The sequence below is a fragment of the Prosopis cineraria genome, unplaced genomic scaffold (genome assembly GCF_029017545.1).
Source record: "Prosopis cineraria cultivar Desert tree isolate PC_DT_omini unplaced genomic scaffold, ASM2901754v1 PC2, whole genome shotgun sequence".
Classification (NCBI taxonomy): Eukaryota; Viridiplantae; Streptophyta; class Magnoliopsida; order Fabales; family Fabaceae; genus Prosopis; species Prosopis cineraria.
Window position 1 is genome coordinate 23,270,906 of NW_026555333.1, and position 72,089 is coordinate 23,342,994.

General features: G+C 31.2%; 2 protein-coding genes and 2 pseudogenes across 6 annotated transcripts in view; 3 read left to right on the top strand and 1 right to left on the bottom strand.

Annotated features, from left to right (window-relative positions):
- The first annotated feature begins 17,499 nt into the window (after positions 1–17,499).
- Positions 17,500–22,910, top strand: LOC129302651 (desmethyl-deoxy-podophyllotoxin synthase-like; annotated as a pseudogene).
- Positions 22,911–28,547: 5,637 nt separating this feature from the next.
- LOC129301640 (desmethyl-deoxy-podophyllotoxin synthase-like) lies at positions 28,548–29,529 on the bottom strand. 2 transcript variants are annotated; one of them, XM_054940214.1, is made up of 2 exons: positions 28,811–29,529; positions 28,548–28,717 (listed from the first exon to the last, which is right to left on the bottom strand). In XM_054940214.1, the coding sequence occupies exons 1-2, from the start codon at positions 29,393–29,395 to the stop codon at positions 28,703–28,705; spliced, it is 600 nt and encodes a 199-aa protein (XP_054796189.1). In that variant the 5' UTR covers positions 29,396–29,529; the 3' UTR covers positions 28,548–28,702. The 2 variants fall into 2 exon arrangements, with proteins under 2 accessions (XP_054796189.1, XP_054796188.1); XM_054940213.1 differs by having other exon boundaries at positions 28,548–28,739.
- Positions 29,530–29,532: 3 nt separating this feature from the next.
- LOC129302652 (polyphenol oxidase, chloroplastic-like) lies at positions 29,533–41,221 on the top strand (annotated as a pseudogene).
- A 26,586-nt stretch (positions 41,222–67,807) lies between these two features.
- The window catches only part of LOC129303748 (riboflavin biosynthesis protein PYRR, chloroplastic), a 9,480-nt gene continuing 5,198 nt past the window's right edge, over positions 67,808–72,089 (top strand). The window contains exons 1-7 of one of the 4 annotated variants that reach the window (XM_054943261.1): positions 67,814–68,067; positions 70,759–70,802; positions 70,939–71,195; positions 71,313–71,447; positions 71,548–71,647; positions 71,783–71,908; positions 71,980–72,089. The exon at positions 71,980–72,089 is cut by the window's right edge and continues 204 nt beyond it. In XM_054943261.1, coding sequence (XP_054799236.1) covers positions 71,142–71,195; positions 71,313–71,447; positions 71,548–71,647; positions 71,783–71,908; positions 71,980–72,089 — 525 coding nt within the window. In that variant the 5' untranslated portion in view covers positions 67,814–68,067; positions 70,759–70,802; positions 70,939–71,141. Of the gene's footprint in view, positions 68,212–70,758; positions 71,196–71,312; positions 71,448–71,547; positions 71,648–71,782; positions 71,909–71,979 lie in introns of all 4 variants that reach the window. The other 3 variants (XM_054943259.1, XM_054943260.1, XM_054943258.1) reach the window with 3 other exon arrangements.

The window sequence follows — 72,089 nt, forward strand, 5'->3', positions numbered from 1 at the left end:
TCATTAATGAATTTATATAAATTATCAAGTTGCTTGTTGAAAATAAATGACTCACAACTTTCCTTCTTATATTCGCAACTTTTCTTTTTAAATTTATAACAATGTAACAGTAAATTACAACTTCACATGTTAAATTTTTTATTTGCTGTTGTATTGTTGTGAATATAAAAAAAAGTTATTCATATAAGAAGGAAAGTTGTGAATCATTTATTTTCAATAAGGGTAATTTGATAATTTATATAAATTTATTAATAATAGAAATGTCTCTAAGAAGTTCAAAAAAATTATGATATTTTAAAAATTAAATCATCATTTATATATTTTAAAATAATTTTATTATATATTTTTTAAAAAAGGTGGGGAATATATACATATGCGTTTGCGTCAGGGGTGTAATATGTATACATATATTAACAAGAAAAAAATGGGCAACGGGTGGCATGATTTATAGCGTGGGGCCCACACTATTTTTTTTTTAAAAAAAAACCCACACCCATGTCCTTTTCATTTTCCTTCATCTTTTCATTTTTTTTTCCTGTGCGCAAGCAGATACGGAGAGAACGTGAGCCGCCGATGCAAGGAATTTGAATTCTAAAGATAAGGATTTCTAACAGGATATTTATATAAGTATTTTAAATATTTTTTTAATAAAATTTTTCTTAAGTTTTTGATTTTACTGATGATAAAAAATTTAAGGTTTAAAAGAGAGATAAATTTATAATGAATAAATATGATAGTTGAGATTGTTAGTAATATAATAAATATTCTAGATTATAAATTTGTTAATGAAATTTAAATTTAAGGCTTATGAGTTAAACCCTAAACTCCTATAAGTAGATTTTTGTTAAATTTAAAAATATATGTTAATTTATTGAGATTTAAATAATTATTTGGGATAAGAAATAGATTATTATAACTATAAAATGATGATTCTAGACTTGATATTAAATTTATAATTTTGAATATTTTTAGTTGTGAATTTATGAAATAAAAAGAAAAATTTTGATAATAGAAATTAGTTTAGAGGTTCATTTTAGCTTATTAGTATTTATTTATGACTAAAAGAGAAGTTAAAAATTTTACTTGATGGTACTAACTCTAGATTTGTATTAATAGTAAGATTAAGGATTATGTTATATTCTTTAATTCTATTATTAGAGTTATTTTATTACTTTTAATAATTAAAATTAATATTTATAAATAATATTATTTGTAAATTGTGTTGTTGGTGAAGATTGTGATGGAAAAAAAATTATAAGGAATAATTTATAAAAAAATTATAATAAATAATTTATTGAAAAAATCATGAGACAACTATGTTTTAAATTTATGATTAGTGTTGCTTTATGTTAATTGGGTGATTATTGAAAAAATTATGAATTATTGTTGAGAAATTTTTTTGTCATGTTAAAGAAAAAGTTGCAAAATTATGGACATGCATTTTGAAGTATTTTTGCCAAGTGGGATGTCATATTGTACTATAGTTGAAAATGAAAAAATTGTAAAGATTGTAATATTGTATAATTGTATAATATTGTTATGAATTTGTTTGATTATTATGAGAGGTGTTGGGAGACTTGTTGTTGTTGTTGTATTTATGTGCCACATGATATGCCCTTGTTGGAAGCCTAATAGGTGGCTTGTAAGAGCTCAAGCTAATCTACCTTTGGCCGGTTAATTTAGCACTAAATTAAAGTTACGACTTTAGGTTAATGGAAGGAGATAAGAATGGTTGTTTGTCATGCATTATAATATTTCCTGTATTTTTGTTGAAATTATATGATTATTATTTCCCTACTTAGCAAGCACACATTTAATTGTTTGTATACACTATTATAAATTGGTATTGGTTATTTGAGTCTTATTATGTAGTTAACAACTTTCAAAAAAAGAGCAATGAGTGGCGCATAGAGAAGTTCCTGAGGTTTATTGGCATATATCCATGGTCTCTTTTAGGTATTTTGATTTATAATTTTTAATGTGTTATATTGCTAATGCTAGGGCTTTTTGTTTATTAACAATTATATGAATATAATGATATAATCATCCCCTTCAAACTATTTCTGTTTTTAGTATACTTTGAATGACTGTAACTTTGATATTTGATTTATTTGGATGGTTTGAAATGGCATTATTATGAGGCTGTATAATTAACTTGTTTTGAAAATTAATTGAGCTATCTATTTAGTTGTTAATTTATGATTTACACTTGTTGGGAGTATAAGGTTAGAAAAATGTGATTTTGACTTAATGACACGTGGGAAGTTAAAATTTATTTGAGGTATTGAATTGTGCAAACTTAAATCAATTATTAAATTCTTTTATATTGAATTTATGGATATAAAATGTGTTGGATGGTTGTAACTCAACTATGATAGTGGATGTATGTTAGCAATATTGAAAATTATTATATGTTATTTGGCAAAGTTGATAGGTGATTTTAAGATCTTAAAATGAATAAATATTTTTATTTTTCTATTCTATTGGGTTTATTATGTTCTCAATTTTAAAGAGATCTTTTGTACCTTTCACACTTATATTATTTTTAATTGCTTATTGGGATCCCAAATTTTAAAAATGATAATTTAAGGAGTTTAAATTCTACTTACCATAATAATACCTATTTATCTAGCTTAACCTTTTCTACCATGATAGTTATTTTAAAAGATAAAATATCTTATAAGGCTGTGTTTTACCATTTTCTACTATAATAGTGTTTTAAACTATAATAGTGTTTTAAATTACAAAATTGTTTCAAAAAAATAAGATTAATTAACTTCTTTTTATCATAGTAGACACTTTTTTATCATGATTGAGTTAATTATTTTGAGAAAAATTTTAGGATGTTATACTACTCACATCTATTTATAATGTGGGGAGGCCAATGCAGAAAAAAATTCAATTGTCATAATTCGCCTTGCAATGAAAGGAATAATGTGATGGAATAATCAAAATAAATGCAGGGAACACTGCAAAAAATAAGACTTTTGGCGGTGATCAAAAGTCATTGCCAAAAGTACAAATGTCGCCGCTAAAGGTCTTTAGCGGCGACTATAGTTCACCGTCATAATAGCCATCGCCAAAAAATTTTAGCAACGATAGAAAGAGTCGCCACTAAAGGTTAGAAAGTTGCCGCTAATACTTTCACATATGTCGCCACTATTGATAAACTTTTTACAGCGACATTTTATCGTCGCCAAAAGTCAAGGTGAAAAAATGGCATTTATCTTTGATGACGAAGACTGTCGCCACTAAAGGTAGTTATGGCAGCGAAAAAATGTCATCGCTAAAAGTAATATACACCCCTTTGGTGGCAACTTATTGTCGCTGCTAAAAGTTATTTGCAAAAAAAATTCTTTTAATTTATAATTTTATATTTAATTCCTTCTATTAAACCTAATATATGGCACACTGAAAATATTAAAATTCAACAACCAATTATATAATATCATAATACCAACCTAGAACTAGAATTACAATACAAGAATTTGTAATAACAACAATCTAATTCAACACTAGAGTATAAAAGCAATCCAACAATGTATGCGAGAAAAAAACAATACAACTAGACTAATTTTATAGCTCAGTTACTATAATTGTCACCACCACTTTATGCATCATTGTTTGGAGTTAAACTTGAAGTTGGAGCTGGAGCTAGTGCTTGAGGCTGTCCCTAAAAAAAATTGAATTATAATTTATCTCATGAATAATTAATCAAATTCTAAATAATATACATATTATATATAAGTAATGTTAAATTAATAATTACCTGCTGAAATGAAGCCATAATGGCAGCTACTTCATCCTAAATCCTTTGTGAAATATTTTGTTCCATCTGCTCATGCTCTTGTTGATGTCTTTCACGCTTTTCTTGAAGTCTCCTCTCAAAATCTGCTTCCATTTGTTGTCTCATTTTTTCCATCTCAAAGGATTGAGATCAGGCCCGTATTTTTGCTGGATGCACTCCATAACCTTTACCTCTCACATACCCTGACCTTTTGCCAAGAACTTGGCTTAAAATCTCATCTGAGGTCAACTGGAAATCACTATTTGAGTCTTGTTGCTGTACAAGATCCTTGAGCCGAGTCTGTAAATAAATTAGAATTAATTAATAAATTAATTTATATAAAAAGTTAAAGTTTACTTATTCAAGAAAATGCAAACATGAATCTACTCTGAATGTGGATCCGCCCACTCAAAATGTCCATCTGCAGTCTTCCTTGTATGCTCTATCTCCCACATCCGATCAAGTGGTGGCAAATCTCTAGTAACAGGATCTCTCTACAAGAAAAAAAACATTAATGGACAAATATAATAGAGATATAAAGATATTAAAATTAAGAACTTACTAATCTATCTTCAACTTCTACAAATGATTGAGGCCCACAAGTATGTTTTGTTATTTGCTTTCCTCTATTTGTTTTGTTTCTTGCACTTATTACCTATAATAAAATTTTAAATTGATTAATATCACACTTTATTTATGAAAATTATAACTTTAAAACAATATAGAATCATACCTTAAATTCATCAGACCCAAAATGTTGTACAAGCCAAGCCCACTCACCTAGACTAATGGACGGAGGTATTTTACCTAACCTCTCTTCGTCGGTAGAATATTTTTGATAATAATCTCTATGTAACTTACTTTTCCAATCCCTAGCTTGTTTTTCATTGTTTCAAATATAGTAGACTCAAATTTCTCTTTCTTTGATTCATCCTCTGGTTGATATTTTTCCTAAAGCAAACATAAACATATATGCCTGTTAGAAATTTAATAATAGAAGATACAATCAATTTATATATATTTGGTGAAAACAATACCATAACTTTCAATAACAACTCATCCCAACACTTTTCAATAGCAACATCAGGGTTGCTTGAGGATTGCTGGTAACATATTTTGGTCCTAACAACATAACCACAGTGTAACACAAACCCCCTCGCATGTTCTCCTAATGCTTTATATGTGTGGTCTGCAAGTCTCAAATTAAACTTAACACCATACTTTGTCTGGAGGTCAAGTTTAGTTGCCTTATAAATACCTCTACCCTTCCTCTGGAAACTATTAGAAGCTATATTTCAAATAAAAGGGGGAAAATAATTAGAGGCAATACATTATGAAAAATAGATAATTTGTATTATTTAAAGTGGAAAAAAACTTACCTGCGCTACTCATCTCTGTAGTGGGGGAGACTGCATCTTCTTCAAGTAATAGTTCTTGCAAATCTAGTTGAGGGGTTTGAGATGTGTTAGTATCCTGTTGAAGGGGTAAAGGTTGTGGAGCACTACAAGTAGGCCTTCCTCTTCCTCTTTCAAGAGTAAAACCTCTACCACCCCAACCTCTTCCTCGACCTCTACTTTTACACATTGAAGACATATCCTGTAAGAATACAATTGGTAAAGTTAATAAAACAAAATTAATAACATTAAAACATTTTGATTAAGTAAGGAGTAATATATAATATTAAAATACAGCTATTTTGGTCTTCTATGTCACTTTTACTTATATTGGTTTCTTGTGATTCAATCTCCTGTAACTCATTCTCTTCACTCTCACTTTCAGTATCTGTACTATTTTCCTCTTCCTCATTATCCATGTTCAGTGGTGATTGTGTACTGGTGTCATCAATGAATCCTAAATCCTCGATGTTATAATTGTTTGTTTGTGATGGTTCACCTACTTCAACAAAAGTTTCTAGTGGCATATCATCTCTAACCAAGTCAATGAACAGCTCAGGTTGTTTTAAACTTTCAGCAAACGTATTCAAGCCAACCACCAACTGTTGATAAGCCTCTTTGTAACATCCCAAAAATTTTAAGACTCAAATTTATTTTTAAAAAATAAAATAAAATATCTACAATTAAATTAAAATTTAGAATAATTTGATAGAGATTTAGATTTTGAATTTTTCTCAGCAAAAGTTTAGTTTTATTTGATTTTTAACTATAGAAAAAATTACCAAAGTTGACCCAGGCTTTTGTGCTATCATAAAAAAATGTTAGGCCATTTCTTATAATTTTCCCTAAGGCATTAGATCAGTAATTTAAAGAGAAAAAGAATGCAGAAACTGAAAAGAAAAAGAAAGGAAATGCGTGAGAGAGAGAGAGGAAGAAGAAAGGAGAAAGAGAGGGAGTTAGCCTCGGATCCAGGAGACTTTGCGGCCATTGCGAGCTCGGCTATGCGATAGGTATACTCCTTACTTCAATCCTCTTCCCTTCCTCTTTGTTTTTCTCAATTTTTGGAAGAGAAAATTTGTGGATTTTGATCCCAAAGGCTTTATTCTTGTAAGCTTTTGTTTCTTTAAATCCTAGGGAAGATGTTTTGAATTTCTATACAGTGATCTAATATTTTGAGTGGATAATTGGATGAAAAGAGGTGTTTTGGGCGCAAATTAATCCCTGAGAGATTGGGTTTTTCTCTTCAATGGTTTAAGCCTATTGATTTAGTTATAATTTTGCTATTTGAGCCTAATAAGATTTAAATTAAGGTTTGGTTTTTATTATAAGGGTTAATGGTAAAAGTTGGTAACACTAAGTGAAGGTTTTTAATTGATTAAAAATTATATAAATTGAAAATTAGCCTAGTGATGGCTAATAAATGGTTTAGGTGGTTAAGTGATACTATATGAATGGTTGGTTTAATATATGGACCATTGGGATGGATTATGGCTCATAAACCCAAGTTGTGTGTTATCAGTTATAGTCTTCATTAATGCTATTTGACATGATAAGTGAAGTGGATCACTTGTATGTTGTAGGAATTGTTGGTGGAATTTGATCGGAAGTTAAGGAACAAGCCGAGCCCTATTTTGTACAAGAAGAACCCTTTTAGTACTAAAAGGTTGAGGTAACAGAGAAATTTATATTTCTTATTACTTTGTTTTAGCTATTTTTGAATAAATATTACTAGCTATCATGCATTACATGTTTTAAAAGATTAAATGTGCTTTATAAGGGGTTATGGGGTACTACTTTGATTATAGTGCAAATATGTTTTCTAATTGTTTAACAACAATGTTTTTATGGAAACGAGATTTGTTTACATGTATTTTAATTATAAGGAATAGAAGTTGCACTTAAGGAAGTGTAACTAAGTAAGGTACCTTAAATAGGCTAAGGAACTGTTTAAGGGAGATTTATAAATGTTATACTACCTTAGAGTGTTGAAGTGGTCAATACTTGAGAAAGGTAGGCGCGAATAAAAGTCATGATCTCGGTGGGAGTTCACCAATGAGAAGGTGTGGACTTTTAATATTCTATGGCACACTACCAGTACTTAGTATTGCCTTACGTATTGTGAGCTCAGTGCACTAAAGTGATTGGTGTATTGAGTGTTCGATACCTTTCAGTAGGAGAGGAAATCCGACATATGAAGTGTGAGGTTGAGTGCCTAGGCTAAAGTAGCCCTCACATGAAGAGTAAGTCGGGCTGGCTTTGGGAGAGAGTTAGCTTTGACTGCTAAGGATTCACGTCGAAGGGGCATAGGCGGTTCGGTGGATTAGATCATGCCTTAGATTATGTTTTGTGCCTATGGAGGTACGAGTAAGTATAAGGTTTACCTGCGAGTTAAAGAGTGCCAGGGGGCATTCTGTTGGTCATAAAAGGCCATACCGGCCTAGGTCATGCATTCATGCATTTTAAATAGCTAAATTATAAACTATATTGAATTTATTATTCGTTTATTCGATTATAGCTTACTTTGTAATAATCAATGTAGATTTCTCTGTTATTGAGATTGTGGTTGTCTCACCCCTTTCTTTTCAATATTCTAGGTCCAGGCGAAGGAACTAGTGGAGGACGGGGAAAGGAGCAGAGCTAGGGGTTGTTTGTGAATTGTAAAGAACTGCAACCCCTTTCTTTTAAGCAAATCTATTGTAATGTATTTAGGTTAGGGTGCTAGTAGGATATGATTATATATATGTGCGTGAGTATGTGTGGATTGTATGGCTTGTGTATGAATTTTTAATTGCTTGTAGACTTGTGGCTAGGAAACTTGGCTATGGTATGTGGTTTTGATAGATTTATTTAGTAGATCAAGTTTTCACTACAAGCAAATATTTATTTTGATATATATGTGATTCCACAAGCAAATGCAAAGTGGTTGCATTGCAAATGGTGTGTTATGGGCAAACATATACCTTGGATAGAGAGAGTGGGTGTGTGAGCCCCACAGAGATCTCTGAGCCAAGTGAAAATATTTAGCGTGTGTATTCATATGTGTATATGATATTTGGAATAGTTTTTGGCTACTCTTGTGTGATTTGTGTATTTTAAGGGTTTAGGGTCCATTTTGAGAAATGGCACTTGAGTAGTCAAATTTTGGTATAAAGAGTTTTTCTACCATTTAAATGTTCTATCATGTGTTTTTAGTCCTATTTGACATGTCTAAAGTGTTCCCACAAGTTTGTGACCATTAGGATGAGATTTGGACAATTTTGAAAATGGTTTTTACTAAAAACCTGCACTTTTGTATCCGGGTATCCAAATCTTAATCCGACTGTTAGATTTCTCTAAAATTTGGGTCACAAGTAAAACCTTTATAAGCTTCGTGTGGGCTTTGGAATCATGTTGATAGGATATCAGACGGAAAAATGACGTACTCTGAAATTTAGTCCGGAGTGCTATCATGACAGCAATATATGTTGATGTTACAACATGCACGAAATTTAATCCATCTGTTGGATCTTTTCAAAATTTAGTATTCTAATGGTACTATTTAAAAGTAACAAGTGGGATTTGGAATCGCTCTGATCGAAGGTTGGATGATGAAATGGTGCACCCTAAAAATTAGTCTGGAGGTGCTGTCATGACAGCAAAAATAATTAATCTTTTAATATGTCTAATTTTTAATCCGACAGTTAGATCTTTTTGAAATTTGGTACACTTATAGTACCCTTTGAATGTGACATGTGAACTTTAAAATCACTTTGATTAGAGGTCAAATAACGAAACGGCACCTCCCGAAAATTGGCCCGGGAGGGCTGTGATAGCAATTTAATATTGTCATGACAGTATCTTTTTATTCCACTTTTATCTAGCTTGCTTTCGTGCGCTATAGATAGAACTTATAATTTTTTTAAGGTTTTAAATGATTTATTTCTTAAGTTGGTTAGAAGATCAACTCCTTAACCATACTTAGTATATTTGAATCATGTGATTTTTGGATAACATTCAGGGCAAGTGTTACACTCTTCATTAATCATGACATTGTTATCAGTTGCACCAATATCATTATCAAATGGCATATTGAATAAGTCACGTGGATTGGTTTTGACAACCACAAGCCAACTAGGATCGACAATGTCTTCCATATAGAAAACTTGCTTTGCTTGAGATGCTAAAATGAACGGTTCATTTGTCTGTAATGAATATCGAGTGTTGATGCTTGTGAATCCATACTTTTCAACCTTATATCCCTTGCCAATATGACTTACATCCCACCAATGACACTTAAACAAGTTCACTTTTCTATTCCCAATGTAAGACAACTCATAAATATGCTCTAAGACATCATAATATTCCTTTTCAAAGTCAGTATCATCACCCAAAGCTATTACTCCACCATTTAGAGTTTTTTCCCCATTACATGATCTTGCGTGTGAAATCAAAATCCGTTGACCATAAACATGGAGTATCGATTCACCACTCTCATCAGACCAAGTGATAAACTTTTAAATTCTTCACTAGCATGACCTTGCGCACACATTTGTGTCATGCGCTCACAAAACCAATCACTAAACTCCTTATGTTTTCCATGCTCAATCATCAAACCTTGTACTTGAAGCTCTTCATACTCCCTATAAGTTTTACTAGTAGTTAGTAATAAAAAAAGTTTGTCACACAAGTCTTGACAAAAAATTATGATCATATAATGTTAACTTACTCAAGATATGGCCAAACTTCTTCACAATCTTGTAACACGTACATTGTTGCTTGTTCAAACTCTTCATAGGAAAGAGTAATTGATTCTGATTGTCCTCTTAGTTGACCACTTGTAAATATTGAAAAGTCAGAATTATTCTCAGACATATCATCATTTCTATATGGCATGTTGAATTTAGTTGGAAAATCTTTCAAATATCGTGAGCAAAATGTGAGGCTTTCATCTGTTAAAAAACCTTCTGCAATAGAACCTTTAGGTTGAGCTTTGTTACGAACATATGATTTAAGTGTTCGCAAATACCTACAAGCAAACGCAACCCTTTAGATATTTTTATCGGTAAATTTAAATGTAACTAATTGTAACAATATTGAAACATTACCTTTCAATTGGATACATCCATCGATATTGAATAGGTCCACTAAGTTTTGCCTCTCCTGCCAAGTGTACTGGCAAGTGAACCATAACATCAAAGAATGTAGGTGGGAACACTGTCTCCAATTTACATAACGTTAATGCTATTTGATTTTGAAGCTTGTCAAGTTCAGCAAGAGTCAAACACTTTGAACAAAGATTCTTGAAAAATTATCCCAACTCTATAATTGGTTCACACACTTCTTTTTTTAATAAACCTCGTATTGCAATTGGAAATATTTCTTGCAATAACACATGGTGATCATGGCATTTTAAACCAAACAATTTTTGTTCATGAATGTTCACATACCTTGATATATTTGATGCAAAAGCATCAGGCACCTTTAAGTTAGCCAACAAGTTGCAAAGCTTTTGTTTATTTTGAAGGGACAATTCATAAGGAGCTTTAGGTATTGAAACACCCTCACCATCTTCAACTGGATGCAAGTAACTCCGAATGCCTAAGTCTACCAAATCATATCTACTTTTCAATGTATCTTTTGTCTTCCCAATTATACCCATCACTGTGGATACAATATTATCAGAAATATTTCTCTCTATGTGCATAACATCAAGATTATGCCGTATCAATAAATTTTTCCAATAAGGTAAATGGAAAAAAAATACTTCTTTTTCTCCAATTATAAGCATTGGTAAGGAAGCCTCGCTTTCGTTTGTTACCTTTCCCAAGTCTCACATTGCCCAAACTTTGTAGCTGCTTAAGTGCCTCATCTCCAGTTAAAAGAACAGGTGTAAGCCTATGTTCTTTTTTACCATCAAATGCTCTCTTATTTTGGCGCCATGAGTGATTAGGTAGAAGAAACAGCCTATGGCCTATGTAACATAATTTATTCCTTAAGGAAATTGAATGTGTGTCTTTATGGCAGCATGGACATGCAAGCTTGCCTTTAGTGGACCACCCTGAAAGATTTCCATATGCAAGAAAATCATTTATCATCCACAAGATAGCTGTGTGCATAGTGAAGTTTGATTGAGAGTATGCATTATATGTTTGGGCACCAACTTCCCACAAATGCTTCAACTCCTCAATCATTGGTTGCATGTAAACATCTATTTCATCACCAGGACACTTTGGACCAGGAATGAGGAGTGTCATCATAAAATATGGATTTTTCATGTAAAGCCAAGGTGGTAAATTATAAGGTACAAGAACAATAGGCCATATGCTATGATTGGAACTCATATTTCCAAAGGGTTGAAACCTATCACTTACCAAACCTAGCCGAACATTCCTTGGATCAGCAGTGAAGTTCGGATATTGTTGGTCTAAAGACTTCCAAGCAAGAGAGTCTAAAAGATGTCTCAACATATCATCCTCTACGCGTTGTTCTTTGTGCCATCTCATTTCTGAAGCTGTGTCCTTTGCCATATAAAGTCTTTGTAACCTAGGCGTTATTGGAAAATAACATAACACTTTTTGTGGAACTTTCTTTCTCCCATGTTTGTCCAGCTTCCATCTAGGCATATTACACTTAGGGCATAATTCTGCGTTTGCATGTTCACGCCAATACAATATGCAATCATTACTATAGGCATCAATTTTTTCATAGTCCGACCCCAAATCATGAATTACCTTCTTAGCTTCATAGAAGGAGGTAAGTATTAAAGTCCCTTTTGGAAGAGAATATCTCAATAAATCTAATAAATTATCCATAGATTTGTTGCTCTAATGATTAAGGCACTTTAACTGAAGCAACTTCACTATAAAAGATAATTTTGAGATCTTGTCACAATTTGGATAAAGTTCAGTCTGTGCATCTTTCAACAAGTTATAAAATCTTTTAGCATGGTGATTGGGCTCTTCACTCTCATTTGTTCTAATGCCCATATCATTCACACTAGGAACTCCATATACATCACATATCATCTCTACAAGGTTCTCCTCCTTGCTTCTGTCATTTTCCACCATAATGTTAGAAGTCCCACATTCCCTTTGAACTCTTCTTTCCCCATCTATATCACATACCTTGTAACTATCCAGAAAACTTATCTTTAAAAGATCAAATCTTATTTCACTTCATGCTTTAAATAGAGAGTTCCTACACCTCTTGCAAGGACAATGCATTAAGTCTTCTGCTCTACTTTGGCTAAATGCCCATTGCAAGAAACTATCTATTCCTCTTACATACTTGATATCTCCTCTATGTTTAATATCCATCTAACTTTTATCCATTTCAATCCCTACATGTATATAAGATAAAATGGATAAACTAAAAGTACATTACTGCATCTATCCTTACTATGAATTAACCATTTAAGACAGCAAGGAGGAGAAATAAACCTAAAATAAATAAATAAATAAATTTTCAACAACTCAAAGACAAGCATTTATTATACGTTATTGCAGCAAATTGTTGCCCAAAGAATAGAAAATGAACAAACTTATGCATATATTTATCTATAGGTCAACTGGCAATCTGTTATCTGTGCTCTCTCAATTAGATATTCTATAAATATGTTTAATTGCAAAAGTTTCTCACTTTATGGCAAGTATATTCCATGTTATCACTGTTAGATAGACAATGAGGAAAGTGTTTTTGTAGTTATACATACATCAAAAACATAGAAATATATTATTCACTCATTAGAAACTCCTCACCGCCTCATCTTCCTCTATTTATGCTAATCCCTAACTAACTTCATTGAAGGGATTTCTCAGAAAATTCTAGCATTTGAAAAGTTTTTGGAAGAGAATGCTTATTGCCCTGATAAAGTAGTTTTGCTTCAAATTGATGTGCCAACCAGAACAGATGTTCCTGAGTGTATGCTCCTTATGTTACCTTTTCTATTATGCCTTCTATAGTATGAAGGTCCACGAAATAGGCTTGTCTTTGCAATATTGCTCATATCCAACACGTGAAAGATCAAAATTGTCTAAGTTGTCTATTATAATATGTTAGAGATGTTCTATGACATGAAACTTATGTACAAAGTCTTCTCTAGCAAGATTGAGAAACTAGCACTGAGTTGAAAGTCTATACTTGAATATTGAAATGATTGTGATTCTATCTTTTGTCAAATTAGAGTTTTGCTAGTTTATATAATATAATTAACATAGTGGCAAGATAAAAATATGGTGGGGTTTAGTAGTCACAATGTAGGACTCATAATCTCAATAAAAACACTAATATTATGATTACAAGTCTAAAGAGAAAGTTCATTCTAAAAGACTAACTTTTGGGTGAAAGAGCCTTTTAAACTTTTAAATCCTATGATGTAAGGCTTATAATCTCAATGAAAACATTAAAGTTATGAGTACAAATTTAAAGAGAGAGTCCATTCCCAAAATAGTAGCCTTTAGATACAAGAGAGTTATTTTGCATGATACGAGACTCATTTATAACACCAGATCAACAAAAGTGAAAAAGAAGTGCCATAATTACTGTATGCATGACTGATATTTTCTGTGGTCCTAAAGGCAGCACAGATCACAATGCATGCAAGCATAAACATGTAGTTGATCTCAAGAATATACACCTGACCCCTGTGCTTGACAGAAGTATGAACAACCTTAACCCTAGGGAAACAACCTAGATTTAGGGCCTATGACAAAATGGAAAATGCTCCAGATATCATTGCTTGGCTTGCTATGATGGCAGCAACTATAGCTATCACAAAGGTTGGCCAATATAATGGATCTGCATGTTTAGGTAGTCATTAAGGGTTCAAACCCTCTTGATGTAACAAGAAAAAAAATCACTCAAGGCATTCCAAAACTGAATTGAAACTGTTTGGTAGCTTTATAATGAAAGAAACAAATTATTTCTGAGAGGGGAAACAGAGTTAGAGAAAGGAAATGAGTGAGGCACAAAAACTTTTTTGCAGTTTGGTTGATGTTAGATAACTTAGAAGCTTTTTTGTAGTTAGAGAACTCTCTTTTGGATCATGAATTGGATTCATTTCTTGCATTTTCCCAGATCAGATGCTTAAAAGCTAGGTTCATGAAATTGTTAGTCGCATCAATGGAAGATTTGGAACATTGACTGTTATTCCTATACTTTACTTGGTGAGGTTTTAACCTATTAATCATTAGAGCTGGAAAAACGGGCGGGCCTGGCCCTTAAGCTCGGTTCTTCATTTTCAGCTTCTTTTCTGAAGCCCAGCCCTTATGTTCAGGGCTCAGGGCCGGGCTCGAAAGCCCTGATCTAAAAAATTAAAATAAAATCAAAAATAAAAAATTAATTAAAATATTCTGAAATTAAAAACAATTAAAGTCCTCACAATCTTTCAAAAATTAAACAACATATTTAAAAATCCAAACAATACATATCCATCAATCAAAACATAAATCCTCCTCATCCTCATCATCTACAAATAAAATATTAGAACTCTCAGAAGGAGGTCCACTTGTTGAAGGTGGAGGGGCTTCAATATCAATATACTCTTCAACCACTTCTTCCTCACCTACAATAAAAATGAACAAAATTGTGTTATTATTAAACATGCACAATCACATATATCACAAGATAACATTTCACAAAATAAAAATTACCACATAATGGTGGAACAAAACCATGTAACCAATTTCGGGTACAAATTAATGCTTGCACATTATCTGGAAGGAGGCTAGAACGATACTTTGTTAGAACATGGGAACCAATACTAAAAGCCAATTCACTAGCTACCGTAGTGATCGGAATACTTAAAATATCGCATGCCATCTTTGAAAGATTGGGAAATCGTTGTTGATTAGTCTTCCACCAATGCAACACATCCAACTCTGGAAATTGGATACCATCAAGAGAAGCTTCTTCTAAATAATAATCCAGTTCAGATTTTCCAATGGAAGAAACATCCTTACTCTTGAAATTAAGAAAATCCTATGTTTAAAAAAAATAAAAAGTATCAAATAAGGGATTATAAACTAATAGTAATGAGATAATGTGCATTAGATAAATAAAAACTTACACCATAAAGTTGAATCCAAGACATGGTTGGTTCCTTCTTCTTCTCTACCATCCTTTCACTTGTGCTAGAGCTTGGTTGACTTTGTATTGGAGTTGAACTTGATGTGATATTAATGGAAGATCCACCCATCTCTTTGTATTGATCAAAAATATAATACAACTTTTGTTTGATATTATTAACTTTTATATAGTAATCCACAGGATCAATCAAAGAGAAAGAATAATTGATTGCTTCAAGCTTTGCTCGTGGATCAAAAACACTTCCAATTGAAAGGATCACACTATAATCACTCCAATACTTGTCAAATTTATCCTTCATTCTAGTTGCCATACTAGAAATCACAGGATCACGATTACTAATAGCATCATTTAATAAAATCTCAACTTTTGCTATTTGTCCAAAATACATATTGGAAGTTGGATAGGATGTGCCAGAAATCAAAGTAGTAATCATTGCAAATGGTTGTAAAAAAATGCACATTTCTTCTGCTCTCCTCCACTCTTCATTTGATAAGGAATGCTTAAAATTAGTGTCACAACAAGACATGCAAACAAAAGCTCTTTTATATCTAATTCCACTTTCAAGCATGTCATAAGTGGAATTCCATCTAGTAAGCACATCTAATCGCAATCCCATTGAGGTGTCAATACCACCAATTTACTCAACACATTGCTTGATAATTTTCATCCTAGACTCAGACATCTTAACATATTTAATGCTATCTCGGATGTTATTTATTGCAACATTTGTCACCTTCAAACCTTCTTGAACTATCAAGTTCAAGATATGTGCACAACACCTCACATGAAAGAATTCCCCATCGCAAATCAAATTATTTTGCAAAATCAATCTCTCTTTCAAGATCTCAACCATACAATCATTTACAGATGCATTATTCAAAGTAATTGTAAAAATTTTCTTTTCAATCCCCCAATCACTTAAGCTCTCAAAAACTTTACTGGCTAATTCATGTCCAGAATGTGAAGGCTCCATTTTACAAAAGGAAAGTATCCTACTATTAAGCTTCTAATTTTCATCTACAAAATGTGCTGTTAAGCAAATATAACCCTCAGATGTTACAAAAGTCCAACAATCAGAGTTCAAACATATTCTACTAGGACACTTTGATAACATCACCTTTAACTTATCTTTTTATACCTCATACAATCTTCTAACATCTGACACAGTAGTCTTTCTACTCATAAGCTTAACATCAGGATTACATTCCTTAAGCAACTCCCTAAGAAAAGGAAATTCAACAAAAGAATATGGCAAATCATGTGTAACAATCAACATCCCCAACAACTTCCTTATACGTGGATTATTGATTTGTCTAGATCTTACGTTGCCTTGATTATCTAACATCATCAAGCCTACATTGTGGAACTTTGGAAGAGCTATACATTACTTAATATGACGACTCAAATGTGAAGTGCCATAATTTCCACCACATGCTAATAAAGTGCCACAACCATTACACTTGGCCTTTGCTACCCCCTCTTCATTAGCCACCCTAGAAAAAGATTTCCAAATCTCTAAAGTCAAACCTTTTGCTTTCTTAGGTGGTTTTAGACTACATGTAGTAAATTGGGTGGAAGTTGATTCTCTTTTACCATCCCCCTTCTTACTAGTTTCATTACTCTTGGCACTAGAGGATGACATACTGTGCAAAGAAGCATAAACCACATTATCAAAATTAAAAATCACACATTAAAACTCAGAGTCTTAGACCAACAGCATCATATCATCATTTTACAAAAAATCAGGACACAATATCAAAACAAAGATAGATAGCATTGTTATTTAATCAGGTGAATAAATTATTTTCTATGATATAATCTAAGTTAAAAAATTAAACAAAGTTAATCAGGTGGGTGATTAACTAATTAAGTCACGGTTATGTGTAATTAAAAAAAACTATGATATGTTAGAAATTAACTAACCTGTGAAAGCCGAGAGCAGCGAGAGGGAGAGACAAGATTTAAGAAGTAGAGAGCCAAAGACGTGAGGTGTGATGTGAAGGTCTAAACTCTGAAGGAGAGTAGAGTATGGACTATAGACGAGAGGAAAGAGACTAGCAGGACGGAAAAAAGAAGGAGATGGAGATTCAGACAATCAAGGGAGCTGCGACGGCCAACGAGTTGCGACGGAGAAGAAGGAGAGAAGGAAATCCGAGCAGATTCAGGCGGACGAGAACAAGAGGTGTGACTGTGTGAGACTGTGACTCTGTGAGGCAGAGGACTGAGGGCAAAGATGAGGGATCCAGTGTCGGCATGAGGCTGAGGGAGAAGCTCCGAGCTGAGAGCTGTGTGAGGCGACAGTGTGAGGAGTCTTAGGGTTCACTGTGTGAGGCTAAGACCGAGTGAGATTGTGAGAGCTGTGTGCGGTGTGCCTATGTCTGTATCACTGTGTCTGTGCGAGGACTAAGGACTGACCGAGTGTGAGGCTGTGAGTCTGTGAGCTATGACCTGTGAGGCATGTGGCTGAGATATTGGACTTTAGACTTGGAGTTTAGACTGACGTGATGGACCGAGTGAGACTAGAACTGGACTAAAAAAATTTACATTTTCCTTTTACATTTTTATTTTATATTGCTTAAAAAAATTAACTGGGCTTGGAGGGCTTGTTCGGGCCTGAGCCCTTTTTTACAGGGCTTATCAGGGCCAAGCCCTCAAGCCCAGTTACTTTAAAAAAAATTTCAAAGCCCGAACCCTTATTTAAACAGGGCCTCCAAGCCCGGCCTTTATTCCCGGCTCTATTAATCATTTGATAAATATTGTATTGATATCTATCACCTGTTGAGGAGTTAATTTTTAATGGTACAATGTTAATAACCGATATGTCATATCCAGTCTATAAGTAAATTTCTCATCATCTTTAGTTACCCATACCGTAAGTCCAACAGCAACAAATTTGACAGTAAGTAAAAAAAAAAAGGAACAAAGATAATGCTTGAACAAAAAAAATCGAAAATAAATGGGGATTACCAGTGAAAGACTTATTCTAGGAGGAGACCAAAGGCTATGATGAGATTGAAATTTCTATCAAGCTTATTACAGGCGAGGGGGGAGAATACAACAAGGAGCAGCGAGAGGCAGCTTCAATGGCTTTCAGAGGAGAGCTCAAAGGCAAAACAAGAATGAGAGAGGAAGCACAATAAATCTAAAAGTGAAGTGGGAATTGAAAACCTAAGATAGAAATCTTTTGAATGAGGAATAGATGGACCAGAGATTATGCTTAAACAAAAAAATTGAAAAATAAATGGGGAATGAAAGACTTACTCTCAAAGGAGATCGAAGGCTGTGACAAGATTGAAGAGATGGACTAGCGAACGAGATCGTAGATAGAGCAAGAACAAGAGGGTTTTCAGATGGACTAGCGAAAATAAAAGGTTTGGAAAGAGGTGTACTTTTTGGGTGGAGGGAAAAATTTTTGCTATAAAGAATATATTTCCACCGAACACTACAATTTTACCAAAAACATTTCACAAAAATTTATAATTTATAAATAAATCAACTATTTTTTTAAAACAAACAAACAAACAAACAAACAAATAAATGCATATATATAGATAAGAGTTTCACTGTAAAAAAACTGATTATTAATAATTACAAAATATAAAATATTACAAATAATTTTTTAATAATTATTAATTTAAATTTTATTTATACAATTAAATTATCTTTAAGAAATAAAAAGTAATGTTTATATTATAAATTAAAATTATGTTAGTAATATATCCAAAAAATATCAATAATTTATATTTTATTTCATTTCATACTTTTCTCAACTCATATAACAATGAATTGGCTCATTTTTATAGGAGTTGGGCCTAGAGGGCCACCCACTTAAACTCATTTTAATAAAGACTCGACCTTGGGCTGCTCTTTTAGCCTATTTTATTTTTATCCCTAAAAATATAATATTTTTTATTTTTTATTTTTTCAATATATGTTTATAATTTAACATTAGAATATTTATTATTTATTTCAATTTTTTGAAGATTATAACTCATATTTTAAAAAATTTCATTTGAAAATTTAAATTTTTAAAAATTTAAAAATAAAAATAATAAAAAAGGGCTCACGAGCCCCACCCTAAACCCTTTAAATAAAAGGTCAATCTTTAAAAAATGAGCAATTTTGAGATAATCGAACTTATGGGCTTCAGCTCATATGGGTTTGGCCCACCCATTTCTCAACTCTTAACTCAATCCAACTAATTTTGCTCCTAACTAATGTGAGTCAATCTATCTAATTTAAGTTGAACCATATTCTAATATCTACAGGGCTAAAGGGGAGAAATACATGAATTTTGGAGGAAGTATAATTATTGGAATAGAAGTGTCAATTTTTAGAGATATGAAATTTAACATTTTAAATACATCAATAAAAAGTGTCTTCCCTATTAATAAGGATTAGTCCCAGAACTTGTTTAACATTTCAATCAATATGATTGGAGTAAGGGGTTGGATTTAGTTTTGTCTCTAGCATGGAAATTTAGTACTTGTCCTACAACTTGTCCAACATTTCAATGAATATTCTCCATAGACAAGTGATGTAATGTGAGTAACAAGTACCTTATATATCATTGACTATTAATTGTGTATATTCTCCATTGATAAGTCATCCATCATGAATAACTATTACCTTATATATCATTGACTACTAACTGTACATATTTTTTATTGACAAATCACTCAGCGTGAATAACAACTATCTTATTCATCATTGACCACTAAATGTGCATACTTTTCATTGACAAAACACTAAGTGTGAATAACAACTATTTTATATATCACTAACTACTAAATGTGCATATTTTGATAAGTCACAGAGTGTGAATAACAATTCTATTTCATAAACCTTATCTCCCCAAGTTTAACAAACACACACACACACACACACAAGTCCTTCAACATATATATATATATATATAATAGAAGGCCTTAATATAACCCAAGTCATTTACATCTCTTTTACGAACCATGTTGTCTTGGGTTCTAATCCCTCCAAGATCAACCTTTACAAAATTATTTCATTGCCAGAGCTCCGACTATCAATAGTGGGAAGCTTTTCTTTAAAGAAAACTAACATTTATTTTTTTTATTTTAGTAATTTAAAATAAAATATGTCTAAATAATAGATTAGGGATTTGGAAGAATTTTTTACATTCCATGGCACCTCTTGATAATTAAATTATCCCTAAATCAAACTTAGGAGACATTTTTCCATTTATCAAAGGTAAAAAAAATTAAGAAAGGAATGTTGCCGCCAAAAGTTTTTAGCGGCGATAAGTTTTCACCACTAAAAATATTTAATTTATTATATACTTTTAAAATTATATCTAATTAAAAAAATACTTTTAGCAGTGACAACCATTGCCACTAAAAGATATTAAATTATATTTACAATATTTTAAAATAAATTTTTTTAAAGACCTTTTAGCTGCGACAAAAAAGTGTTTTTGACGGCGACTATCGTCTAGCGCCGTTAAAAAGTCACTTTTAGCGGCAAAAAATGAAAGTTGCCGCTAAAAACTTAGCTTTGGCAACAAGTTTAAAAACCTTAGTTTTGGCGGCGACACTCAATTCTAACCGCTAAAAGTATGGTTTTAGCGGCGACTTTTTTTGTCACCGCTAAAAGTTGGCGCGAAAGATCCTTTTTTTTTTTGTAGTGGAATGACTACCTGTTTTGGAACCAATCATGAATTAATTTACCATTAATCCTAATTTCCTATTAATTGTAATCAATCTGGAATATGTCAGATTTCCACAAATTGCTCTAACATAATGACTCCATTCCCATCAAGGGTGGATCAATAAATTCCAATACTTATAATTAATTATCTATCACAATTAGTTAGTAAATAGCAGAATATAACTTTTTCTTGGTTAAGTCAATGAAATGTTACCTTATTGGATGTAATATAGAATGCATATGGAAATTTCATCCAATAAGAAAATCTTATTGTTTTTAATTCGTTTTAAAAAAAAGAGTGATTATAGGACTTTAAGGTGAAATAATAATTTAGAAGATGCCATTAGCGGCTAATGGGATGCAACACTAGTATATAAATAATTCTACCCTACACAACTCATAACATCCAATTTCTATAACTATAGAGATTCAAATCTTCCTCTTCACATTGTTTTCCTTCGTCCTTCTTCTGATATACAAGCGAACAAATCCCAAGAAATCCTTCAAAGACCCAACCCTACCTCCAGGGCCATGGAAGTTACCCCTTACAGGAAGCATCCACTAAATTGTAGGGTCACTACCCCATTACTCTTTAAGAAACTTGGCAAACAAGTACGGACCCTCAATGCACCTTCAGCTTGGAAAGACATCCAATGTCATCGTCTCTTCCTCTGAAATTGCCAAACAAATATTCACAACTCATGACCTTATCTTCTCCAATAGACCTCATCTTCTTGCTTCCAAGATTATTCATTATGACAACATAGACATTGGATTTTCCCAACATGGAAACCGTGGGAGGCAACGCAGGAAAATATGTACTCTGGAACTTTTCACGGCAAAGCATGTTTGATCCTTTAGGTACATAAGGGAAGAGAAAGTATTTCACTTGTCAAAGGTATATCCTCTAATGAAGGGTTACTCATGAATCCGAGTGAGAAAATTTTCACAACCACGAATTCTATAATTGCAAGAGCAGCCTTTGGTATCGAGAGATCAAGAAGCTTTCATATCTACTCTAAAGGGATATCATGAAGCTGGTAGGAGGTTTCTTAGTCGTTGATCTCTTTCCTTCTATCAAGTGCTCCAAGTGATAACAGGTATGAAAGCTAAATTTAAAAGGATCCATAGATTAAATGATGAAATCATTGAAAGCATCATCGGGGATCACAAAGAAAGAAAAGCTGCCAGAATCAATGAAAATAATGAAGAGAATCTACTCGATGTTCTTCTAAAGATTCAACAGGGGAAAGATCTAGAATATCCCTTAACCCATGACCATGTCAAAGTCGTCATTCTGGTGAGTAGCATCTCAATAAATTCATTCATATTGATGAACATCTAACGTATTGACTCATAAGAGGTTAAACTATATAATGTTATCGCATCACATATTTCTGGGACATGTTCGTTGCCGAATCTGAGACGTCATGAACTACTCTAGAGTGGGCCATGGTTGAATTGATGAAGAACCAAAATGTGATGGAGAAGGCTCGAGTTGAGGTAAAAAATATATGCAAAGATAGTGAGATTCACCAATTGAAATACTCAAACTCAATTGTGAAAGAAACCTTAAGGCTTCACCCACTAATATTGCTACTTGCACGAGAAAATACTGAGAGATATGTGATCAATGGATATGAGATGCCTGAAAAGACCAAAATCATTGTCAATGGTTGGGCGATACTAAGAGATCCTAAGGTTTAGGATGATGCTGATACTCTCAAGCTAGATGGATTTGTTGATAATCTAATTGATTTCAAAGGAACAAATTTTGATTATATACCATTTGGTGCTAGAAGGAGAATATTTCCTGGAATTAACTTAGCTATACCAAACATTGAGCTTCCACTTGCCAATTTTCTGTATCATTTTGATTGGAAGCTACCAAATGGAATCACTCATGATGAACTGGACATGTCTGAGACATTTGCTGCAAGTGTGAGAAGAACTGGAATATTTGGCTAGTCCCAGTGGCCTATTAACCCTAGTTCTATAATCTATAATTGTCTCTATTGTGTGTGGCCCGGTGGGATATCTCTTGATCATTTTTGACGCTGAATAAAAGTAATTCAGCAACTTGATCTGCCCTCTTTGGTTACTAGTTGTGCTATAAAACTTTACTTATTGCAAGAAATAAATAAATAATATGGTTCTGTGTTCATTGTAATTTTCTTGTTACACAGGTAAACCCTCTTTACTTATATGTGGCGATAATTTTCATGTAATGCAAATTTTTAAAACTTTCAAAAAAAACATATATACTTAGAGGAAGCACATAGATAACATAAGCAGTTGATCAGATCAGCCTTGCATGCTAGCCCCATCACATACCAAACATGATTTTAAAATTACATGTCTTAATTTTATTTTAAGACTTGCAGCCATGTGATGTGGCCATGTGGGCGGATTCATCTTCAGTGCTCATTAGTTTGTGATGAGTTCCAAACCAGGTCCAGATTTAAAGTAATATTATATATTTTTATTTTATATTTATTTAAAATAAAAAATATAAAAAATAAAAAATATTTTAAATATTTTTTTAAGCTGGTCTAGATTTAATTTGGAGGGTCCAATTGAGTATTGAAATTTTTATAATTGTTATATATTAACTATTAGATATACTCTGCACAATCCATATAGTCAACATATAATAATTATAAAAATTTCAATATTAAATTGAACACTCCAAATTAAATCTAAACTAGATTAATGATAAAAAATATATTTTATGTAATTTTGTAAATTTTTATTCGAGATAACATGTTGCATAAAATAAAATATTTGAAAGGTGAGATTGATGTCACTATTTAGACCAAATCACAATCACTTTGACTACATTGCAAAGTGTTAGCCCAACTAGGCTTATCTAAAGTCCACATTGGCTGGTACCTTTAATTTTTACTAGGAAACTTGAAAAATCTTTGCATTGACTACTAAATATTTAAATTGTTATGAAATGAGATAGCCATCCATTAAAGTTAACGAGAATGACAAAAAAGTGTTGTCACTTGAATAAGTGATCAAGAGTTTGAATCTTAATGTAATGACCCTACATTTAAAAAAAATAAAAATAAAAAAAATTCTCTCAATGGATATTTTATATAAATAAATTTTTAGAAAGTAGAAATTGATAGTTTAGAGGAACTCATGCTAGAAATTTTCTTGAGGATCTAAGTTTTAAATTTTTCTAAGTAAAAGGTTAGTTTTAAAATTATAAGAAAATCTCATATCCTTCCTTGTAATATTATTGTGCCTTTTTCTTGTAAATTTTTCATGCTCATTCTTGTAATTTTTTTAAAAACTCCTTTCGGTCAGTTTTCTTTTCTCAAGCGAAAAAAAAACCCAAAAACAGAGCATCTTGTTTTTGGTTCTCCACCGCCATTATACACTCCTCTAGACGCTTCTAGTCAGTTCATTTCCTTCACTCTTATAAACCTTCTTAATTTGCTGTGGTAGGAAATCGTTTTGCTGCTGTTACTTCGTCCTTTTCATTCACGTTTCCAGCCATATTGAAGTTCAGTTGCTGACTTCCTTTCCCTGTCTTCGTGATGATCTATGTCAACATGAGCCCGTGAGGTGTGTGCTAGCTATTACTTTGTGTTCTTGTCACTGAGAGGGAGAGCATGGAGTTACTGAATTTCTTAGTTTGTCATTCCCTAATACTGTCTCTGTTCTAAGTTGACAGCCATGTGTGTGTTCGTTTTCAATATTGCTGGTGATCTTCTAGGTGTTGGAATAGCAACGCCTTTCTCTCTCAGACCATGTTCTTCTATTGCGGTCATTAGAGGTGTGGGCGATTGGAAGCTTCAGTCTTGCTTCTCCTCCACTCGTGCGTCACTGTGGGTGCAGTTGTTGGTGCATGAATTTTCCTTCCTCTATTTCGGTTCACAGCTGCTCTTCTTGATCTTCATGTTTTGTCATTGCAATTCTGGTTCCCCTTCCTTCGATACTCTTTGCTTTATTGGTGAGCCAAGTTTCACTATCTCCCTTGTCAGATTTGAGTATGTATTGTGATTGCTTGCTAAGATTTTGGATTAGGAATTGATCACTAAAATTTTGCTTTACTATTGAATGTTCTAACAAGCTTAAGTTGAAGATTAAGGATTTCACTTTTGCCAAGTAGCTATATTATATTTTTGCTGGCTGCATGATCAATATTTGTTTAGATTTGGCATTTTTTTTGAGTTTAAATTGATTTTAGTTGAGGGAATGAAATTTGAAAAGTTTGGTAAATTTTATATATATATATATATATATGTTCATGAAATTTTGGGGAAGATATTTAAAGGATGATCGTGTGGTTTAAGTTTGAATGCACGTAATATTTGATGAATTGTTTGATAGGGGGATGTTAGTTTTTAGTAGCAAATGAATGTAGTTTTGAAATTTTGACAAAAAGTTTATTAGGAGACTGTATTTTAGTGGAATGCTAAGTTGTGATCGAATATGATTTTTTTTAAAATTTCATTAACTCTTACGGGTACATACTTAGTTTGGGTATTAATTGTTCATGAATTTAACTTGAATGGTATGAAGAATTTTGAGTATGAAACTGTACTGAGACAAGTTGCATTCTATGAAATTGTATGGATGATATTATAAATGATAATGTTTAAAAATTTGATTTAGGAATGCCTCTGAGTTGCTTGATAGAAAGGGTGACAGGAGAACTTGGAATTTAGAATGATTAATTATGCTATGTATATGTATAATATTAATTAAGTTTTGTTGCTTGCACTTGACAAGAGTTGGAAAGAGTTTATCAAACTTGATTATGCCATTGAAGTTTTTTTTTATATTAGATAGGGCATTTAGTGGAAGGAAGGTTCGATTGGGGTCTAAGAAGTTAACTTTAGTACTCGGACATATTTCAGGTAAGTGGGTTACGTCCCTACTAATTTTTTTAATCAAAATTTCATTTACTAAAACATTATATTTTTCTAGAAATTATTTTTATAGCATTAATGCGATTATTGAATATTTGTTGATTAACATTATTTTATTGTGAGCAATTAGCTTTACCAAATTTGAAATGTTATTTGATCAATTAAATCAAGTTTGAACTTTGATTGTGAGATTTTATTTTACCAAATTTAAAATGTTATTTTCATTTTTGATCAATTAAATCAAGAATGATTCATGCGAGTTCGAAGTTAAAATTTTTTTTATTTTATTCAATAAATGCAAGCATGAGCATTGGATATGAAATTTGATTCTGGCAAGTTTTAAAGCTTAAAAGTATTCATGCAAGTTTGATTTTGAAAATGAGAACTGTATCTTGAAAGTGATGATTTTCTTACATGTTTAAAAATGATTTTAAAAAGGGACTTTATATAGAACACTGGTTGTTAACGGCAGTTCCGTTAGCCCTTGACGCGCCATGGTACACCTAGTTAGCAGGGTGTTCATAGGAGGTGCTAGCCCTGTGCGATGGCCAACGCACGTGGAACAGAGGGATGGTTATTCGTGAGCATCGTACTCATGTTTGTTTCGTGGCTTCGGCCATGTTTGGTTGGCATTACCCTCGTGAACTGTGTGTCTACATTTGTTTCGTGGCTTTGACTGCGTTTGGTTACATATCCTTGTGGACTATGTGTCCACGTTTTTTTTCGTGGCATAAGCTGCATTTGGTTAGTTACCCTCGTGGACTGTGTATCCACGTTTGTAAATTGTTCTAATAAGTCCCTATAATTATGAATCCAAACATTTAACGATTTCATATTCTATTGGTTTTTATTTAGTAATTTATTTATAAATATTTATTTTATTTATGTGCTTTCTTGAAATCAAGTAAAATTATCATTTGCTATGATAATTCAATGATTTGAGATTTTATTTAAAATTTTATAGAGCCATTTTATTATGAAGTTTATTAAATTTTTATGAAAATTGTTGTCTCTTTAACTTACATAACTATTTCAAACTTTTCATTTTATCTATTTTTGAGACGTTATTCATTGAAAAATTATTTTGGTCTCAAATAGCATAATTGACGTTGTATGTCTTGTTTACCAAGAATGGGTGTTTGCGAAACTATTGAATGGAGGCTTGTTCTGTAAATATGTTTCATGGATGTAAAGGTGAAATTTATGTATTATGTCATGAGATATATGATTAGGTGCTCCACATAACTTATAATTAGAGTTCTTAGTTTATTATACATTTTTGCCTGCGGCTAGAAGGAGCTGAGCTCTTGATTGATAAAATTTTTAAGGAAAACTTTTGTGATACAGAATTTTTGAGAGATCTTATTCACAAAAGAGGTTCTATCAAAATTTTTACAAAATGTTAAAATAATTATTATAATGATTAGTATCAATAGTATTAAAATGTCAGTGTAAAAAAAATTAAGTACATTTTAATTAAATGAAATAAACCTTGAATTTGTGGTTTACGAGATGTATGATGTGGTTTACATCCTGTGCCGGTCACCCCTATTTTTGGGGCATGACACTTAATCTTTTTATATGTTTCAATTTAGTTGAGTGATCTCTTGAAAAAAAAAAAAATTGTTTTGTTAATGGCGGAGTCTACTCTTTATACTTCCCAAAAAAATAAATAAGGACTAAAGCACAATAGGAAAAGAGTGAGAAAGAGAGACAGTGGAATGATTATTCTTATCTTATTTCATCTCATAATGCAAATGACATATTCTATTGATTAATTCCATCTCATGATAGATGTGTGCAAATTGAATCATGGCTTTGTGCGTGTGTGTGTGTTTTTTCTTTTTAATGATTCTCTTCTACGTTAATTTAATTGTATAAGGTTGATTGAATTAAACAATGAGCAAAGCACCTAGTTATGGTGTGTACTTAGCTTTCAGATTGTTCTACAGATGGAACTCTATATGAGCAAAGCATAAATAGTGTCAATGTGTAATATTAATAAGAATATGAAAGAAAGATGCAAATAAAAAAAAAGTTGTATATATAGATTCTTAACATTATCCAACAAAACATAGGGAAATATATTAAGTACACTACCGTCTTCTAGCTCGTTCCATTATATATATATGTATATATATGTATGTATGTATATGTATGGATGTATATATTGATAACATGGATTCTTCCATTTCTAACCACCACTATTTCAGAAAATATATAGCTGCAAAGAGAGTCCATATAACCTCTCAGTTATTGATTAACGTACACATATATAGATTGATGTAGTGCTAATCAAATCATGACTCAAGCTAATTAAGGGCAATATGGAATGGGAACTAAACACAGGTCGTTTTTTCTTTTCACTGCACCAACGAAGGCCTCAGTCATATCCAATTCGTCATTCTTTTCCCCATTAGGAAGTTTCCAGTCAAAATGATAAAGAAGATTCGCAACAATCAGTTCTAAAACTGGTGTGACAAATGAGATTCCTGGGCATATCCTCCTTCCAGCACCAAATGGAATAAACTCAAAGTTAGTGCCTCTGTAATCAACTGGGCTATCAATAAACCTTTCTGGTTGAAAAAGCTCAGGTTCGTTCCAATACTGGGGATGCCTTCCAATAGCCCAAGCATTGATAATCACCCTAGTCTTAAGAGAGATCATGTAGCCATTGATTTCACATGCTTCGTTGTTTTCTCTTGGAACCATGAAAACACCAGGTGGGTGTAACCTTCAAGTTTCTCTAATCACTGCAGTTACATAATTTAATTGATGAAGTTCTGATTCATCAACACGTCCTTTGTTTCCATAGACCCTTCTTTCTTCTTATGCCTTCTTCATTACTTTTGGGTTTTTGATCATCTCAGCCATTGCCCACTCTATAGTCATCTCTGCTGTTTCTGTCCCACCAATAAACATGTCCTAAAACAATTAATATATTAACAGTCAATCAAAGATATGAAAAGTCATAATTAAATTAAATAGAGACTTACCAAGATGACAGCTTTGATATTGTCGAGAGTTAGTGGGATTTCTAGGTCATTATTCTCTTTCTGAATCCTGAGAAGAACATCAACGAAATCCTCTTCTGCTCCTTCCATAGGGCCAACTTTCTTTTCTAAGTGGTCATTGATGATACTATTAAGCATCCTGTCAACATCTGTACACACTTTTTCAGCTTTAGCTTTCATCCCACTGATCACACGAAGGAACGCAATCGTAGGATAGAGATCAAAGATCGATAAGCCAATCGCATGTTGCACCACATACGCCATAGCCGATAAAATGTCTTCTACATTCCTAGTCTTCCGGCCAAAGGCTGCTCGAGCAACTATGGAATTCGTGAGTGGGTAGATTTTCTTAGTGAGATTCACAACAGAACCTATTCCATATTCAGAAATATGCTTCACGAACGCAGAAACCTCCTCTTCCCTGATTCTTCTAAAAGCTCGAACCCTCCTTACAGACAGAAGCTCTAAAGTGCAAATCTTTCGAAGTTGCCTCCAATAGTTTCCATAAGGAGAGAAGACTATGTCTGTACTATTATAAGCTATGGTTTCGCCAGCAACAATTTCCATAAGGAGGTAGTTTCCATGGTCCTGGGGGCAAGGCTTTGAGAGATTTCTTTAAAGTTGAAAGTCTGTAAATGAAGAAGACAAAGCAAAGAAAGGTGAAGAGGAAGGAGGATGGGATTTGAATCTCCAATAAGGAAGCGATGGGGTGCTTGGCGGAGCAAAGAATACAAGTACTTGTTCAATTTTATAGCGAATATATTTATCACACCACTTAGACTGCAATCTGCTCGATCCACCCATGGTGCACTGGAATGAGTTTCCCTACTCATCCTTGCACACATGCGCCATGTGCTCGTCATGTGCCATGTGCTCATTTTTGGAATGGGATTTGAATCATTTAGATTTTAATCTGAATGATTTAAATTTAAAATATTAATATATATTTGTATATTATATTTATTAAAATAAAAATTTATTAAAAATATAAAATAATTTTAATAATTTTTTATTTTAAATCTGGTCTAGATTTAATTTAGAGAGTCCAACTTAATATTAAAATTTTTGTGATTGATGTGTATTGATTATTCAGATATAATCTACATATATTATTCAAATAAAAAAAGATTTGGACTATGCAAAGTACATCTAGATAATCAATATACATCAATTATAAAAATTTTAATACTAAATTAGAACTTTTAAATTAAATCTAGATCTGGTTAAAAGTAAAAAAATTATTAACATTATTTTATAATTTTTATTTTAATAAATATATTAAAAATACTTTAAATTTTGACCGTTCAAATTAAAATTTGAATGGTCCAAATCTCATCTCAAGTATGAGCATGGGAACCCATCTCGATGGACTTAATTAAGAAGTGAATTTTACAACTACAATTTTATAAGTTTATGCACTTTTGTAGGTGACATGAAAGTCTTCTCATATTTCTTATTTTTAAAAAATTTTAAAAAGGTATCTAATATTTAGTTCGCATTAGTACGATTTTTTTTGGGGGGGTGTTTGCAAATGTTTTAAAGTTCAGATATATGAATTTACATGAAGTTTTTTTAATATTTATTAACGTTATTATTTTTTATAAAATATATAATTTTTTCTTTAAAAAGTTAAATTTTAAAAAATCCACCAATATCCAACTCCAAAAAATCCATTCTGCATGCCGTCCATGAAAATATATGTCTTCTTTTAGTTTGAATTTGTGTTTTTAAAATTAGCCCGATCCATGCTTACGTATAAAACTTTTTTTTTTTTTAACCAATCATGGATGGAGATAAGGGGGCCGGCTCAGCCCTAATTATATATATATATATATATATATATTAATTCAATGATAGTTTATATAAGTGATTTTAAAATCGGACGAAACCAGGTGGTCACATTGGTCCAGATTTTGATTCAGTCAATATATAAAAACCGTTTTGGAGGTTGAGCCAGGTTGCATTGTTTCGGATTGACGATCCGACCGAGAACTGGATCCAACTTTCAAGAATCAAACTGTTCAAAAGAAACTCTTTTATTGAATTTTTTTAAGAAAATGACCAATTTTTTTAATTATTTGATGTTATGTTATATTATGTGGCTTATTAAGTCATGATAAATTTAAAACATTTAATTTTTTTAAGTTAAGTAATATTTATTTCTTATATTGAGATTATTATATACATATATAATTTTTTTAATGTAATTATTACGTTATTGGTTGGATCATTAGTCCAGCTCAGTTAAACCATGCGAACTGTTAACCGCTGACCTTTCCAATTCAATATCAGGTTTGATTCTGAAAATATTACTTTATATTGAAAATAAAATTAATAAAAAGTTATCATGAACATGATGATTAATTATTTTTAGGGCATGAAGAATTAATGAGAAACACTTAAAAAACAATATGCATATTTATTTCTATTATATATTTGTAAAATTATTGATTATAAATATATACGTTAAAATATCTGTATTATGTTAGTCATATACACATATTTAAATTTCTTTCGATTATCATATATACTTTGTCATCCCAATTTCCTAATTAAATTTTTGGCTTTGTCCCTATTGCTAATTTCTTTAAAAATAAATGTATCATTGTTTAGTTATTTTGGTCATGCCTGAACTTTTTTTGAATATTTGTATTATTGTATAATCAAAATAATGATGTGGGATGGTATAATTTAAATATTTCTTCCTCCTCAACCTTGCACCATGTGGTCATCCCATCACAAGGATGAGCACATGATGTATGTGCTTATGCATCATGTGCTCGTTTTTAAAATGAGATTTGAACTATTTAGATTTTAATTTGAACAATCTAGATTTAAAATATTATTATATATTTTTATATTATATTTATTAAAATAAAAATTTATAAAAATTATAAAATAATTTTAATAAGTTTTTAATTTTAATTGGGTCTAAATTTAATTTAGAGGCTCCAACTTAATATTAAAAGTTTTATAATTAATGTATATTGATTATTCAGATATATTTTGCACAATTCAGATAAAAAAAGATTTGATTGTAGAGAGTACATCTAGATAATTAATATATATCAATTATGAAAGTTTTAATATTAAATTGGACCCTCTAAATTAAATTTAGATCAAGTTAAAAATTAAAAAATTATTAAAATTATTTTATACATTTTATAAATTTTTATTTTAATAAATATAATAAAAAATACTTTAAATTTTGATTGTTTAAATTAAAATCTGAATGGTTTAGATCTCATTCCACTGATAAGCAGGGAAACCCATCTCGGTGGACTTAATTAAGGGGTGAATTTTTCAACTGCAATTGTATAAGTTTATCCACTTTTGTAGGTGAGATGGAAATCTTCTCATATTTCTTATTTTTCCAAAATTTTAAAAAGGTATCCAATTAATTAGCATTAATACGCTTTTGGGGGGGGGGGTTACAACTTACAAATGTCATAAAGTTAATTTACATGATGTTTTTTAATATTTTTTAACGTTATTATTTTCTATAAAATATATAATTTTTTTAAAAAGATAAATTTTAAAAATTTCACCAATTCTCACCTCAAAAAAATCAATTCTGCACGCCGCACGTGAAAATATATATGTCTTGTTTTTGTTTGAATTTGTGTTTTTAAAATTAGTCCAATCCATGCTTACGTATAAAACTATTTTTTTTTGTACCAATCAGGGATGGAGATAAGGGAACCGGCGCAGCCCTAATTATATATATATATATATATAAATTTAATGATAGTTTATATTAAAAATAAAATTAATAAAAAGTTTATTATGAGTACGATGATTAATTATTTTTTTGCCATGAAGAATTAATGAGAAACACTTAAAAAATAAGATGCATATTTATTTCTATTATATATTTGTAAAATTATTGAATATAAATATATACATTAAAATATTTATATTATGTTAGTGATACACATATATTTAAATTTCTTTCGATTATCATATATGCTTTGTCATCCTCATCTCTTAATTAAAATTTTTGAGTTTGTCCCCATTGCTAATTACTTTAAAAATAAATGTATCATTGTTTAGTTATTTTAATCATGCTTGAACTTTTTTTGAATATTTATATTATTGTTCAATCAAAATAATGATGTGAGATGGTATAATATTTTTCTCTCCTCAACCTTGCACCATGTGCTCATCCCATCCCAAGGATGAGCACATGTAGAAGGATGAGCACATGATGTGCATGAGCACATGCCCATTCCAAGGATGAGCAAATGCATCATGTGCTTGTTTTTAAAATGAGATTTGAACTATTTAAATTGTAATATGAACAATTTAAATTTAAAATATTATTCTATATTTTTATATTATATTTATTAAAATAAAAATTTTTAAAAAATATAAAATGATTTTAATAAGTTTTTTAATTTTAATCTGCTCTAAATTTATTTTAGAGAATCCAACTTAATTTTAAAATTTTTATAATTAATGTATATTAATTATTTAGAAATACTCTACACAGTTCAAATAAAAAAAAATTTGGATTATGCAAAGTACATTTGGATAATCAATATACTTTTATTATAAAAGTTTTAATATTAAATTAGATTCTTTAAATTAAATCTAGATCAGGTTAAAACTAAAAAATTTATTAAAATTATTTTATATTTTTTATAAATTTTTATTTTAATAAATATAATAAAAATACTTTAAATTTTGACCGTTTAAATAAAATTTTGATGGTGCAAATCTCATTTTAATGATGAGCAGGAAAACCCATCTCTGTGGACTTAATCAAGGGATGAATTTTTCAACTGCTATTCTATAAGTTTATTCACTTTTGCAGGTGAGATGGAAATCTTCTCATATTTCTTATTTTTTTCAAAATTTTAAAAAGGTATCAAATATTTAATTAGCATTAATACGCTTTTTTTTAGGGGTTTACAAACGTTATAAAGTTCAGATATATGAATTTAAATGGTGTTTTTTTAATATTTTTTAACGTTATTATTTTTTATAAAATGTAGAACTTTTTTCTTTAAAAAGTTAATTTTTAAAAATTTTACCAATTCTCAACTCAAAAAAAAAAAAAAATCCATTCTGCACGCCGTACATGAAAATATATATGTCTTCTTTTAGTTTGAATTTGTGTTTTTAAAATTAGTCCAATCCATGCTTACGTATAAAACTTTTTTTTTTTTAACCAACCATGGATGGAGATAAGGGGACCGGCGCAGCCCTCTATATATATATATATATATATAAATTTAATGATAGTTTATATTATGAAAATTAATAAAAAGTTTATCACAAATATAATAATTAATTATTTTTATGTCATGAAGAATTAATTAAAAACATTTAAAAAAATAATATGTATATTTATTTCTATTATATATTTGTAAAATTATTGATTATAAATATATACATTAAAATATTTGTATTATGTTAGTCATATGCACATATTTAAATTCCTTTCAATTATTATATATATTTTCTCATTTAGATCTTCTAATTAAATTTTTGGCTTTGTCCTTATTGTTAATTACTTTAAAAATAAATGTATCATTGTTTAGTTATTTTGATCATGCCTGAACTTTTTTCGAATATTTGTATTATTGTACAATTAAAATAATGATATGAGATGGTATAATTTAAATATTTAAAAAATCCCTGAAGATGTTTTCTTTATCATATTTCTTCCTTAAAATTATTTTTTAAACAATGTTTTGCCAACATTGACGTTGACATATATCGGTAACTGAAGTTGGAGTTTGTGCACCTGTAAAGCCGAAAACGGCAACTGCATGCAACATCCAGGGTCGTTTGATTTTTTTACGTTTCATGTTCAGAAAATAAAATTTTATTTTTAAAAAGTTAAAAATTATTTGAATAAAATATTTTATAGAAAAGTACATTCTGAAAGTACATTCAAACAGTAGCTAAAAGTGAATTTCTAAAACATAACTATTTGAAACTTTTGAAAAGTAGATTTGAAAAGTAAGATGTTATTTGACCATACTACCCTAAGTTTAATCTCTTATTCTTTTATTTAAAAAATAATTAATTCATTAAAAATATAATTATTTTTTTAATAATAATAATTAGGTATCAATTTTTTTAGTATTATAAATTAAATAATTAATCATATTAATTTTTAGCATTAATGTATATTAAAAATTACAAATCTTTATTACATCTTTTAAAATTACAAATTAAAAAATACAAATAACTAGAGATCAAATTTTTAGCATTATAGATAAAAATTTATGTTATTTAAAATCTTTATTATATTTTTTAAATATTTTAAATATATTACATTTCTATAATAAAAATTATAAATTATTATAAATTAATGTTCTTTTTGATAATTGTATACTCAAAAGCACATTTCACTATCACAAACCAATAACTTTCAATGTATCAAACTGACTTTTAAAAAAATATATCCAAACACAAATTTCATTACAACAACTGACTTTTACTAAATTGACTTTTATCAAATGAACTTTTGACAAATTGAAAACCAAATGCACACTTAGTCATTCATGCATGTTCTACAATTTCAACTATTCAACTATTCATATCATATTCTGTTTGTATGGTGTGTGTTTTTTTTAAAAAAAAATTATTGATGTGTTAACATTGATCTCATAATAAGTAAAGCTACATTTTTGGTTCATATTTTTATATAAGGTTTAAATAGATTGTATTATTCATCACTAACAAATATTATAATTTTTTATAAATATTACTCCCTCTGTTCAAAAAAATATAAGTCATTTTTTAAAGAGTTGGATGTTTAAAACATTTTTAGTCTTTTGATGTGTAATTATTATCTTTTTTTTCAAATGTGCCCCTATTGATAGTGAGTGACTTTATATTTATTGTAGGGTGTTTAATAGGGATAAATATGAAAAGATATGATTAATTTAAAAATAAGTAATTATTTTATTAAAAGGTAAAATTCAATTAAAAATGCCTTATATTTTAAAATAGAGCTGCATTCATGACATAAATAGATTTTTCCCTTAACTCCAACACCAACTCCATGCAGGGTGTAAATATGTCAAGTTTTGGCTAATTAAAAAGTGCTTATAAACAAGTGCAAGTTTGTTTACGTTTTTTCAATGAAAAATCCTTTAGTTTTAAAAATTACATTTCACAAGATTTCATTATATATGTTTAAAATTTTAAAATAATTAGATTCTGGAAAAAAAAAATAAAATTTTTATTATTTTAAAAAGTTACTTTCATCTTTGAGCAACTTCTTCCGCAAAGTATAAAAGCCGATCTCTGAGCAATGCACGCATCACGTTATTTGCCATTAGTTTTTGGTTTATGGAGTTACTAAAATATTTTCTTAACCCAAAAAATTTTCCGGCAAAATGAAACCACTAATTTAAGAATAAACTAATGCAAGCATTGATATGTATATATATATTGATAAATTAGTGGTTAAATTTGTGCAAGTATTCCTTCTGGTTTTAGATATAAAAGAAAAACAATTCACATATTTTAAAAAAGTTGGATAGATATAATAATTATGCCAAAAATAAAAAATTTAGACTAAAGTATTTCTATAATTAATAAAATAAATTTTTCTAGTAAAAATAAATATTGAATTTATGAGAGACAATTTGAAAAAATATGTAATAAATACTTCTTTAAATTTTTTATTTTGTATATAAATAAAAAACAAATACATACATGATAATTTTTCTTATATCTAAAAATGAAGAAAGTAGTGGAATTAAGGTTAGTTCCCTCCAAAATTCAAAATTTAAAGGGTGTGTTGGGACAATCTTGAAGTCCAAGTGTGTAACATATAATGACGAAAGATGATGATGATGATGATGATATATATATATATATATATTAAGATTAAATAGTAAATTAACCTTTAAACTATTAGTCTAGAAATATATGAGGACTCTAAACTCACTTTTGGTGTAATGTTTTCTTTTAACTTTTAAAAATAGTACAATAGTACCTTATTGTTAGTAAATATTAACTTTGACAGTTGATAAAAAAAATATAGAAAATGATTTCAAAATTTACAAAATGTTAATTTGTTCTTTTTTGTAATTTTTAATCTTTTTCTACAATTCTTAGATCATTTTTTTATAATTTTTTGTTAATTAATGGTCACAGATAATTTTTATTAATGGTGAAGGTAACATTATATAATTTTAAAAAATTAAAGGAGAATATTATACTAAAAAAGAGTTTAAGATTCTAAATATACCTAGACCTATAGTTTAGAGGATAAATTTATGATTTACCCTATTTTTGACACACCGTTTAATATTTTGTTGGTAATAAAGATAACGTATCAAAAGAATTCCAATAATGTTACAGTATATTTCTGATCATGTTGAAAATCATTTTGCGTCCTAAGTTGATCCAAGAAATATATACTGAAAATCAAAGTGCCTGTTCTTACCAAATGGCTTTTCTTTCTTTGAACTTTCTCTTTTTCGTTGTTCGTTTAATTCAAATTAAAGTTCTCATTTGTTCAAAATGTTCATCTTTAATTATCATTTTCTATATGTTTTGTGGAAAAAAAGAGACATTTCCTAATCCCACTAACTTATTTTGGTTCTATTATGAATATTCTGCATCAAACTCCCACTTCAGTCAAACATTGCATAATTTTCAATCATTGATAAAAACTGATAATTTTACCCCTTTTGCCTTCAGATTTTTATTTTAAATTTGGATTCTCTTTGCAAATTTTTTCTTTAAATTGTGATTTTTAAATTGACGAGATAGTTCAGATGATCAGATTGACCAATATTTTGATAGACGGATCTGTAATATTCAAATAAAATAAGAGAGAAGTAAATATTGCTTCCCCAATTTAGGAAAAAGAAAGCAAATTAGCAGCCAAAAAATAATTTTAATATATAATCCAACAAAAATAACACTCACAAGCGGTTGAAGTGATTGATAATTTTAATAAATTTGTTGACTATTAAAGTCATTGAAGTCTTTGATGTTAGAGTGAAATACACTTACCACCCTTCTATTATATTTTGATTACACAGATCTCTTTGACTTTAAAAACTCATATAAACCCCTCTTAAAATTAAAATAATATTACATAAACCTCTCTTGTACATTTAAAATTTTATTTTCATCCACTTAATCATTATTTGATCATTACTTTTGAATATTAAACTTTTAATTTGACCAAAACATCCTATTTAACATAAGAATTATCTAAAAATCTATATTTACCAAAAAAATATTTTTTTTGTATTCAACTAAAAAATATAATAAACACATTTTCAAATTTTTATTACATTAAAAAATTTCTTAGTTTTTATCATATTATAAAATCCTATGCTATTAATTTTTATCAAATTGTTGAAACTTATTTATTGATGTCTTTTAAAATTTCAAAAAACATATATCTTTCTCCATCACATAACATAAAATCATATATGATAAATAGAAATTTTATATATTTTTATCATTTTAATTTAGACTTTTAAATATTTATTTAAGTCTAATTGAGTTTAATATTTGATTTTATTAGAAAATCTTCAACTTTTGGATTTTAACTACTTAAATCTTGAATTTTAAGATATAAATGATATCTTTAATACTTTTGCACATTTGCCATTTAATTTTAGAAAAAAATATAACTTTAAGTTCTTGCACTTTGCTTTTGTTTTGTTATAAGTCCCTGCATATTTTTTAGGTGTTTTAGGTTCCTACACTTTTATTTTTTAATGTCCTAAATTCCTAAATGAATAAAGTATAGGGACTTTGAAGGGATCTAAAATATCAAAAAATAAAAGTATAGGGATCTAGAACATCAAAAAAAGTGTAAGAACCTATTGCAAAAAACGAGCAAAGTACTGGACCCAAAGTTATATTTTTTCTTAATTTTATTTTATTTATGCAAATTTTCAGGATCTAATTTATAAAATATTGATAGAAATTATTTTGGATAGAAAAATATGGACATATTTTAAGATCAAGTTAAGAAGGAACAAGAGGCAGCGAAATAAAAATGAAAAATAGCGAGGCACACAAGCGACTTCTTCTTTGTTGGTAAGAAGAACTATTTTCTTCTTCTTCTTTTTCCATTAATCACAGACCATGATTTTAAGTTATTAAAATTTTTAATATATTAAAAATTATTTTAAATTTATTTTAATTTTCTCTTCTTCATTCTATTTCTAAATTCTATGCTTTAATTGCTATTTTTAATTAGAGTAGTTTTATTGCATGATTTTTAGGTTATATATTTCATCTAAGGTTTTACCTGTTATAATTGATTAATATAGTATCATAAAAGTAATTTGACCTTGCATGGGTGATTATTCATGTTTTGTTTCTAGTGTAGTTAATATAAAAACTATTGTTAAATTGTGGTTGAAGAAAAATTTTAATTAATCCATAACTTAATTTCTTGTTTAATTCTTGAATGATAATTTAAAAAAATATAATAAAACCAAAAAAATAAATTTAAATAAATTTAATTTATTTTGTGGGTGAGGAAGATTAAATTTAGGTGATTGGTTATGATTTATTGAGTTACTTGTGTTTGTTAATTAATTTTTTCAATTGAATTTGTTTTTAATTATTTAATTTCAATTTATTTTTTAATTAATTTTGTCATTAAAAACTACCCCATTATTTAGATTTTTATAATCAATTTAAATAGTTAATCTATTGACTCTTAAAAATACAACTTAGGTTGCGATTTACAGTAAAGTCTAATTTTTATTAACTTTGGTGCTATTTGACTATAGGGTCAGTATAAGTTCAATAGATTTTGTAAATAATTTAAGTTTAAAATTTTTAACAGTGACGGATCTAGAAAATTTTAGTAATGGGGGCAATATTTATGCCAAATATAAATATAAATATTTTTTTAAAAATATAATTCTAAATATTAATTAAAATAATATATAAATAAATTATATAAGAAGTTTAAAATATATATTAATTTCATTTATATCATAAAATTATTTTTATAATAAATACAAGAACAAATAATATTTTTAAATATGTGTGTTTGATAATTTTTAAAATTGTGGGACAATTAATTTTTCATGGGCGGACAACTGCAATTTTTAAGTGGGAGCAAATGTAATTTTTACAAAAAAAAAGTTTATCTTTTGCAAATTTCTTGGGGGCAACTGCCCCCACTTTCTATAATGTGGATACGTCCCTGATTTGTAAACATGTTTTTTACAATGAAATGATGTAACTATTAAAATAATATAATTTAGGATTTATTAAGGTGAAATGTAAATTAGTAAATAAAATTTTTACTATAAAATTTAATTTAAAAATATGTTTTTAGAATATTCCTTACAGAGTTAAGAGATTGAACTAAATTATATATTTTCAAAATAGAGGGACATTTGTGTAATTAAGATAAAATAGAGAGGTCGTCAGAGTAGTTTACTTTTGATGTTAATTACTTTTCAATCATCATCCTTGCTACTTTTAACTATTTTTTACTTTATTATTATTAACGCATATGAGGACAAGTCCTTATCTTCTATCCTTTCTTCTACTATAACCTAGCTATATTAGTGTTAGGGTTAAATAACAATGTAAACCCTAAAATATAGTCTAGAAACCTAGAGCGATTTGAACCCTTAACTTAAACTTGGTACATTTGAACCTTAAATGATTAAACTTAGAGCAATCCCTCCCTACCATTAATTTGGAATAGTCATTGTTAGCCTACCCTTTTCCCTTGGGTGTCTTGTTCTTTGCCTTCCCTTCCCTCCTCTCTCTCTCCCCCTAGTAATCCTTGCCCCTCATGGCTAGTTTATGGCTAGTTCACGTCTAGATCAATGATAACACCCAACCAAACTTTGAGGACATGGGAAACTTCTATTCTGTTGAAAGAGACCCCATTTTCTATTCACACTATTCCAACATTGATCAAATGTGGGAGATTTGAAAGATTATGGGAGGAAGAAGACAAGACCTCATAGACCTAGATTGGTTTGGAATATAGTTTCTTATTTTACGATGAGAACAAGAACCTCATACACATCAAAATCAAGGATTGCCTCGATACTAGAAAGCTAGGCTATAATGTACTAAGACATGAACATCCCATGGTTACAACCTAGGCCTACACATCATAAAAGTAAGGTTTTAAGCACGTTGAAGAAAATAGTCAATGTGGGTGCAGCTCATGCGGCTATTAGTAGGGGTGATGTGAAGTTCCCTTTAGTTCTAGAAATGAGCGTAAGAAAAGTTGTGAAGAGAGAGAAGAAGGGAAGGAGCAGGAAGGAGAAGGAAGAGAAGGAGGAGATGTTAGTGATTAAAGGGATTGAGTTCAAGAGTGATATGTCAATAAAGTTTGATGTGTATATGAATGATGAACATAAAGGTGGTGGTAGGCGTATAGGAAGATGGAGTTTGATGGGACTTTTGTAAGTGTACCACATAAGCACAAGTGCAAGAAGAAAGGGGCGAAGAAGATAAAGATGAATATGAGGAATGGGATCATAAAGTTGTTAGAGGATTTGGGTATTGATGATGACGAACACATGGTGGTCACAGGCCAAATTAATGGTGGAGAGAGGGGAGAGAGGGGAGAAGGAGGGAAGAGAAAGCAGAGAGTGAGATATGAGGAAATATAGAGGTTGGGCTAACGGAGTTTAGTCTAAATTATTGGTAGGGATGAGATTACCTTGTGTTTAATTGGTCAGACCCAATGGCTTAAAAGTACTTAATTCAAAATATTGGAATCCAAAAAAAAAAATCCTTTTTAAAAGTCGTTTGAGCTTAAACTATAGTTTAAAGTAAATCATACGTGATAATAGAAGCATGAAAACACAAATCAGTACTTAAAAATACAAAAGGAGAAATATGAAAAATTCTAAAATTTACACCGTCTGCCTTGGCACAAGCCACACCCACCACGGTGGATGGCATAAGGGGACAAGTCCCTTAGCATGAATTGTGCTGCAGTGCGACAACACGCACTGTGGCTCGCTCCTGCTATCATGACAGCATTTCAAACTTTTAAAGTGCACTGTTTTGCCATCCAATGTCTAATTTGAAAAGTTCAAGTGTCCACATGAAGCTCTTCAAACCCTCTGACTAATGGCACCAGTCTCACCTAAATTCTCAACTGTTAAAAATTTAGATATTCAACCTCCAAATGATCCATTTTCACCTCAAAACACATTCAAGGTTGTCCAATTCACACCACCTAGTGCCATTAGCTTCGGAATCACTTCGACCGACTCAAATGGACCATCTACAACATGTTAGGCCAATTATATCACACAATTAACCATTGATTCACTAAATGACCACCCAACCCTAAATCTCAATAATGCAAAGGGGTGGATAAAATTCAACATAAATATCATTTAGGTCATTTCAACACATAGCTATCACAACGAATCACTTGCACTAGTATCTTGGCCGTTCACACACATTTAATCATAAGCACCTTTAATCTAGGCCAAGATATGCACTCGTTTCATAAATTCTCATACAAATGATTGCACGGCAAATGGAATGCACCTAAGTTGGCACAAGGTATATAATATTCATTATAAAACTAATATGACAAGGGAGAAGAGCTTATATAAATGAGCTCTTCACTCTTTGATTGTCCCTTCCTTTTCTTTACCTCTACTGGAGCCCTCACCTGTAAAATATAACCACAGGTTGAGATAAATATTTCAGTAATAACATAATTCACTACTATTAATTAACATGCACAACTATAAAGGAGTAAATATACACAGAAACATGCCTATAGTATAATTTAAATAGTCTTTTCAATCATCATGATTTATTTTTACTCTAGCATGATCATTTTACCATCCGAACTTCCATATCACCCTAACTAAAATCACAGGCTCTTAAACTAAATGTACATTCACAATGGTCTGAGCTCACCATCAGTAGTAGGATTACCCGATTAAAGGTGTCCTATCCCACTTTTGGACTATGATCTCCCCTTATTGCACATGAAATTGGGGTGTCGTTGCTCTAACACTATATTACTAATGCAAAGATCGTCAATCTCCAACGCTATATCCCACTTGAATACTAAGGAGGTAATCTCCAACACCGTACCTTATTAGGTACTAAGGAGATACATACCATTTGAATTTTTACTACTCCTTCCTTCGGATGAACTCCTACACCCTATCATGATCATGCTTCCACATCTCATACATAACACACACTTTGTATTCATTTCTCATGTAACTCACATAATAGGTTTTCACAACTTCTATTGTTCAAAAATGATTCCAAATACATGAAAACATTATTTTGCAATATGCAAGGCTTTCAAAACATACGAAGACAATTCATATATATATATATATATATGTTTACTCACAAACAGTTAAGCACTGTAATTAAATAGTATAAATTATTTCGTTACCTCAATCTTTTTGTCACAAAAAAGGTTACTGTAGTTCAACGTTAGTTCCACACGTTCCCACTTGCACGATAACACTTGAGTATACTTAATCTACAGAGTTAGCCAATAATTATCAATTATTACTTTGATTAAACTTTGAAATCACTAGATTCTAAGTACCCATAACACCCAAAATTCATATTTAACAACGTCCACCCTTTTAAAACACTCCAACAATCCTAGTGGTATTTTACATCGATTAAAAATGAATTGGTATAGAAAGTATGATTAGTGATATTTTTATAAATGCTTTTTTATAGCATTTGTTATCTTAACCAGGGTAAAAAATGTTTACAAAAGTTAATATTACACTTGGTATAGAAATCTTACTTGTAATGTTTTTTGAACACATTTTTTATTCTCAAAACATTTGTCCACACATTTTATTTTGTCACATTATTAATATTTAAATGTTAGAAATATAAGAAAAATATTTTCAAATTATTTTAAGTTGTAATTTAAAATAGAACAGATTTTTGGTTAAGAGACAACTCATCTCCAAAATCGTATATATACACCACCAACAAAAAACATTTATAATAACAATAAGAATTGAGTCTAGCGAAAAAAGCTAATTTTTTATAGTGAGATTTATTATAATAAGAAATGAGGTTCAAATCCTCACTAGTATATGTGTGATTGATGTTGTCTCGAACAAAATTCTTTTTATTGATAGGATACATGTGCATGAAATATATTGTAACTTTCACCAACTGATGAAATATGAATATGTTATGTTGGAAGAATATACATATATATATATATATATATATAAAATATTCTCCTAAAATTTGGTTAATGATAGATTGTTGTTATTATTGATGTAATATCCTAAAAATTAACCCCCTAATAATCAATCCAATTAAAGAAAATTAAATAGAATTTATATGGTATGTGATGAGAGGAAACTAATGAATGTTTTTGATATGCTTTCAGCCATATGAGGACAAGTCCTTATCTTCTATCCTTCTTCTACTACAGCCTAGCCATATTAATATTAGGGTTAAATGACAATGTAAATCCTAAAATATAGTCTAGAGAACTGGAGCTATTTGAATCCTATAATGATCCTAAATTTTAAATTGAACAAATTTTTTTTTTCTAAAGGATATTTTATTTAAATAAGGTTTTTAGAAAATTTGATTTTATTTTATTTTAAATTTTAAAAGAATTTGGGTCCTTTTTGTAATTTTCCTTAGGTCTTTCTTGTAATTTTTTGTGTGCTTCTCTTTGTAACTTTTCCCAAAGACTTTGATCAGGATATATTTCTTCGCGTGAAAGGAAAAAACAGAGCATTACACTTTGCTTCCTCACCGACTTTGAGCTCTCTTCTCTCATCACTTTCGAACCCTTCTTCCTCACCTTCGAACTAGTTCTTCTTCTTACCGGTGGCATGCATCGTGCTTCACTGGTTTGTCTTTATTGCTGAGCGTGTGGAGTCACCGAAGTTCTTCGTCTATCCCTGTTCTTCGCTGCTTCTTTGTTCAGTTTGCAATTCTGCACATTCTCTTCTCTGTTTGGCAGCTGGGTTGAGACTTCTTTCTATTCTTCGGTGTGGTCCACGAGCTGAGGTGCGACAGCTCCTACTGTTCTTCGATTGAGGTAATAATGGTTCTTCCTTCCTCTCCTTCGATTTCAATAGCAACATGAGTTTTCCTTTCTATTTCCCTTGGCCAAAGGACGTGACTGTGCTCCTCATAATTGCCGTTATAATTTCGTGAAAAGTGATTTGTATTTTGAGTTAATGCTGTGCACTATTGTAATTTGAAAATAAGCTGAATGGTGACAATAGAGTTATTGTTAGAAGTTAGAATAAATTTTTAATGCACTCAAGATATTTATAAAAATGTTTGAAAGAAGCAGTTGGGGGAATGAGATTGTTTAAATTTTCATATTAGAGGCTAGAAGAATTATATATGCTACTTAAGGAAGTATGTGCATGAAAAAAGTGTAATGTTAATATACCTATTGAAATTGTACAGCCCTAAAGGAAATTATTAGACTAAATAATAATTAAAATTTCATTAAACTTGAAATAAGAGTTGTGTAAATGTTGTGGTTGAATGTTGCCTTGTGTTCTTGACTACTTGATAGAGGTTGTTGAAGGGTTTGTTGAGAATTTAAGATGTTAATGAGAAATTTAAAGAATATTTGAAAAGTTTGAATGTTAATTTTTCTTTCTTATATTAAAAAGGGAAAATCATAATGATATAAGACTTATTGGTTTAAATACTTGATTAATTTAGGGTATTACTAGAGTAAGCAAGAAATTGAGGGAGTCTGACTATAAGATTTTTAGAAACTCAAGTAAGTGGGTAGAATTTCAAATCTACTTCTGATAGAATGTTTATAAAATTTCTTTATTTAAATTTTAATATTATTTCTTTATAAATTGTACAACTATTCTTGTTAATCTTATTTTTCTAATAATTATTTTATTTATGAACATGTGCTAATTTTATTAAGGATTTATATTGTTGATAAGCAATGATGAAATAGATATACAACAATTGGTATTATTTCTCATAACTAGCTTAACTATTTAATTTTACGCTGATATAAAATTTTATTGCAATGATTCGTGTATGGAAAAGATGATAATATATTTGGATAATGGAAAATAATAGTTGGTTAGTATTTGCTAGTGAAGATTTTGAAACTATTTCTTTCTCTATACATGCTTGATTTTAATGAGGGAGGCTAATTTTAGAATGCTAGATGCTAACTTTAGTTCCGTTAGCCTTTGACGCACCATGGTACACCTAGCTAGTAAGGTGTTTATAGGAGGTACTAACCCTGTATGCAAGCCAATGCATGTGGAATGGAGGGATGGATATTCATGAGTATTGTAATCACGCTTGTTTTGTGGCCTATGTTGTGCTTGTTTTGTGGCTTTTAGTCACGCTTGATTATTTTGTGGCTTTACGTTGTGTTTGTTAGTTATTTAGTTTCGTAAACTGTGTATCCGTGCTTGTTATTCATTTTAATAAAGCCCTCTTAAATTAAAATTTAAAATTTATTGGCATTCTACCTAATTGTGTCATTACTTGAAATTTTTATATTGTATATTTTATAAGTAATGCGAATTATGATGATTTATATTATTTTGTGAGCATAGTTAAATTTCATGATCGAACCATTGAACAAAAGTATTCCTGATTGTTAGTTCAAGTATATACATTTTAATATTTCATTAAATTATTTAAATTAAATTTATTAGTTCTATCTTCATAAATTTGATTATAATTTTTAATTGGAACGCTATTCACTAAAAATTCTTTTGATCTCAGATATTATACTTGACCTTACACCTCCTGTGGATCATTGAGCAACCCAATTACTTTTTGGGAAAGAGGAAGCACATGGTGATTATTCTTTTTGGTGGAATTTTATACTGTATTTTGTAAATTATAAATTAATACTCCACGTACACTATCATTAGATCTAAATCTTATTTTGTTAATATGTAAATTGCTAAAATAGAGTTAGTCTCCTTGCTGGTTTGGTTGGTAGGTTTTTGTTGTTGTGAAAATTCTGGGAGGTCCAAATTATATGAAAGACTTTACCAAAATTTTTACAAAACATTTAAAATTTTATGAACTTTATTATTATATATATAATTTATATATATATATATATCAATATTTTTGCTTAATTCCTGGTTAATCAAGGCTTATAGAATATGAGTTCATCTTATATTTATGAGATCATACTCTTAGTATCAGGTGTGACAAACCCTTAGCTTGTATTTGGTATATTTGGAACCCTAAACGATTAAACTTAGAGCAATCATGCCTTACCATTAATCTAGAATAAATATTGTCAACCCACCCTTTCCCTTCAGGTGTCTTGCTCTCTGCCTTCTCCTCCCTCCTCTCTCTCCCTCTCTCTCTCTCTCTCTCGCCCTAGTAACCCACGTCCCTCATGGCCCAATTCATGTCTAAATCAATGATAACACCCAACTAAACTTCAAGGACATGGGAAACTTCTATTGTATTGAAAGAGATCCCATCTTCTATTTGTACTATTCCAAAGATTTGAAAGACTATGGAAGGAAGAAGAAAATACCTCATAGACCCAGATTGGTTTGGAATCTGGATTCTTATTCTGTCATAAGAACAAGAACCACGTACGCATTAAAATCAAGGATTGCCTCGACACTAGAAAGCTAGGCTACAATGTACTAGGACTTGAACATCTCATGGTTACAAGCCAAGCCTACATGTCGTAGAAGTAGGGTTTTGAGCACACTGAAGAAAACATTCGATATGGGTGCGACTCATGTAGCTATTAGTAGGGGCGGTGTGAAGTTTCCTTTAGTTCTAAAAATGAGTGCGAGCAAGGCTGTGAAGAGAGAGAAAAAGGGAAGGAGCAGCAAGGATAAGGAAGAGGAAGATAAGGTGTTAGTGATAGAAGTGATTGAGTTTAAGGGAGTGATGTGGCAATAAAGTTTGATGTGTATGTGAATGATAAAGATGAAGATAGTGATAGGTCCACATGAAGACGGAGTGTGCCACATAATAAGCACAAGCACAAGAAGAAAGGGATGAAGAAGATGAAGATGAATATGAGGAATGGGATCATAGAGTTGTTAGAAAGTTTAGGTACTGATGATGACGAGCACGTGGTGGTCACAAACTAAATTAATGGTGGAGAGAGAGGGGGTGGAAAGAGGAGAAGGTAGAAAGTGAGATACAGGGAAAGTGAGATATGATAGAAAGAGTCAAGGAGATGATTATTTGTAAGGAGGTTTTTTTTATCTTCAGCAATTGTGATTATTGCTATTAGGTTTTCAGCTCTCTCCTTTCTTGAGAATTGGGATTACTATTAGGGACATGATTTAGATTCAACTATCCATTTAATTATGGCTCTGGTTATCAACAAGATGAGAAGTGAGTTGTTAGAATTCTATGACCTAAGAGCCGAAGCAGTTGAAGATGTGATACTAAATATTAAAACAAGAGGTTACATAATTTATATTTATTTATGAGAAATTAGAGTACATTTTGATTTGTCTTTAATTTGTTTCTAGCTACTGAGGTAATTTTGCCTTAGAATTGTCTTGTAAGTTGCAAACTAGCTATATAACTTCTTGTTTGTGAATCTTGATTGAAGGAATTTCACTAGGTTATTGTTATCAATTAGGAATGTTTTTTTTCTTAACTTGTATCATGTGTGTGCATTTTTTCGCCTTGAAACTTGGTTTTGATAATGAGTTATGAATTATATATGAACTCAGTTTGTGCAATACATATTACTAGGGATAGAACTAAGAGCCAACACTAATATTAGTCATTATATGCTTTGTGGTGGTGGAATTAGAGAAGCTCACAAGTATGCTTTTTGAGGAATTTTATGTTTTTTAAGCATACAAAAAATTATGTTTATATTATTTAATTGTAATTGAAATTATTTTGTTTTGATTTAAATAAATGATAGTTAGACATGAATTGTTATATATTTGAATAAATTAAATATCTCTTTTTTATTTTATGACAATTGAATTTTATTTCTTTTAATTACCTCTATTTATTTTAAGGGTGTTTTTTTGGGTTGTAAATCCTACCACCAAAAAAAATCCCTAATTTTTTTTTTAAAAAATACTACTTTTGACATGGGTTGTGGCTAGAACTGATGTGAAAAGTCCACTTTCTACATCGGTTCTACCGCTGCAAAAAGTCCACTTTCTACGAGGGTTTTAGCTACAACCCATGAGTTTCTACAGTGGTTTGTATAACTGATGTTGAAAATCTTTGACTTTTTACACCCCTTAAAACAACATTGCTTTTTGAACTGATGTAAATAGTATTTTTTTAACCATTGTAAAAAGCCTTTTTTGTTATAATAACTCTCTACTAAATGCATGGCATGCTAATGGCATTGTGTTGAATTTGCTGAAGGTAAAAGGAGTCATGTCAAGCAAAATAAGGGATAATGCAAGGTCAAGATTTGAATTTTGTACTGGGCAAGTCGATTTTGGGGTTGAGTTCTTGAAGTGTTGAGAGTTGTTGAAAAGATATGTGTGTAAACTGTAGAGTTGAGGAGATTTGTATGTATGTGGTGGCTTCTCTTTTAATAGCACAAAGTGGCAATTTTTCCATGGCTCTATGTTTCACTTTTTAAGGCCACTAGCTGTAGTATTTTTTTTTTCCATGTTTCTCTATTTTTGCTTTTTCACTGAAGTGATGCTCATTTGATCAAGTCTTCTCATAACTTCTTTCCTTTTAAAAGACTTTGATGGACTAGGGCCAAACTTATTATTTTTAGATAGTTGGACTTGAAGAAAAATCATATTTTAACCCAAACAAACCCTTGTTATTATCATTCAAAAAACACTTTTTAGATGAGAATATTTTATATCGATAAAAAATGAATTGATATAGAAAGTATGATTAGTGGTGTCTTTATAAATGATTTATGTTTTTTTTATTTTTTTAAAGCACTTATAATTTTAACCAGGGTTAAAAATATTTACATAGGTTAATATTACACTTGGTATGTAAATCTTACTTGTAATGTTTTTTTATCACATTTTTTTATTCTCATAAAATTTGTCCGCACATTTTATTTTGTCACATATTTATTAATATTTAAATGTTAGAAATGTAAGAAAAATATTTTCAAATTCTTTTAAGTTGTAATCTAAAATAGAGATTTTTGGTTAAGAGACAACTCATCTCCAAAATCATATATATACGCTACTAACAAAAAAAAAAAAACATTTATAATAACAATAGGAATTGAGTCTAGTGAAAAAAGGCTAATTTTTTATAATGAGATTTATAATAACATGAAATGAGGTTTAAATTTTCACTAGTAGATGTGTCATTGATGTTGTCTAGAACAGAATTATTTTTATTGATAGGATACACATGCCTGAAATATGTTGTAATTTTCACCAACTGATGAAATATGAATATGTTACATTGGAAGACTATATATATATATATAAACAATATTCTCCTAGAATTTGGTTAACGATAAAGTTTGTTGTTATTGTGTTGAAGCTTGTTGTCATTGTTATACATATATGTGCATATTATACATACATATATACATACATACATACATATATATAACAATAAACACATACATATATATGTATGTTGCAACTTGCAAGCATTGGCGCTGAACAGTTAAAAAGAGCTTACTAAGTCAATAAATAAGATAATTTTAGTTTTTTTTTAACTAACCCAACTCAAAACAGTGTTTCAGTTAAAAAAAACATTAGGCCAATATATCTCCTTTAAGATAATTTTACAAATGAAACAAACTTCATGTAATGAGAAAAGTTTGAAAATATTGTTTAAGGTATAATAATATTAATATATACCACCGAATGCATGGTTCCAATAATTATAGAAATTGCAACTTAAATAGAGCTCTCAGGTTTAAGCTATGAGCTTGAAAGGACCCCGACCTGACTAAATTTGGATTAGTTGATCTAGGTTGCTTTAAAGTCCTCTTAGCTCAATGCGAGGCAGGCCCAAGATATCAGGTAGTAAGGCAAAAGGTATCATATATAATATTAATACAACAAATCATCATCCAAAGGTGTAAATTAAAATACTAGTGTCAAGTGAATACTTAAATAATATTAGTACCACCTCTTACTGAAATATCTGCAAGGAAGGCATGTATATATTTAACCTCAGTTATTGATTTACTCATTTGATTATGTGAGAGCTAGTTAGTGTATATGCTTAATGATTATTCAACACAAATTAGATATAGATCTAATTCTAATTAAATAATCTTGATTCACTTAGGTAAGAAAAGCTAAGGGCAATATGCAATAATAGGAACAAGTTACAAGTCATTTCCACCCCTCCCCCTTTTTAATGCAGTCCCAAGGAATTCGGTCATGTCTTTGTAATCAATTGAGCTATACGTTCATAAACCTCTTAGCTTGAAACTTCTCAAGTTCATGCCAATACGGCAATACTGAGGATGCCTTCCAATGCGCTAGACATTGATCAACACCTTGTTATGGATGTTCAATTAAAAACCATAAGTGCCATTCTCCCAAAAAAATGGAGAATCACACTTAGGGCCCTTGAAGTGAAATAATTACACTGCAGCCCTTTTAATTCTGAAATAATTGTCTTGGCTTAAGGGCTCTCTTTGCAAATAAGATTTTCATTGAAAATATGAAAAATACCCTTGGCACAAATGTATGTTATCATATTTATTACCAAGCATTCATTAATTCACAAATATGGAGTAGTTTCATATATAAACTTTTTCATTAATTACTTGTAGAACTCTAACATGTTGTGTAAAATAAAATTGTTCATCAATTTCTTCATCTAAAAATATTTGAAAGATGAGATTGATATCACTATTCAAACCAAATCAGACTACGTTGCAAAGTGTTAACCCAACTAGGCTAATCCAAAGTCCACATTAGCTGCTACCTTTAATTTTTACGGGGAAACTTGACAAGTCTTTGTATTGACAAGTGAGTATTTAAATTGTTATCAAATAAGATAACTATCAATTAAATTAGCAGGAGTGATAAAAATTGTTGTAACTTAAATAAGTGACTTGCAGTTTGAATTTTAACTTTTTTGTATGTTCAATTTAGTTGGGAAATATTTTGGAAAAAATATTCTTTCTTAACGGCAGAGCTTAATCCTTATATTTTCCAAAAAAATAAAAATAAAAACTAAAGTGCAACAGGAAAAGAGTGAGAAATAGAGACAGCAGATTGATTCTTCTTACCTTATTTCATCTCGTAATGCAAACGACATATCCTATTGATTAATTCCATCTCATAATAGATGTGTGCAAATTGAATCATGGCTTTAAGAGAGAGAGAGAGAGAGAGAGAGGCGCACATGTTTTTTTATGATTCTCTTCTACATTAATTTAATTGTATAAGGTTGATTGAATTAAATGATGAGCAAAAAGCACCTAGCTATCTCTGTTTGTCTTCTGTATGATTTTTGTCATTCCTTTTTGTTAATAACATAAAGTGTTTACTTTCAGATTATTTTACTGATAGAACTTTATGTAAGCAAAGCATAAAAATAGTGTTAATGTATAATATTAATTAATAAGAATATGATAAAAAGATGTAAATAAAAAAATGTCGTATATATATAGATTCTTAACATTATCCAACAAAACATGGGAAAATACATTACGTACGCTACCCTTTACTGGATCGTTCCATTATATATATATATATATATATATTGATAACATGAATCCTTCCATTTCTAACCATCACCATTTCAAAAAATATATAGTCGCCAAGAGAGTCCATATAACCTCTCAATTACTGATTAATGTACACACATATAGATTGATGCAGTGCTAATCAAATCATGACTCAAGCTAATTAAGGGCAATATGGAATCGAAACCAAACATAGGTCATTTTTTCTTGTCACTGCAGCATCCAAGGTCTCAGTCATATCCAATTCTTCATTCTTTTCCCCATTAGGAAGTTTCCAATCAAAATGAAAAAGCAGATTCACAATAATCAGTTCTAAAATTGGTGCAGCAAATGAGATTCCTGGGCACATCATCCTTCTAGCACCAAATGAAATAAACTCAAAGTTGGTGCCTTGTAATCAACTGGGCTATCAATAAACCTTTCTAGTTGAAAAATCTCAGGTTCATTCCAATACTGGGGATGCCTTCCAATAGCCCAAGCATTGATAATTACCCTAGTCTTAAAAGGTATCACGTAGCCATTAATTTCACATGCTTCACTGTTTTCTCTTAGGACTAAGAAAAGAGCAAGTGGGTGTGTTGCTCACCGCAAGTGTACGGGTTGTGGCAAGTAATATAATTAAAGTAAAATATTATTCTTTTAAGGATTTGTTTAAAAATAATAATCTAATAAAAGAATAAGTGAATTCAATTAAGTTGAGCCAAACATAATTAGGTGAAAATAATTTTGCAAACTAAATTAACACTGGAACATAAAGAAAACAAATTGATTCATAGATTTCAAGTACAAATTGGGACCTGGGATTATTTATTTCCCTTGTATCTCATAACATCAAAATCACCTCCTCTCCTAAATGTTTTTAATGAAAATAAATGCTAACCTAGGGTTCTGGAAATACTTGGACAAGCTCTCTCACATCATGAACAAGTGTCTAGTTAAATTAATTTCCTAATCTCTTGTACAATTAATAAAACTCAATTTTTAGCTCCAACTCTAATATGACTATGCAAGGCTAGCAAGTATATTTCTATCTTACTAGCAAAACTATCCATTCAACATATAAATATCAAGTTCTTATGCTATTTTACCCAAGTTCTAATCTCAATCTAAGTCTCTCAAGTATCAATCAAGTGAACTTAACATCTAAACGGTGGCCAATCACTTAGAAGCATTAAGAAAATAGTAAAATAAACACATATATATCATTAATCACAAAAAGAGAGGAACATAGTGTTAATCCATACAAGAGTTCTAAATAACCTTAAAACAAATGTTTAGCTACTCATAATCATTCAAAATATACAAATACATAAAATATTTGAACCCATATTAGAATATAAGAGAGGAAAGGGAAGAGGCATAGAAGAACTGAAGAAAAGGAGTTCCAAATACCTTCAAAACTCCATTTTCTTGGGCCCAATTCTTTTAATGCTCAAACCCTAGCACATAAAGCTCCAAATGGTTGCTCAAAATTTGAAGAATGCGTTTTGGGTCAAGCTCTCAGTATGTATATGTCCTACCCAACTAATTTTAAATAAATAAAATGCAGCATTTTTCTGACAGCAATGAAAGTCATGAACGAAAGTAGCGACTTTCTAATAACTTTGGCAGTTTTGAACTATTTTTACAATTAATGAATTTTATCTTTTTTGCACTTGATTTCTTCATCCAAAAGCCTTCTGACTTATCAACAAAAGTCTAGAAATGCATCTAATCAAATCTTAAACCAAAATAACACAAATTAGGCTCAAAAATATCAAATTAAAGCAAAGTATGCAAACTCAAAATAAAATGCACATTTTTCTAATTTGGGGAATCAAAAATATATACAATTGAACCAAAATATATTAGAATCTAAGGAAAATGTGATAAAATGACATAAACTTCTAGATGTTAACAGGGTGTACCCTTAAAGTTTCTCTAATCATTGTAGTTACATAATTTAATTGATGAAGTTCTGACTCATCAACATGTCCTTTGCTTCCATAGACCCTTCTTACTTCTTCTTGTGCCTTCTTCATTACTTTTAGGTTTTTTTATCATCTCAGCCATTGCCCATGCTACAATCGTCGCTGCTGATTCAATCCCACCAACAAATAGGTCCTAAAACAATTAATATGATTAATATATAGTCAATAGTTGTAATCAAAGATATGAAAAATCATAATTAAATTAAATAGAGACTTAATTACCAAGATGACAGCTTTGATATTGTCAGGAGTTCATGGGATTTCTAGGCCATTATTATTGTCTTTCTGAATCCTGAGAAGAACATCAATGAGATCCTCCTCTACTTCTTCCATATAGCTAACCTTTTTTTCTAAGTGATCGTTAATGATACTGCTAAGCATCCTATCAATGTCTTTACGCACTTTTTCAACTTTAGCTTTCGCCTCATTGATCACATGAAATAACTCAAGCGAAGGATAGAGATCAGAGATCGATAAGCCACTCACAAGTTGAACCACATATACCATAGTTGATAAAATTTCTTCTACATTCCTAGTCTTTTGACCAAAGGCTGCTCGAGCAACTAAGGAATTTATGAGAGGGTAGATTTTCTTTGTGAGATTCACAACAGAACCTAATTTAGCAAGTTTAAAAATATGCTTCACCAATATTGAAACCTCCTCTTCCCTTATTCTTCTAAATGCTCAAAAGCTCTTTATACACAAAAGGTCCAAAGTACAAATCTTTTGAAGTTGCCTCCAATAGTTTCTATGAAGAGAGAAGACTATGTCTATACTGTTATAAGCTAAGGTTTTATGAGAAATAATTTTGGGTCTGTTGATGAAGACGATGTCTTGGGCTGTCATAACATCTTTGGCTACTTTTGGTGAAGAGATTATGATGTGGGACATGTGTCCGAGCTAAAGATGCATCAAGGGTTCATACTTGTTTGCGAGGTCTCTAAGAGATCGATGTGGTAGTGACCCAATAGAGTGAAGGTTTCCTAAGAGAGGTAGCTTCCATAGTCCTAAGGGTAGGGTTTTGAGAGATTTCTTTGAAGTTGAAAGTCTATACATTAAGAAGATGGTGAAGAGAATGGAGTATGGGATGATCTGTGGCTATGGAAATGGTGGAGTGTGGTGTAGGTGGGGAAGAAGATGAAGTGGCGTGGTTTTATATATAATGAATCACATAAGAGTAACTTCTATTTTATCAAATAAATAAATGAAATGGTCATCAAAGAATATGGTTTACATATGAATAAATACAGAAGTCCTAAGATATGGATTCTCCTCTTTGAATGAGAGGTTAGGAAAAATCTTTTATTGAAGGAGATTAGTCAAACATTTCTTAGAGGAGATTTATTGCACACAAAATATTTACATAAAATCTTATAAATAAAAAATATTTATTTTTTAAGAAAAAAATTAAAATTAAAATATGAGTAATGATGATGCACAAAAGGGTCAAGGTTCATTTTTACCTTAGAATTTTTTTTAAGAAGCTTGGGTACCATGTACTAATTTTTTGTTTTTGAATTGACCAAATGGTTGACTAAAAGCTAGAAAAGGTACCATGTACTAATAAATGGGACAATTTTTTTTTAAAATTATTTTTCTAAGTTGCCTGCTAACTTTGTCATTTTTTTGCTAATATGTCATGTTCGTGGAGCCAGCACACAATGATAGGTAAAATTCTAATTTTGTCCTTCCCAAAATCAAGTTCTTTTAAAATTTTGAATTTTTCAATTAGCGAATGTTTTCTTATTAAATGCAAATGGGTACTTATTAATTAATAAATAGCTACTTATTGAAATATGATCTATACTTGTCCCTTCCCATAATCAAGTTCTTTCAGATTATATTGAATTTGTCAATTAATGAATGACTTGTTATTAAATATGAATAATTACTTATTAATTAACAAATGATTATATATATAGAGTTGTCCCATCCCATAACCAAATTCTTTTAAATTCTTAAACTTGTTAATTTACGAATGACTTCTTGTTCCTAAAGCTTTTTATAAAGTTAGAAGGATAATGAGTTTTATTTCATGAGCAAATGATTTCATACTACCTCCATCCCAAATTATAAGATAACATGAAAGTTACTAGTATTTTATTGTCCCAAAAATATAAAACAATTTAAAAAATATTTTATTAATAATACCTTTTTTAATATTATCCTTCAATTGGAGGGAAAATTGAAATAAATGTAGATTTAATATTATATTAAATGAATGTTTTAAAAAAATAAATTTGTAAAGTATTATTATTAAATTAGATTGATAAGTGTAAACTTGTCTCAAATTTTCTTATAGTTTAATTAAAAAGAATATAGTATTATATATTTCTAAAATTGAAATTTTATTAAGGGTGCACAAAAATCAAGAATGGGCGCCGGTAGTTGTCTCAGCCTTTCTGCACCAAGTGGACTTTTAGCCAACCTAAACCTAGTATAATACTATTACACTGATAACTAAATATTGAGTTGCAATGTTGTAGCAATGTAAATTGATTGAAAAAAAACTTAAAATTCAATGCTGTCATTTTTTTAACTAGCAAATTCAATAGAGGTATGCATTTAACCCACAAGCCCAATGAGTAAAAAATCTGATTGAATAGGACAGTCAGACTAGTCAGACCATCAATCGATCAGGGTAACGACTCAATCAAGCCAAAAAAACTATTTAGGGAGTTGAATCAGATTGGATTGCTTTGGACCACCAGTCAAACCAAAAATTAGGATCAAGTTAGGAACCAGCCGGATCTAATTTTCAAAAACCAACCTTTTTAAAAAAATGCCCTTTTTTAATTTTTTTATCAATTTTTTTAATCATTTGATGTTATATTGTATCATATGTCGTGTTACGTTATGATAAACTTAAAATATTTAGTTTTACTTTTAAGTTAAGTAGAAATTTTATATTTATTTTTATATTTAAATTATTAAATGCATATACAATTTTTTTAATTTAATTATTGCATCACTGGTTCGACTATTGGTCTAACCCAATTGGATCATGTGATCCGTGAACTATTGATCTTTTTAGTTTAATATTTGATTTGGTTTTAAAAATATTGCTATATAAACGACTGACCCAAAATAGGTCAACCCATACTTGTTCATGAGAGAGAAAAAGCAAATATAGACAGATATATATCTGTATGCCAAAAACTGAGTGGGTACTGGATAGTGTCTCGAGTGGCCTGTGTCTACCTGTTTTTTTCCCTATTTCTTATCTCTCTTTTTTTTTTTTGAATAAAAAGGCCATAAGGACACCATGTAGACATGTTATGTCATGTCAGTGTATAAAAAATCCCAACATCTTAAGGGAGGAGTATTAAAGATTTGAACATTAAAATTTTTGATAGGAGCTTGATGAGCCAACTAGTTTGTGCATTTGTTTGCCTCCCTATAGACATGATCAAAAGTGACCATCTAGTCTCTCATAATGAGCTCTTTAATTTTGTTGATTATAGCAGTTAATGGGTAATTAGTAGAGAACTCGTTGTGCATTAACATAAGAGCTTTTATGGAGTCAGAGTAGACATGAACTTTGTCTATCTTCTTCTCCTAACAAATGTTAAGTCCTTCCAATACTCTCAAAAGCTTAGCTCTCGTACACAGATGGTAACCAAGATACTTGGAAAATCCTTTGATCCAATTCCCATGTTCATCTCTTATGAGTCCAACGTAAGAAGTAGCATCTTAATTATTAACTAAGTCATTAATATCAAGTCTAACCCATACATCTTTAGGGCATAACCATTTAGCGTTTTTTCTATTGCCCTGTTGGTTCAGAAAATTGATTTTAGATTGAAGACATAAATCATTGAGAATATCTTGGATAGTAGTAAAAACGATGTCTCTCTCAGGATTATCTTCTATGAAGTAAATAATTTTGCATCTATCTTTCTAGATATTCCAACAAACATGAGCAAAAAATTTCTGCCATGGGATCTTTCTCGAACAAGCATTGCCCGTATCATGGTTAGCATTCCAAAGTATCCAATCCTATAGAGGAAGATAAAAGAAAATGTTAAGTTTAGATTGTTTAACAAGTTTTATCCAAATCTTTTTAAAAGTCTTGCAATCTCTCAAGATATGAATGGTTGAATCTAAGGAATTGCAGCCAAATGGGCATGGCCTGGGAAAGGTATGGCCATCATTGGAGTGGATAAATTTAGGTTGAAGATGATCCCATACTACTTTCCAAAGAAAGGTCTTGATCTTCTCATACATTGGCCATTTCTAGATTTGGTTGCAAATCTTAAAGTGGGGATTGTCAAAGAGGTTATCGATAGCCTTAGAAGCAAATTTGATGGTAAAGCTACCATCATTAAAAGGTCTCTAACAAATAGCATCATTGTCAACATTGGCGTTTGGAAACTCAATAATGATGATATGTTTAATGACATCCTGGTAGAGATATCTGCTTAATTGATCAACATTCCATCTTCCTGAGGCAGAACAGAAATCAGAGACTTTAGCATGTAAAATTGAGTTTGCTTTAGGAGATGCATAATTAACAAGGGGTTCAGGAAAGGGGCACATTTCTCATACCAGAAAGATATGTGATCCCCCTTTCCTACCTTCCAACCTATATGGGATATAAATTGGTCCCAGACTTTGCATATACTGGTCCACGTGCAAGAACAAGAGTTGGTTTTAACAACCATAGGAATGGTAGGGCTATTGCATTTGTATTTGTCACGCAAGACATGAACCCATAGACAATTAGGCTTCTTAATGATTCCCTAATAGAGCTTCATAATGTAAGGCATATTACAGCTTTTAAGCTTTTTGATGCCAAGACCTCCTTGATCTTTACTCATAGTGATATTATCCCAAGATAAAAGATGAGGCTTTTTAATACCATCGATAGAATCCTAAAGAAAGTTTCTTGAGTAAGATTCCAAATCAGTAAGAACATTGTCAGGTAAGAGCATGGTTGGCATAGCATAGCTAGGAATAGAAGAGAGAATAGATTTTATAAGCATTTCTTTCCTAGTAGTGTTTAAGAAATGACTTTTCCAATTAGAGATATAAGAATTAATTTTATCAATCAGAGGAGCAAAAGTGAGTTTTGAAACTTTCTCATGAATGATAGGAATCCCAGTATATTTCTCAAGGTTGCTAGTTAGGGGAATTCTCAATTCCTCACCAAGTTGAGTCACCCTATTGAAGTTAACATTTTTAGAGCAAAAGAGCTTGGATTTAGTATTATTGACTTTTTGCCCAGAAGCTTTGCAGAAATTAGTGAGACTGTTAGTAATCTTGGCTTGTTTGAGGGATTATTCTGCAAAAAGAAACAAATCATCAACAAAAAATGGATAGGAGGTAGGAGATCCATTAGTTGTAAGGCTAATGGGTTTCTAATCTTTCTTATCAATGCTATTGTAAATGATATGACTTAAACGTTCAATATAAAGAATAAAGAGATAAGGTAAAAGAGGATCTCCCTGTCTTGTGTCACGTGATGTGGTGAATTCATCAGTGAGTTCACCATTCTAAAGGACTTTCATACGAGTGGAGGAGATTATTGTCATAATGAGTTTTTTGAGTTTCTCATTGAAACTAATAATGTGAAGAGTATCATCAATAAAAGTCCATGAAAGTTTTTCAAAAGCTTTTTCAAGGTCAATCTTTTTTCCCAATTTTATTTCTCATAGAGTGAATGATTTCTTGAGCAATGTAAGAAGCTACATTGGTTGTCTCCAATCAAATTATTCATACATTGTCGAAACCTGTTGGAGAGTATTTTAGTTATAATTTTATAGTTCACATTGCATAAAGATATCAAACGAAAATCCTTCATACTAGATGAGTTGTCAATTTTAAGGATAAGGGTGATGAAGGTATCACTGATTTCACTAATGAAATTAGGATCAATGAAAATCCTCTTCACAAGTTAGTGGATGCTATCTTTGAGATCATTTCAATAACATTGAATGAATTCAGCATTGAGGCCATTAGGCCTAGGAGCCTTAAAAGCACCGATGTCAAAAGTAGCATTTTTTATTTCTTCCTCACCAATGTCAAAAGTAGCATTTTTTATTTCTTCCTCAATGACTTCTCTATGGATAGACTTCAATTGAATAAAGGATAAAGGTGGAAAGCTCCTATCAGTTAACAATTTTGGCTTAGGATGAGTATCCTCACAAAAGAGTTTTCTAAAATAAGAGACAGCTTAGTTCTTGAGAACGGCGTGATCATGAATCCAATTACTATCTTCATCTTGAATAGATAATATCTTATTTCTTTTTCTCCTAATGATAGTCATTGTATGAAAGAATTTAGAATTCCTATCCATTTCAACCATTTGCATCTAGACTTTTGAAACCAGAGAAGTTCTTCTTGAAGGAGTGTTTTATTGCAATCTTCCCAAAGAGATTTTTCAAGTTTCCTAAGGAAGTAACTGTCATTAGAGTTCCTGCTACGATCAATTCCTTCAAATCTTCTTAAAATCCTTTTCTTATTAGCTGAGATACTACCTAAATAATTTTTATTCCATAAAGTTGCAAAGGTAGCAAATCTTGAAGCACCTTCTTTTGAATCTTGATTTATCCAAGCATCTTTTACTATAGTTTGGAAAGAATCTTTGACCATCTAAGCAGCATGACATTTGAAAGGTTTTTCATGAAAAGTAAAATAGGTGAATTCTCAAGTTGAATTCTGATAGTGATCTGAGCCATATTTAATGAGATGATACATGTTCACTTGGTTGAATTTGAGTCTTCATTCAGCATTACAGGAGGACCAATCAAGTCTTTCTTTAGTGTTCCTTTCTCCTAGGTGAATATATCTCCAGCAAAATTAAGTTTTAGAAGTTTGGAGGAGTTGATGCATTGTCTAAAAAGTTTCATAGACCTCCAATTATAATTGCTTCCACTATTCTTATCATCACAAGAAAGGTAAGAATTGAAGTCTCCCATAATGAGCCAAGGGTTAGTTATAGTAGAAGCAAGATTATTAATAGAATTCTTAAGTTACTCTCGATTGCAAGGATTAGAATCACCATAGACACAAGATAGGAGATATGATGTTTTCTTTGAGATGTGATTGACTTTACAATGAAGGAGTTGAACATTTGGAATAGATAGAGTCAATATTGACCTCATCATTATTCCAAAGCAACCAAATACCACTTGCATAGCTAGTAGCTTCTAAATGAATACAATCATAAAAGCCAAGTTTTTTAATAATATTATCAGCTCTTGTACCACTAGCTCTAGTTTTAATAAGAATGAGAATTTGAGTCTTAAACTTATTAGTTATATCTCTAATACGTGAAGGAAAGCTTTTAAAGCAGGTACCTCTATAATTCCAGCTTATGATTTCCATAATTAAAAGATAAATTAAGAAAGGAGGAAAAGAACCTAATAACTAGATTAATCATTTGATTTAGAGATAGAGTCATCACTGAACTCGTCATCTTCTAGGTTGTTATTTATAAGAGTGTGACCCAAGTCTTCTGATAGGAGATCATCATCATCATTATCCTCAATAAGATTTGTGTCTTCTATGCCTTCTTCATTCTCCAGTAATAAAGATTGGTCATTAATTTTCATATCTTTGTCAATGTTGAACTGTGTCTTTAGAACGAAGCTAGTAATTGGAGTGGCATTAATAAGGTCAGGTGGCTTGATATGCCCAAGAATTAGAAGTGAATCAGGAGGAGGATTAGATGATAGAGAGTGATTTCTGTCTAACATGTTAGGCTCATTCCAGACTTTTGGATCAGGTGTGAATGAAGGACCAGTAATTTTGTCATTTGTAGGCTTAAGATGTGGATTATCATGCATGGGCTGTTTGAAGGAGCCCAAATCTCTTTTGCTTCCTTTAAGTACTGAATGGGCATGCTTTTTAGGCCTCGATTGTGTGTTTTTGGGCTCAATCTCCATGATCTTAGTTGCCTCTACATTCAGTGTTTGTGGGTCTTTCCAGTCGAATCTCCATCCAGATTTGTTTACTTTCTTTTTTCCTTTATCATCTGTTTTGTTATCATTGCAAGCCGCCCTTGCTTTATCTTTCTCCATCGGTTGGGATCTCTTTACTCCAGATAGATCTTTTTTCCTCCATACTTGTCTAACAGTCCTTTTCAAAGATGTAGCTAGGTTTATAGGTGAAACATTCTGCTTGCCAGTCTCCCCATATCGGCTACTGTCTTCACAGATCTTGTCAAGGTTAGCTAAAATGTCAAATTGAGATTTGTTAGAGAAGTTCATACCTTAGTTTAGGTGTTGTGATTGATCTTTGTGGCCTAGATTTGTAGCCATTGTAAACCTCGAGAATCAAGTATGATTTGGCCATTGAACCTTCATCCATTCACCACAATCTTTTGCCAGTAAGTGCTGTTGAATACTTTCTGATGACCCTCTATTAATAGGATTAACAAGATTAATCAGAGTCCCTTAATTTCCAATCTAAGTATTGTGTTGATTCGGTTTTGAGTGTAGACCTTCTTGCCATGTTTTTGCTTGACTGTTCTTGGGATTAAATAGGCGAATATTCTTATTGTGTCCATAGCATCCACAACCGAAGCAAATTAGGTTTAAGCTTTTGTACTCCACATTGTATAATTCATCTCTAATAAGGAGTCTGGGGACCAGTTTCTTTTGTTAATGTATTTCAACACTAATTTTAGCAAATTTACCTTTCCTATGGCATCTTTCATCTCTATTTATGTTTGCATCCACCTTAAGAGTTTTCTCAATGCAATTTCCCATTCTCCAAAGCATTTCTTTATCATAATATTGGATGGGAATGTTAGATAATCGAACCCATAGTGCTACCTTACTTAGAGAGTTAGTGTTAGGATTGAATTGGGGTGTCAATCTCTGAACAAGGATGCAGTGATCGAAGATAGTCCATGAACCACCATTAAGGATTCTTTTATAGGCTTTAGGATTTTTTGTTCGCACTATATAATAATTGTTAACTAAATCAATAAGCTCAAAATCCTTTAAATTCCACATTATGGCAAGTCTAGGCTTGAGAGATCTAGGATGCAACTGAATGCCTAAAGTATTCATCATTAAGGTGTCCATCTAGGGAAGGCATGTATTCTTCCATTCATGATTTGAGATAGGCACTATTGGAAATTTCTCCATTAATTTTTTAGTTGTTTCAAATGGATTCCATTCCTTGTTTAGCTCTTTAGCAAGTGTGCTATTGATATGCCTAGTGTCTTTGGTCTCATGGATTCCAAAGCAGCCATTGTAGCCTATGAGTGAATCTTTGTAAGAGATAGGAGCTTTGAAGGCTTTGATTTTAGAGATTATATTTTCTTTGCTTGAGTTTGTATCTTGCACTTGAACTTTTTCAGATTGTAGTTCCATAGGTTGGACAGAGTTTAATGAGTTTTTACTTCCTGTTGCAAGATTGTTGGTATGCTTGGATGATATTGAATGATCTAGTTGTGATTCTTGGCCTCTGTCCACTATCCCTTCATCTAACTTCATAACATTTCTGTTAAGTAAGTTGATTTCTTCAACTGATGCAGGGGATCCAAGTTTTCTTCTAATCTTGTTGAATTAGAGAAGATAAAGTTTGGATCAAGCACAGCTTGATGATTCATTGGCATTCATTCTCGCTCAAACCCTTTATTGCAAAGGGTCTTTGTTATTCACTTAAAGCCTTGAAAAATTTGACTAGCTCTTATAAAGTGCTTGAGCCAAAACCTAAGTGAAACCATTCTTACCTCTCATTTTCACTTACAATAGCTTTGACAATCTCTTAAAATGAAAACCTAAAGTCTGAAACAATCAAACATCAATGTCTTAACCCACACCTATTCAGAGACCTAGTTTGTTCACCTATTCCTCAGTTCAGAGATCATATGTCGAGGCTTGAGCGAGAGACTTCAACTTTAATGTTTACATTCCTCTATACTCCACCTCCACCATTAACCTCGGCTCCACCATTGCACACAGTTGAACAGATCTTCCCTCCACCTCTATGGCTCCACCATCGCACTCGCACGCATAATCGCTCTACCATGGCTACAAAATCCGCTCACCGTTGGCTTTTGCCTAGCTTCTTCTCAGGTTATTGCTCCCTCCCTCTTCCACTCTTTTCTAAAGTCATGTAGTTTCTATTCCTCGGTGTTGAAGTTGTACAATTTCTTATAATCTTTTGAAGCACTGATTTATAAATCTGTGAATCCTTGTTATTATGTTATGCTTATGAATTAATATTTGGAAAAATCACTCTAAGGTCCTTTGAAAGCACTTAAAATACATTGAGATCCCATGAATTTAAGAAATCATTGTTGGATCCCAAGGGGCTTAAGGGTGAATAAGTCTAAAAATGAAATTATCCATTTGCCCTCTATTATTAAAAAGAAGATTTTGCTTGTGCCCACACATCTCACAAAACCCATGGTCAGAGATACTGAAGATTGCTGCATATCCATACTTGTTGATCACGGTAGGATAATTTTCACTTCCTCATATCCATGAGTACGACCCTTGTCTTCATCTAAGCGAGTTGGGAGTGTTTCCTCTGTAACAACAGCATTTCATTGACAAAAAAACAATTTTTATAGGTAAACGATTGTTGGCCATAAAATTGGGTAAATCATCAATTGACAGTAGTATATCCATTGTTGGTTAGGTAAACGATTTCTCATGTATTAATGATTTCATTATTGTTTAAGGGTAGGATAATGCTTTTTGGGTATATTTGCAATCATTTGGTTTGCAAAGCTAATATATGGAATAATCTGATGCAACGTTGATATGTTGAAAAATATCTGATATGAATAACTCTATATGTTGTCAATAGTGTTTTCTTGTGTTGTCAATATGCTATAAATAGTTGCTGATATACTGTATTGTGTAGGTTAACTTGTAAGAATACAAATACTACTAGAAAACGTGTATTATGTTATGTTTTTTTTTTCATTTGAGACATTTATATATTATTCCCTAGCATCTGATGCAAGCTTGTTGTGTTGAAAATCTCTGTTGTGAAAAAATACTGCATCTTATCAATAATGGATGAATGTGTTATTGATACAATATGTGTAATTTGTCAATACACTGTGTGTGGTGTAGGTTGGCCTGTAAGATGGCAAGTTCTTCTGGAGAACATTTATTATGTTTTTTCCATATAAGAGGACACCAATGACTAGAAGGCCTTCAAGTAGGTTAAAGACTAAAAGAAGGGAATCTCAATTTTAAAATAAAAGGATTTATCATTGTGAAAGATGCCATAAGACTAGTCATACCTCCAAGACTTGTAAGAATCCTAATCCATGCTAGAAAATATTAGAGACAAGTTTTTTTTTGGTTTATGCATCTGGAATTTATTTTTTGTTTACTTTTTTTGTTTATTGCACCTAATATATTAACATTTGTTAATAGTAAATGCATAGCTTATAAATGAAGTGATAACTTGTAATTAATGACTAATGGCAAGTACTCAATAGGTTTTTGCAACTAGTTGATTTTTGAAGGGAATAACAGCCCCTAGTGCCTCAGCACTTGTCAATGGCAAATTATTAGCCTGTCAATATAGTCATAACCACTTGTCAATTGCCAATGGCAAGTAATCAACAGGTTCTTGAACCTTGTTAATTTTTAAAGGGAATAACAGCACCTAGTGCCTCAGCACTTGTCAATGATGAATTACTACCTTATTAATATAGTTATAACCACTTGTTAATTTCCAATAGTAAGTAGTCAACATGTTCTTTTAACTGGTTAATTTTTGAAGGGAATAACAGCACCTAAGGCCTCAGCACTTGTCAATGGCGAATTAATAGCTTGTCAATATACTAATAACTACTTGTCAATAAAGTAATAAACCCTTGTCAACATTTAATGTTTGCCACATTTACAAACTTGTAATCAGCATTCATAATAGTATTATCCAAGTTAACTACACAAAGTGGGCTAACTATACAAAAGGACATGATTATCAATAAAATTATATCCTAAAGTTCTATCAAAAATCTTTTTACAAGACACATCAAGTAGTCTATTGAATCCTAACTTCTCTACCCTTTTTTATAATTTCTCATTTCCCTTCACATACTTTGCTACTTCAATAAATTGACTAAGAGAGCAGCGCGTATAGAATGGAACAGTATATTTCTTCATTGTTGTTTTTACTTTCTCTTCCATCTTCCTTTATCTGAAAAAAAAAATAGAAAAGTTCAATTAGATATGTTGAAAAGAGATTTTTGCATACTAGTCATTAATACTAAGTTCCAATTTAGAGATTTTTGTACTGGCATTGTTATTAATATCCATAAGGAAGAAGAAAACACAAGTCACAGAGAAAAATGGTTCATTAGTCAATGGAGCATACTGTTGTTGTCAATAGAGTTTATTGTTGTAGTCATTGGAGTAATTAGTTGTCATTCATGAAATAAATGGTTTTTGTCAATAGAATATATGGTTGTTATCAACAAAGAAAGCAGTTGTTGTCAATAGAGAAATTCGTAGATATTTAAAATTACAAATTTTTAAGTAGAATTGAGAATTCTATCATCAACGCACCAATATCTTGACAAGAAAAACCATGATTATACTTGATTACAAAAATCTCATGTACAGCTACACTTTTGTAACAACCAAGAAATATACTTGATTATTTATAAGTCCCCAAAAATGAAAACTAAAGCAAAAATCAAAACTTTAGCAGTAATTTCAGAAACTATTCATATAACCATGGTCATTACACAGCTGATCATTATCTCCTTTTTTCTTTCTGTTTACAAACAATTATACTAGTATCCTTAAGCAAGTCAAGATTATATCTTCTTTGGGATCTAAGAAATTCATTTGCCAGGCTAGACTATTGCAGAGACAGTCCAATAATGGCGGTTAAGGCATATCTAAGTCAATGAAGCAAGAGCTCGCTACTTTCTTTGTTTACTCCTTCTAGTCTTGGACTCTCCAACAAGGGACGTTATAGTCTTCTCCGACAGAATGTGATTGCGAGAATGGTGGTCGGCAATGAATTTTGGAAGATGTTAGAATGAGGAACACAGAACTGTTTACTATGGGTTTTAGCTTTCGTGGGTTACTGGAAACAAAGTGATTTTCAAGTATTTCAAATGTAAGGCAAATGGGTAATTTTGTTTTTAAACTTATTCACCCTTAAATTTCTTGGGATTTGACAGCAATTTTTTGAATTTATAGGATCTTAGCATATTTTAAGTGTTTCTATGAGACCTTAGACTGATTTTCTATTAATATTTTTAAGACTGGAATTTTTTTTTTCTGGAGTGGATTTAATTGTACCATGGCTAGGATTGAACTGTATAAAATACTGATATAATTTTCAACATGATTGAGCTAATTTTTTAAGTGGTTTTCAACACGTTTGAGGATCTTTATATGTCTATGCGGGTGGCCGGAATCCGCCCTTACCCATTTACACCCATGCAAACAGGTAAATGCGTTAGGGGCAGATGGCCACCCGTTTAGCAAAAACGGGCGGGTAACGGGTAAGGCTGAGGTAGCCCGTACCCGCCCCTGTACAGAGTGGTTGAAATTATCCTTCGATCCAAAATAAAATAATCTCCCTTGTCAGATGGTGTGCATGCTTCACTCTGCTTTTTGCTTCTAGACTCTCGCTCTGTGCTCGCTGTCGCTGAACCTCGTCCCAGCGTCGTCTCGCCGCCTTCTTTCCGTCCAGCGTAATCTGGCAACTTTCCTTCTGTTTTCCATTTTTCGGTGCGTGGTCCCGGCGTGGTCTTGATGGAATCATGTTTATTGTACTTGAGTAATGCTAGTCTGATTGTAAAATCTTTCAATCAAGAATCTTTCTGAGAGAAAACCTTATACTAATTATTGGTATTTTCAGCTGATTCGAGCCTGGTAACAGTCGCTTTTTCGTGCATGCAATTCTATTTCTTTTCAATATATAAACTTCAGCTTATGGTTCATGTATGAAGTTGTACTTGAGTTATTCCAATTATTTATTCTCATTGATGCTGGCTTAAAAGTTGAATATATCAAATCTCTAATTTTTTTTTAAGATTTATTATAGAAGACACCAAGATCTCCTGGAGTTTTTACTCGTACTGGTATGATCTATCAAAAAACTTGCTTTTGTGATATGCTATGTGTTTCATTCTCAGCAATTAGATTTTATTCGAATAAAAACAATATCTGGGTGAAGAAAATATTTTATTTGTCAGGTATTCTCCCATTGCAAATTACAAGACAATTTGAGGTTACGTTTACCAATAAAATTTAATAATGACATTTTACAGATTTACTTTCTCAAAACAAAATTATAAATTTTCATAAATATCTCTACATATCATTTTAATTCTCTCTCTACTTAAAGGGTAATATTGAAAAATCATTACAACAACAACAACAACAAGCCTTTATCCCACTAGGTGGGGTCGGCTACATGGATTGCAAGACGCCATTGTGCTCTATCATTTATCAAGCTTTTAGGAATATTATTAATTAAGAGATCGCGTTCAACAACTTTCAAGAGTGTTCTCTTAGGCCTTCCTTTACCTCTCTTAATCGGACTCAAAGTTATATGTTCCACTCTTCTCACTGGTGCCTCCCTTGGTCTTCTTTGTACATGCCCAAACCATCTCAACCGATTTTCTATCATTTTTTCCTCAATAGGTGCCACCCTCACTTTTTCACGTATGTGCTCATTTCGAATTTTATCTTTACGTGTATGTCCGCACATCCATCGTAACATTCTCATCTCTGCTACTCCAACTTTATGCTCTTGCTGTCCAGTTAGAGTCCAGCATTCACTACTATATAACAATGCCGGTTTGATAGCAGTGCGATAAAACTTTTCTTTAAGTTTATTAGGCATCTTACGGTCACAAATAACTCCTTTAGCTTTTCTCCAATTAAACCACCCAGCTTGAATTCTATGTGAAATATCTCCACTGATTTCGCCATCATTTTGAATAATGGCTCCCAAATATCTAAACTTTTCCACTTGAGGTATAATTTGATCTTCCAATTTCACTTGAGGTATAATATTGAAAAATCATTATTAATGAAATTTTATTTTTGTCAAATTGTGGTATATTTTGGGACAACGAAATTCCAAAGTTGTCTTATAATTTAGAACGGAGGTAATATATATGTATATGTGCTATTGCACAATTATTCCTTCCTGTCTCTTCCTTTCCTTTGATCATTAATTAATAGGGTGTTATAATTTCCGTATTAGATATTTACTGGCTCAGTGAATAAGCCTTTAGTTCTCTCATTTTCGCTTTAATCTCTACGACATGTATATTTCTATGGATTCATTTGTAACAGTTTTATTCCCATGTTAAACAGATAGTTATCTTACCATTTCAGTTTATGCTATCCTAACTTCTTATCTGACTAAACCTAGGACGAATTCAGGAGACTTGTTACAAATCTTTAGCCGTGATAGAACCTGTTCCTGATATCATCATCAAAATCATGTGACCCCATTTATTACATTGTCATCCTTTGAAATGTGGATGCTTTTCAGAATGATTCTTGCAATCTCACCTTGAATGATGGAACTTCCGTTCAAATAGAGAAAGGGGAACTCATTGTAGTTGGATGGTGTCAGTACTCAGTAACATAATTTTGCCACATGCCGTGGTGAAGGGGTGAAATGTGATGGAGGAATCTGTTTTTTTAGAGGCAGTTCAATAGATGGAAGGAGTCGAGAGTAGGAAACATTATGAGGCATAAATGTTGCTTTGAGATGCTGTCTTTTATGACAATTTGTGGTTTAACTGTTTAGGATTATGGTTTTGTATTTTCTCTTTTGAGATAACATTGTATGTTGTTAGAATGGTGGATGAACATTTGTGTATTTCAGTAAAAAGAAGATATGCAGCTTATATAATAGCTGTAGATAAATAAACTGATGTGGAAAAAGTGGTTTTTTTAGGAGTGAATGTTATGAAATTATTATTTTTCAGATGCTTGGATTACTATGGTAGGATGCAAAAGCTACCAAATATGGACAATGTGACTTCCTAGAATACATGTGTTTCTTTATAAAATTGTGAATTGTCGATTCCACTAGCAAGATTTGGCTGGCTTTTGAAACCATCTTATGAATTTCTCGTTCTCTTAGTAAAAGATCTATTTCTGCATACCCCTGTGAGAAGAAAAGTGTTGCTCATGAAGCTTACCTTTACTTATGCCTAAGCCTACCTTATCCAAATAAAAAAAAGAGTGGCCTAGGCTATTGTAGAAGCCTAACCTCAGACTAGGTATCTGCTCAAGTTTCACTGAACTAATTTGGTGCTATCACTGGCTCATGTCATTTTTCTCCACTTTACCTCTATTTTCATCCAGACCATCTGATTAAATCTGGCCCTATCTCAGTATTTGTGGATTATGGGATTATGAATGTCATTGTAAATCTCGTATCTTTCTCTGTAGGTGTGTTATAGAGAGAAGAAATTTGTTCTCTTTCTGTTGCTGAGGTACATCAGACACAACAAAGCCACTCCAAAGGAGCTTCACTAATGGCATTGTTCTCTCTTATGGCTTATGGCCCTTCCCTCATATGCACGGCATCATTTAACAGTCACAATAATGGAACCTATGTAATTGATTCAGGTTACATACGGCGTGCAGCTGAGATAGCTGATAAATCTGCGGGATTCACTTCTCCCCATCCCAACTTCGGCTGTGTAATAGCTACTGCCCCTAACATCATTGTTGGGGAGGGTTTTCTCTATGCTCAAGGTACTAAACCAGCTGAGGTTCAGGCTGTTGAGGCTGCAGGTGAATGTTGCCGCGGCGCTACTGCTTATCTCAACATGGAACCAGGGGATTGTCATGGTGACCACACTGCTGTATCTGCTCTTGTTCAGGTTTGCATTTTATATGCCTTGCTTTAGTGCTACTACCTCAAGCTTTTTGTCTTTGATTATCTTAACTCTAGTTTTCTTTGTCTTTTTAGTTCATAAATGACAATGTGTGTGAACTAGGGAGGAGTTAAAAGGGTTGTTATTGGAATGAGACATCCCTTACAACATCTGCGGGGTAGTGCTGTGCGTGCATTGCGAAGTCAAGGAGTGCAAGTTGATGTTCTTGGGGAGGATCTCAAAAGTAAACATATTGAGGTGTGCATTATACATCTTTTCTAATCTCATGTCTTATGGAGTGTTAACGTTGTGTTTAGTTTTTAGTTTAGCTTTGAGACATTGGGAATATGTATTACAGGAAGCTCAGAAAGCATGTTTTCTTGTCAATGCCCCTTTGATTTGCAAAGCTGCTTCACGCCTTCCTTTCTCTGTTCTCAAATATGCCATGACCCTTGATGGTGAGCATTGTACCGGCAATTTTATGCTTTTCCTTTATCTTTCTTTTCCCCCTACATTGATTTTCTCTTTGTGCTCTTTGCTATAAACCATCAAAATTATAGCAGTCCCTTGATACCTTCCTTTTACTTTACCAGGAAAAATCGCTACTAACAGTGGGCATGCAGCATGGATAAGTAGCAAGCAATCTAGAAATCTAGTTTTAGAACTGCGTGGTAGAAGTGATGCTATAATTGTAGGAGGAAACACAGTGCGAAGGGACAGTAAGTATCATGATGATCACATATGACTTTGATGGTGCTTGAGTTTTTATACTTCCTTATGTTTGGATTAGATCCAAGATTGACAGCAAGGCATGGAGGCGGGCACATGCCAGTTCGTGTTGTACTTTCCCAGACTCTCAATCTTCCCGAGGAAGCAAACCTATGGGACATGTCAGAGGTC

Excerpts from the sequence above, each read along its gene's own strand:
- LOC129301640 (XM_054940213.1), bottom strand. The coding sequence starts at position 29,395 with ATGGAAATTGTTGCTGGCGAAACCATAGCTTATAATAGTACAGACATA. Across the intron at positions 28,740-28,810 it reads ATATCAAAGCTGTCATCTTG|GACATGTTTATTGGTGGGAC; the intron begins GTAAGTCTCTAT and ends TAATTGTTTTAG.